Source organism: Manihot esculenta, chromosome 1, assembly GCF_001659605.2.
Source record: "Manihot esculenta cultivar AM560-2 chromosome 1, M.esculenta_v8, whole genome shotgun sequence".
In the NCBI taxonomy this organism is placed as follows: Eukaryota; Viridiplantae; Streptophyta; class Magnoliopsida; order Malpighiales; family Euphorbiaceae; genus Manihot; species Manihot esculenta.
Genome location: NC_035161.2, coordinates 8,347,972 through 8,420,060, shown reverse-complemented (window position 1 = coordinate 8,420,060; position 72,089 = coordinate 8,347,972). Strand labels below are relative to the sequence as shown.

The window sequence follows — 72,089 nt, the reverse complement described above, 5'->3', positions numbered from 1 at the left end:
TTCTTTCAATTCTTTCAACTCGGCTGGAGCCATCCTGTAGGGAGGGATAGAGATCGGTCGGGTTCCAAGCATCAATTCTATCTCGAACTCTATCTCCCTAGCAGGTGGTAAACCTGACAGCTCGTCTGGGAAGACGTCTAGAAACTCTCTAACCACTGGCACCGAGGCGGGCTCTCTAACCTGACTGCTAAGCTCTCTTACATGAGCCAAATACCCCTGACATCCCCTCCTAAGCAACCTACGAGCCTGAAGAGCTGATATCAGACCTCTAGGTGTACCCCTCCTGTCTCCTCTGAAGACGACCTCTGACCCATCCTGACCTCTGAACCTGACTACCTTGTCCCTGCAGTCCAAGGTAGCACCATGGGTAGATAACCAGTCCATCCCTAGAATGACGTCAAAATCTGTCAAGTCTAGAACCACAAGGTCGGCGGACAAGCATCTTCCCTCAACAAACACGGGACTACACTGGCAGACTGACTCTGCCACTGATGGATCACACTTGGGTCCACTGACCCAGAGAGGACACTCTAACTCAGAGATCATCAACCCTAACCTCTGGACGGCTCTCGGTGTAACAAAAGAATGAGATGCACCAGGGTCCATCAAGGCATACACATCTGAACAACCAATGACTAAATTACCTGCCACCACGGTGTTAGATGCATCTGCCTCCTGCTGTGTCATCGTGAAGATCCGTGCTGGAGCTGATGGACCTTCACCTCTGAAACCCGCTGAAGAAGAGGCTGCCCCTCTCCCTCTGCCTCTGCCACTGGCCTGCGTCATGGCTGGAGCTGCTGGCTGCGCTACACTACCTGAAGTTGTCTGCTGGGACTGTGCCATCGGGGCTGCTCTTGGACAATCTCGAGACATATGCCCCTCCTGACCACATCTGTAACAGGCTGTCGTCCCAAACCGACATACTCCTCTGTGTGGCTTACCACACCTTGCATAAACTGCATTATCAGCACCAGAGCTTGAGCCACTCCCTAGTCCCAGACTGGACTTAACCTTGTTCCAGAACTTGTTCTTCTTAGACTTCCTGGGACCTCTGTCCCACTTCTTGCTACCTGAAGTTGCTGCACTCATTGAAGAAGAGCCTGGGGTCTTAGAACCAGAAGGCTGTGCCACTGACTGTTTAACTGACCCCTGAACGATGGCACTGGCCTCCATTTTCCGGGCCATATCCACTATGGCATGGAAGCTCTCCCTATCTGCTGACTGGATCAAGGAGGAATATCTGGAGTGGAGTTTCATGATATACCTCCTTGACCTTTTCTGATCTGAATCAAGGTTTTGCCCTGCAAATGGCAACAACTCCAAGAACCTGTCTGTGAACTCCTCTACACCCATCTCATCAGTCTGCCTCAACTGCTCGAACTCAATCATCTTCAGCTCCCTTGAACTATCTGGGAAAGCCCATCCTGCAAACTCGTTTGCAAATTCCTCCCAAGACATGCTGTCCACCCTCGGGTTCACATAATTCTTGAACCACTCTCGTGCCTTCTTGCACTTAAGTGTGAACCCAGCCATCTGAATGGCTCTACTATCATCAGCCCCAATCTCATCTGTGATCACTTTGACCCTCTCAAGATACACAAATGGGTCATCCCCTTTTTCATACTGGGGAGCACCCAACTTCATGTAGTCAGTCATCTTGGCCTTGCTCCCATTGGCTGAGCTAGGTCTAGGAGGTTGGGTAACTGGGGCTGCTGGTTCTGCTGGAGGAGGAAGAGGTGCAGCATTCCCCTGGAGGGTTTGCTGGATTTGGATAGTAGGGTGGAGGCGGATACATTGGGTACTGTGAATATGGTGGGTAGTAGGGTGGGTATGGCATCTGTGTGGGATAAGGGCTAAAGCTATGGTAATCCGATGTGCCTCCCTTCGAATACCCAGGGTTTTGTGAGAAGGGTGGGTAGTAAGGTGGCTGAACAAATCCCGAGGCCTGAGTGCCTCCTTGGGATTCTCCCATTCCCTCTTCTGACATACTAACTCCCAAACTGCCATCCCTCCTCTGCTCTACATCCATATCATCCCCCATATCCTCTGACGCTCCTCCCTGAACTGTTCCTCTGACTGATCTGCTTCTACCCAGATCCAAAGACCTTCTAGGGTCTCTTACTGCTCTTTCTCTGCTAGACCTACTAGACATTGCCCTAGGCAATGCTGGAGGACGGGCGCTCATGCCCTCATCCTCAGGTGGTACTCCAGTCAATCTTGCTGATCGACGAGTTCCTCTCATCCTGTTTTTTGAAAAACAGTACACATCACATAAACATTAGCATCATATGGTTCATGTGGGCACACATGAACCCGCATCACACATCATAACATATCATTCATATCATAGCATTTCACATCATCATGAAAGACAGGACTCCACATCCTATCCTAGTGGACATGACCTTTCCTATTGTGCTTGACCTTCTATAACATCTATGAGCCCGACACTCTAGGTCCGACCATATGAACCTAGGGCTCTGATACCATTCTGTAACGACCCGAAAATCGGACCGCTACCGGCGCTAGGATCCATATCGGCTTAAGGCTGCCGGGACCCGTAGCAAGCCTGACATGCAACCTGTAAACCTGTTTAATCCCATACATGATCAACAATCATACATAAAAATTAAAACTTTTCTTTCATACATTCTATCATACACCAAACTCAACCTGAGCATGCACTGAACATATACATAATCATAAACTTGACCCCTCCGTGGGATCTCATCAATGCCCCCAAAGGGGTGGCATAACAAATGTTGAGTTGGCTAAACATGGACATCAATAACATTAAGATCATGTTTCAAAAAGGGATTACATTATACTATGGTCAAGCACACTTCTAACCTCAATATCGTTACATTACATGTCTATACATCATTATACAATATGTCATGTCCACATTCTAACTATTACATACATATGACTTCATTACTCTTCTTGACTTCTCTGTCTAACCCGTAACTGCAAACCTGGGGAATTTGGGAGAGGGGTGAGCTACTAGAGCCCAGTGAGCAGAATAGTAAAGCATTTAAAACATATGATAACATGAAATGCATCACATCATAACTAATCATATCAAGGATGAAGTTGTCACCATTTAGCCCTCTGCATATTCCAATCATGCCAGGGGCGTAGTACAGGCCACACCTGGTCTTTCTCTTATACATAACATAACATAACATACATAATCCATAATGCCGGGGGCGTAGTGCAGGCCACATCCGGACTTTCACTTACATAGTGCCAGGGGCGTAGTGCAGGCCACACCTGGACTTCCATATCATATCATATCATGTCTCATCATACTGAGGACCAATGGGTCATCCAATATCCATCCACATCAACATCAAGATATGCAATGCAACATATTTGTGAATTCTAATGCAAGCAACCTAGGATATCACATGGCACTCATGATACATCATTTATGCTAAAGTTTTTCATTTATTTAAAACGTAAGAGTTTATTCTACTCACCTCTGGCTGACTCTGACAAGACTCTGAAGCAGCTGTCACTGCTGGGGTCCTCGGTTCCTCGGGTCCGAACCTACACAGGTGGACTCAAATGAGGGACCAACATACTAGAACATAACTCTAAAAACATCTCCCAAAAACCCCCTAAAACATCTCAAAACATCCATGGAAGAACATGCAAAGGAGGCCTAGACAGGGCACTTTCGGCGGCAGGTTCGGCGGCCGAAAGTCCCTCCAGAGCCGAAAGTCAGGCAGGTTCGGCGGCATCTTCAGCGGCCGAAACTCCCAGACAGAGACGAAACTCATGCATGTTCGGCGGCACTTTCGACGGCCGAAACTCCCAGACAGAGGCGAAAGTCCTCTTTCGGGGGCAAGCTTCGGCAGCCGAAGGCTGCTTCCACAAGAGGGTTCGGCGGCCGAAAGTCCCTTCGGCTGCCGAACCTGGTTTCTCCCAAAGGGCAGAAACTTGGTTCAAACATGCACAAATGCCTCCAAACTCAAACCAACATGCATTTAGCTCATCCAAAACATGCATACAAGCTCCTAGGGGTATCAAACTACCTTAAACCCCAACTACAACACATCAAACAACACAATCACAAGCCACATTGTTCATGAACATACATTTATACCCATAAACATAACTATAACCTAAACATGCATTCTACCCCCATGAACTTCATAAAACTTGCTTAAAACATGATATAAGCTAGAGATCGACTCTTACCTCTTGAAGATCGAGAGTAGAGGCGACCAAACTTGGAGTTGGGAGAGATTTGAGTTCTTGAACCTCAAAGCTCCAAAACTTTGCTCAAAAGCTCAAATCTTCAAAACAAAGTTAAAAAAAATGAAAAACTTGAAAGATTTGGAGGAAAAACATCAAAGATCGGTGAGGGATGGCGGAGAGCTCACCTTGGCCGAAAATGGGGAAAAGCTCGCCCGTTTTCGGCTAAGGGACCCTTTTATAGTGGCTGGCCAGGCCACGTTCGGGGGCCGAATGTGCCTCCGCATGCATGCCATGTTCGGCGGCCGAACCTGGGCTCCCCTCACTTATGCCTTCGGGGGCCTAAGGCTCACCCGAAATGCATGCATGTTCGGCGGCCGAACCTGAGCTTTCCTCCAAGGTTGTTTTTATTCAAAAACTCATTTCCTTTTTACTTAAAATCATCAAAAACATTAAAACATTTCATGAAAACATGGTTTTACCCATCTAGAGGTCTCCGACATCCGAGATTCCACCGGACGGTAGGAATTCCGATACCGGAGTCTAGCCGGGTATTACACAGGAGGTCAGCTAGAGTAAAGTCATGTCTATGTAATAGTTAGAAGTGGACATGAAAATGATGTAATGATGTTATTGAGGATAGAATTGTGTTTGACCCTAGTATGTTGTTAATCCCTTCTGAATACATAATTTTAATGATGTTTGTGTAAACCAAACTTAAGAAATGTTATGTTACCCCATTGGAGCTATAACGACCCGAAAATCGGACCGCTACCGGCGCTAGAATCCAGATCGGCTTAAGGCCACCGGGACCCGTAGCAAGCCTGAGATACAACCTGTAAACCTGTGTAATCCCATACATGATCGTACAAATACATAAACATGTAAACTTTTTCTTTCATAAATCAAGCTTAACCTGTGCATGCACACTAACATAACCATAAACCTCACACTGGAGCCCTCATCACATGCTCCAATGGGGTATCAATAACATACATTAAGCTTGATTACTCATCTCATCAATAATAATAGTGATCATGCATTAAAAGGGATACCATACACATAGGGTCAAGCACAACCTCTAATCCTCAATATCATTTTACATATCATGACTACATAAAACATTACATTACAATTTCATCATGTCCACAACTTCTAACTATTAGATAAAAATAGACTTTACTCCTGCCGACCTCCTGGTCTACCCTGTACCTGCAAACCTGGGGGATAAGGGGAAAGGGGTGAGCTACAAGAGCCCAGTGAGCAGAATAATAATAACAATTAAAACACATGCTATCATGTAATGCATCACATCACAACCATATCACATCAAGGATGGACTTGTCACCAAGGGTCCTCTACATAGTCCAACTGTGCCAGGGGCGTAGTGCAGGCCACACCTAGTCTTTCTTTACATATCCCATAACATACATGTCCAACTGTGCCGGGGGAGTAGTGCAAGCCACACCCGGACTTTCACTTACATAGTGCCAGGGGCGTAGTGCAGGCCACACCTGGACTTTCATATCATATCATATCATGTCTCATCATACTGAGGACCAATGGGTCATCCAATATCCATCCACATCAACATCAAGATATGCAATGCAACATATTCGTGAATTCTAATGCAAGCAACCTAGGATATCACATGGCACTCATGATACATGATTTATGCTAAAGTTTTTCATTTATTTAAAACGTAAGAGTTTATTCTACTCACCTCTGGCTGATTCTGACAAGACTCTGAAGCAGCTGTCACTGCTGGGGTCCTCGGTTCCTCGGGTCCGAACCTACAAAGGTGGACTCAAATGAGGGACCAAACATACTAGAACATGACTCTAAAACATCCCCCAAAAACCCCCTTTAAAACACCTCAAAACATCCATGGGAAGCATGCAAAGGAAGGCTGAACAGGGCACTTTCGGCGGTAGGTTCGGTGGCCAAAAGTCCCTCCAGAGCCGAAAGTCAGGCAGGTTCGGCGGCACCTTCGGCGGCCAAAACTCCCAGACATAGACGAAACTCATGCATGTTCGGTGGCACTTTCGGCGGCCGAAACTGCCCTCCAGAGACGAAAGTCCTCTTTCGGGGGCAGGCTTCGGCAGCCGAAGGCTGCCTCCACAAGCGGGTTCGGCGACCGAAAGTTCCTTCGGCGGCCGAACCTGAGTTTCTCCAAAGTGGCAGAAACTCAGCTCCAACACGCACAAACGCCTCCCAAACCTATCAAACATGCAAAAACCTATTCTACAACAATCCCAATCATACACAATCAAGCATACAAGCTCCTAGGGGTCTCAACTAGCCTAAACCCCAACTACAACACATCAAACACACCCACATTGCTCAAAAACACACATTAAACCCATAAACTCAAAACAACTTAAACATGCATTTCTACTTCATGAAACAACTTATAACTTGTTTAAAACATAAAGTGAGCTCAAGATCGGCCCTTACCTCTTGAAGATCGAGAGGAAAACGACCCTAGCTCGGAGATGGGAGAGATTTGAGTTTCTTGAACCTCAAAGCTCCAAAACTTGCTTTATACTTGAAAATCTTCAAAACAAAGTGAAAACTAGTGAAAATCGTGAAAGATTTGAAGGAAGAAACTCAAGATCGGTGAGGGACGGCGGAGAGCTCACCTTGGCCGAAAGTGGGGAGAAAAACTCGCCCGTTTTCGGCTAAGGGACCCCTTTATAGGTGGCTAGCCAGGCCACATTCAGGAGCCGAACGTGCCTCCGCATGCATGCCATGTTCGGCGGCTGAACCTGAACTTCCCTCACTTATGCTTTCAGGGGCCTAAAGCACTCCCGAAGTGCATGCATGTTCGGCGGCCGAACTTGGAATTCGGCGGCCGAACCTGGGTCTTCCTTCAAGGCTATTTTCATGCAAAAACTCATTTCCTTTTTACTTAAAACCATGAAATACATTGAAACATTTTATGAAAACATGTTTCTACCCTACTAGAGGCTTCTGACATCCGAGATTCCACCGGACGGTAGGAATTCCGATACCGGAGTCTAGCCGGGTATTACAGGAGCAATTGATGAGGACTCCAGTGTGGGGTTGATGATTATGTATATGATTAGTGCATGCACAGGTTGAGTTTGGTGAATGAATGTAAAAGTTCAAAATTTTTATGTATGTGTTGATCATGTATGGGATTAAACAGGTATACAGGAGGTATGTTAGGCTTGCTACGGGTCCCGGCGGCCTTAAGCCGATCTGGATCCTAGCATCGGTAGCGGTCCGATTTCCGGGTCGTTACAGGCAGCGTATTTCTCAGTTCATTTTCTTTTGGGCTTATAGCCTTGCAGACGTTGGGCCTTCGTCATGGGCCTTTATTCCCTAACTGGTTTTGTAGTGTTGGCGATCATATTCTGAGACCGGTCACCTATCTCATTGAGGGTTTCGTCTCTTCAGCCGGTTTTATGGTGTCAGCGATCAAGTTTTGAGATCGGTCATCCGCCTCACTGGGGTCTTCATCTCCTCAACCGGTTTTATGGTGCCTGCGGTCATGTTCCAAGACCCGTCACCAATCTCATTGAGAGCTTCGTCTCTCCGTCTGGTTTTGTGGTGTCGGCAGTCAAGTTTTCAGATCGATCACCCACCTCATTGGTCTTCACCTCCTCAATTGGTTTTGTGGTACCGATGGTCATGTTCTGAGATCGATCACCTACCTCATTGAGGGCTTCGTCTCCCCAGATGATTTTGTGGTACCAGCGGTCAAATTCTGAGATCAGTCACCCACCTTACTGGGGTCTTCATCTCCTCAATCGATTTTATGGTGCCGGCGATCATGTTTCGAGATCGGTCACCCACCTCATTAAGAGCTTCGTCTCCCTAGCCGGATTTGTGGTACTAGCGGTCAAGTTTCGAGATTGGTCATCCACCCCACCGGGGTCTTCATCTCCTCAAACGGTTTTGTGGTGCCGGTGGTCATGTTCAGTGACCGATCCCTATCTCATTAAGAGCTTCGTCTCTTCAACTGATTTTTTGGTGCCAGCGGTCATGTTCTGAGACTGGTCACCCACCTCACTGGGGTCTTTGTCTTCCCCAGCCGGTTTTGTGGCGCTGGCGATCATGTTCTGAGACTAGTCACCTACCTCACTAGGGTCTTCAGTACCTACTTAGGAATACTAGTAGGAGGGGAAAGATGACGATTTTATTCATGTCTTCAAAAAAATAACAGTTACATTGTATGCCTTTATGGGAAGTACCTCTTTAAATTTTGAATATTCCAAGCGTGAGGCTTCGAATTTCCTTGCAGGTCTTCAATTCGGTATACCCTAGGTTTCACTACCTTGGTGATTCTGAATGGGCCTTCCCAGATTGGCACTAGCTTCCCCACAACTGCTTTCTTTCCCGTTACTTCTAATCTCCTCAAGGCTAGGTCCCCAACCTTCAAGTTCCTTTCATGGACTTTCTGATTGTAATATCGGGCTGCCTTTTGTTGATAAGTAGCTATTCTTATTTGTGCTTCATCTCTAATCTCTTCGAGAGCATCCAGATTGCTTCTTAATTTCTTACCGTTAGTGCTTTTATCACTGAATTGGACTCAGTGAGTAGGGATTTGCAGCTCTATGGGAATTACGACTTCTGTCCCAAATACTAGCACAAATGGAGTCTCCTATGTGGGTGTCCGAGGTGTAGTCTAGAATGCCCATAGGATGCTATGTAGCTCGACTGCCCAGTTCTTCTTAGCACCGTCTAACCGCTTATTTAGCCCTTGAAGGATAGCCCGATTTGTCACTTCAGTTTGGTCATTGTCTACAGGTGGGCCACTAAGGAGAACTTGTGCCATATGCCTATATTCCTTGTGAAGTCCCTAAAAGAGTAGCAGTCAAACTGTTTTCCATTGTCCGATATGAGTGTTCTGGGTATCCCAAATCGGCATATAATATTGTCCCAGATAAAATCTATCATTTTTTGAGCTGTGATAGTGAGTACAACTTCTACCTCAGGCCACTTGGAGAAATACTCCACGACTACTATCACGAATCTTTTCTGCCCTACAGTCTTAGGGAATGGGTCCAGGATATCTATCTCTTATTGTGAGAACGGACAGGGGCTGGATATGCTCGATTGTGGCATGGCGGGACTATTGATAGCATTTGCAAACCTCTGGCAGATATCACATCTCTTGAAAATTTTTTTAGCTTCTTTCTTGATTGTGGGCCAATAATATCCCTGCCGAAAAATCTTATTCGCCAGCGTGGTTGCCCCCTTATGAATTTCGTAGAATGATAGGCATCGAAACCACCAAAAATAAATTTCTACTTTAAAATAAAACTTGTGATAATGGTAAGTAGGGTCGATCCCACAGAGACTGGTAAGTAAATTAATTCTATTGAATGAATGAAAATAAAATAAAATAAAATAAAATAAAATGAGGGGAGGTTTTGAATGTAGAGAAATAAATAAAATCAATTCAAAGAAAGAAACAATTAAATTTAAGAGAAAGAATTAAGATGAGAAACATTCAATTAAATGAATAATTTTAGTTTCAGTTTTTATTGGTTGATCACAAATATAAAATAATCTCAATTTAATTATTGATAAACCAGTTATAGATATCGAAGACGCTTCAGGTATCTAATTCTTTTTTGGATTTTAAACTTGTTAAGAGACACTCGTTAAATAGCTCTAACTCTTGAACAACCGTAGGAAACACTTCTAGAATTTAATCTAATTATTGCATTAAGAATTAAAAGGACCTGATTCTAACTAACAAACGCGAGACGCTCGGTTCACTCAAGTTAGATTATACTATTCCTTTGGAAGGTCTTACGCAACCTAATTCACTACTTATTTCAATTTAACTAAACAATTACAAATTTAATTAACCTAAATAGCAATATATTATTATTATCAATTGAGCAATGGCGCCTTAATACAACAACTAATATAATAATAGTAAGCAATAAATACAAGAATAATATAAATACCAAAAATAGTTGAGGAAACAATAGAAATTACATAAATCTCACAACCAAGTGAACTGAAAATTTAATTATCCTTGAGCTAAAAAGAACAAACTTAGCCACACATGTTCATGGCTAAGAATGGGAGATGAAAGATGAGATGAGATGTCAGATACATCAGAATATCCTCAAATCAAAATCGAGTACATCTTGGCAGATGAAAGTTATCTGTTTGGTTCTCAGATTTGAAGCTGGACTCTGCTCGTCAAGTATGTTTATGCTCATAATATAGTCCATAACACAACTCATCTAGAAATTAGAGTTCAAGTATGACTATATTCCTTATCCTTCTATGAATTTGATTGTGACCACGTTTGATCTTAGAATGTAGAGTCCAAATTGGATTTTTTTCTTATTATTCTCCAATCCTACCAAGATAACAAAATTTAAACGAATCAACATGTTTTAAACGAAATCAATCTCAATATCTAAGTATTTTAGAATATTAAAACTATATAATTGTGCATATTATCAATTCTCCCACACTTAGATCAGACTTGTTCTCAAGTATGTACTCATTAATTAGAAAAGTCTCACAAAAAATACCCATCATTAATAGCTCACAAAGTTAACTTAAATTAATTCAAACAACCAGTATATCACAACAAAATCTCATCAATGTATACAAATCATAAAAGAAATGCCAACACAATCTTTAAAGCTGAAATGCAGCAAACTAATTCTCAATATGTGACCATGCAATTAAGTTCAATCAAATTCTTAAATTAGTGCATGAAGAAACATATAACCAACCAACCAAGAAAGTCTCTTAAAGTTATAATTTTCACCAAGGAACCGAGAATTCAATATTTATTTTATCATTTTAATTATTATTTTTTTATGGTCTTGGTTCGAGATTTTTTCGACTCTTATGAGGGTATACTCTCCCAACACTGGGTTTCTCCATCCACAAGAGATATCCTTTGCTTAAAGGGAATGAGCCCAAACTACCCAAACTAACCGGTGATGGTAAACCATGTCATTAGTGGTGTGTTTTGAACTATTGACGGTCCTTACGGAGTATAATTCTCTCAATCACTAGCTTTTTTCATCCATATGAGACATCCTTTACTTAAGGGGAACAAATGTTGTACCATTTAAATCAGTCAATGTTGGTAAACCACCCAAAAATTATTAATAATTTTTTATTAACTTAATTCCCTGGGATGGTATTAAAACTAACTGCAGTAGGTTAAAGTAGAGTTTCAAAATGCACTATCGGTCTTTTTTCAAGCAATATCAATTCACTTAAATATAAGTTTGGACATTTCAACCTATAAAGAAAAATGCTAGAATCTCCCAAAGATTTTTATAAAAAGATAAGAGAATGCCATTTATGCTAGCTACGTAAAATAATTCAATTTAACTCTGAAAGTCAATATTTTTTTAAGGAGGATAAACAAATCAAACAAAATAAAAAGAACAATTAAAACTAAAACGAATGAACAACATATACATAGACAGACTCTCCCCCATACTTGGATCACAATGTCCTCATTGTGATAAAAAAAATAAGACAACCCAAAGCAGGTATATGTTTAGCTTTTCCCCCACACTTGGATCACAACAAAAAGTAAGAAGAAAGTTTAGAATATGACCCAAAAAGATGCCATGACTCCTACTACTGCTGCCGGTGTTGAGAATAAATTGTAGCCCGCATGTTGCTGGTGTTATTCGCTAGGCATGCTAGATAAGTAGCAACACACTCCAAGATATTTTCAAATCGACTCTCCATCTGATCAATTCTAGTATTAAGGGCTTGAAAAGCTTGCTGGGCATCAAATGGAGGATTAGCCATGGATGGGGTAGAGGCAACAGGAGCCGTGCGTACAACACTTCCTTTTTGAAACACTAGGTCAAGTCGCTGGACGATGGGACCTGGAGGACAAATAGAAAACACAACACCATTTTTGCATAGTAGACTCATGTCATTGAGACTCATTAAATCTAAGGGTGACATGTCACAAGCTTTATGCAAATTATTGTTTGTTAAGTCAATTAATCCTTCATTTAAAGTAATATGGGTGACTATGTATCCTAGAATTAAAGGTCTGTGATAACTAACAGCAGTGTGTATTTGTGAAGTAATAAAATAATCCAAATTGACCCTTTTACCCTCAGTCATTCAGCAGAGAAAAATAATTCAGTCTTAGATAGGATCCCAGGAGAATCCTTCCTTCTTGAGAAAGAATAAGCAAGTAGATGATGCAAATAGACCAGTGCAGGTGAATGTAAATATAAATCACTAGATTTTGTAGGATTAAAATATTCTAGTGGTTAGTGTGTGAGTAGTTCATATACTGCTTGTGGGTTAAAGGCATTGCATATGTTAGTGTATGCATGCAAATAGGCTTCTAAGTGTGTAGATTCATCATCAATTAATCCAAGTACCCTATTAAACTCAGTGAGTGAATATGCAAATCTTTGCCCCATTAATATGAATTTAACAGCCCTAGTTGTATCTAATGTGCAACCAATTAGTGAATCAGCAGAGAAGGTGGAATAGAATTCCCAAATATGTTCATAGTAGATTGGATAGTTAATGGCAAAAAATTTATCCCAACTAATATTCGCAATCAACACATTCACAGTTAAATCTAATTTTTGTACAATAGGATTATGTAGGATTTTACCTTGTACAATAGGAAGAGTTGAAAGTAAGGCAGACCTTGCTTTGTCTTTTTCATTTGTAAAATGAAGGTTATCGTTTAATTGTGATGGAGTCGAAGGTAAGTGATGTCTGTCCCTCCCAAGGCGTGTCTGGGTACCAGCAACAGAAGCATTTACCATAGCGGGTTTATCGACTGGAGAGGCAGGAGACTGGTCTTTTGAAGAAGTAGAGGTGGAGTGATGCAACTCGTCAGAAATTTGATCACTGTTGATGGTGGCTGAGGGGAGTTGGCGTCAGGCAGCGCGGGTAGGTGGATCGACAGTGGGAAGCGCGGTGCGATTCGGCAAGGCGTGAGCACCGACAGTGGAGACAGTGCGATCTTGCGTGCAGGCGGGCGGAAGGGAACACATTCTCATGTCGTGATCTGGTGAGGCATGGTCAGTTGCGCATGCGTCGAATGTGGCGGGCTGCAATGATGGAAAGGTAGCGGCAGGGGCGGTTGGTGTTAGCGGGTTGTGACCCGTGAAGGTACGAGCTTGCCGACCGTTAGTGGCAGAGGTGGATCGTCTTTTGGGAGCCATGGGTTGTTTGCTGCTATATTGGAGAGAAAACAAAATGGGAGTTAGGTTTAGGAAGAGTAAAAAAGGAAAAAAACAAAATTTAACCCAAATACCACCTCTTGTATCCAAAACATACCGTTTTGTAAGAAAAATATAAAATCACATATCTGTATAACTTAAAATAAAATGCTCAGACCTGTAAAACACTTACCACTGGAGAAGTTGACTGAGGATAAAAAATAAAAAAAAATTGAATGAGACCAAATAAAGACCAAACAAGAGGATATTCTTGTGACCCGTCGTAGGATTGGTTATGGGTATAACTAAGAATATAAACATACCTCTGTAAATTTTTTTCTCTTTTTTTTTATTGTTAAACAAATAAAATTTATTTAGAAAATAGAAAGAGTGGTTCTAATTTAAAGTCGTAGCTAAACTTGACTTCCTTGCAAGTTAGTTAAAGGAGTGGAGGGAAATCACTGAGATTAATTTCCTCAACTTGTTGTGACTCGAAATTCTCATAAAAATGTTTAAACGATGGCCATTGACCTTGAACGACTTGTTAATGTCCATACTCCTTATTTCTACAGCACCATGAGAAAAAATATTAGTAACAATAAAAGGACCAATCCATCTAGTTCGTAATTTACCAGAAAATAATTTCAGTCTAGAATCATATAACAGAACTTTTTGACTAACTGAAAATTTTTTTCTAGAGATTAATTTATTATGCAATGTCTTGGTTCTTACTTTGTATATTCTTGAATTATCATAAGCATCATTCCGAATTTCTTCCAGCTCTTGCAATTGTAGCTTACGATGCATACCAGCTTTATCCATACTCATATGGCATTACTTTACTGTCCAGAAAGCCTTATGTTCAATCTCTACAGGTAAGTGACAAGGCTTGCCATAGATGAGGCGGTAAGGGTACATGCCAATGGGCATTTTATAAACTGTTCGATATGCCCATAAGGCATCCTCCAACGTGAGACTCTAATATTTGCGATTAGGACTAACAATTTTTTCAAGAATGGACTTAATTTCTCTGTTGGACACCTTTGCTTGCCCATTTGTTTATGGATGATACGCTATGGAAGTTTGATGATGAACACCATACTTCTTAAAAGTGCTGCAACAATCTTATTGCAAAAATGAGTTCCACGATTACTGATTATGGCCTTTGGGACTCCATACCTGTTAAAGATATATGACTTGACAAAACCCACAACAACTTTAGCATTGTTAGTACGGGTAGCTTTTGCTTCTATCCACTTAAAAACATAATCAACAGCTAAGAGTATGTATATATGACCAAAAAAAGATGTGAATGGCCCTATGAAATCTATACCCTAAACATTGAATATTTCACAGATAAGGATGGGTTGTTGGGGCATTTGGTAACAACGACTTAAATTCCCAGAGTTTTGACAATTAGCACAAGACTTACAGAATATATAGTAATCATGACATGTATGAGGCCAATAAAATCCACTATCAAGAATCTTACGAGCTGTTCTCTTTGGACTAAAGTGACCTCCACATGCGTGAGCATGACAAAATCTCATAATGGAGCTGATTTCATTACCCGTGACACATCTCCTAATAATCTGGTCTGAGCATGTACGCCATAAATAAGGTTCATCCCAAGTGTAGGTCTGGTACCAGACAGCAATTTTATTGCAAACTCTATCTCCCTATCAGGTGGTAGTCCTGGAAGCTCATCTGGGAAGACGTCTAGAAATTCTCGGACTACTGGAACTGAGGCTGGTTCCCTAACCTGTCTATCTAGCTCTCTCACATGAGCTAGAAACTCTTGACAACCCCTCCTAAGCAAACGATGAGCCTGAAGGGCTGAGATCAAACCTCTAGGTGTCCCCCTCCTGTCTCCTCTGAAGACACACTCTGACCCATCCTGGTCTCTGAGACTAACTACCTTGTCTCTGCAGTCCAAGATAGCTCCATATGTAGATAGCCAATCCATCCCTAGAATGACATCAAAATTCGTCAAATCTAGAACCACTAGGTCAGCTAGAAGGCATCTACCCTCTATGAACACTGGACTGAAGCGACAGACTGACACTGCCACTGATGGGTCACATTTGGGTCCACTGACCCAGAGAGGACACTCTAACTCAGAAATCATCAGACCCAGTCTCTCCACGGCTCTCGAAGCAATAAAAGAGTGAGAAGCACCGGGGTCCATCAAAGCATACACATCAGAACACCCAATTATGAGATTACCTAACACCACTGTGTTCGACGTGTTTGCCTCCTCTTGAGTCACAGTGAAGATCCATGCTAGGGCTACCGGACCTTCACCTCGGGAACCTGCCGCTGAAGAAGAGGCTGACCCTCTCCCTCTGCCTCTGCCACTACTCTGAGGCATGGCTGGCGCTGCTGGCTGTGCCACACTGCCTGAGCTCATCTGCTGGGATGGTGCCATAAAGGTCAACTGAGGACATTCCCGAGCAAAATGTCCCTCCTGCCCACACTTAAAGCAGGCTGTAGATCCCATACGACAAACTCCTTTGTGCGGCCTTCCACATCTCATGCACACTGTACTGCCTGTGCCAGAGCTTGAGCCACTACCCATTCCCAGACTAGACTTAATCTTATTCCAGAACTTGCCCTTCCTCGCTTTAAACTTTTCTCCCTTCTTGCTGCCAGAAGTTGCTGCACTGGGGGTCTTAGAACCCGAAGACTGTGCCACTTGCTGTTTAACTGTTCCCTGAATAATGGCACTCGCCTCCATTTCCTGGCGGCATCCACTATAGAGTGGAAACTCTCTTTCTTTGCTGGAAGAATCAAGGAGGAATACCTGAGATGTAGTCTCATAGTATATCTCCTTGCCTTCTTCTGGTTAGTGTCATAAGCCTGACCCACATACTGTAACAGATCCAGAAACTTATCTGTGTATTCCTCTACACTCATTTCTTCAGTCTGCCTCAGCTGCTCAAATTCGATCATTTTCAGCTCCCTGGAACTGTCAGAAAAAGCCCACCCTACAAACTCATTGGCGAACTCTCCCCATGACATGCTGTCCAACCTGGGGTCCATATAATTCTTGAACCATTCTCGAGCCTTCTTACATTTGAGTGTGAACCCTGCCATCTCAATGGCTCTGCTATCATCAGCTCCTAACTCATCGGTTATCATCTTAACCGTTCTAAGGTACTCGAATGGATCATCTCCCGTGTTGAACTTGGGAGCATCCAACTTCAGATACTCTATCATTTTCACTTTGCTTCCCTCAGCTGAGCTAGGTTGCGGTGCTTGGACAACTGGGGCTACTGGTTCTGGTTCTGGTGGTGGAGAAGGTGCTGAACTTGGATCTGGGTATGTTGTACTGGAATGGAAAGGTGTGGGTGGATACATGGGATATGGTGGGTAAAAAGGAGGATAAGGCATGTAAGGCATGTAGGTAGGATATGGGGTAAAGCTAGAGTACTCCGACGTACCCCCCATCGGATACCCTGGGCCCTGTGGAAAGGGTGAATAATGGGGTGGATAACCAAACTCCGAGGCCTGAGTGCCTCCTTGAGATTCTCCCATACCCTCTTCTGACCTGCCCAAACCCATGCTTTCCTCTCTTGGCTGATTCACATCCATAGCCTCCCTCACTTCCTCTGATCTTCCTCCTCTATCTGTTCCTCTTCTGCTCTCGTCAAAAGACCTTCTAGGGTCCCTTGACGTACCTTCCCTGCTTGATCTCTGAGACCTTGCCCTTGGCAACGTAGGAGGACGAGCATCTGAGCCCTCATTCACAGGTGGGACTCCAGTCAATTGTGCAGATCGACGAGTTCCTCTCATCTTAACTTTCTGGAAAACAATATAACAGCACACATCAACATAGAAACATCACATAACAACAATGCACATGCATAACTCATGGCAGTACACCTCAGCAAATAGACAAGACTCAACATCCTATCCTAGTGGACATGCTTTCCTATTGTGCTTGACCTACTATAACCTCTATGAGCCCGACACTCTCTATCTAGGTCCGATCATATGAACCTAGGGCTCTGATACCAATCTGTAAAGACCCGAAAATCGGACCGCTACCGGCGCTAGGATCCAGGTCGATGTAAGGTTGCCAGAACCCATAGCAAGCCTGTTATACTCTCTGCATACCTGTAAAATCCCATACATGATCAAACATTTTCTGTAAAAAACTTAAAACTGTTGCTCTGAACCAAGGCTCAACCTGTGCATGCACTATCTCTGTACTAAAAAACCCCTGACTAGAGCTTGCTCTAGATGGGTTCAACACATACTCTGTTAAGCCTGGTTTTTTTTCACATACTGATAAAAACATTCACAGCACATAAACAGACCATGTATATAAAAAGGATTTACAACATGGGTCAAGCACAAAACTCTAGGGGTGAGCATTCGGTCGGTTCGGTTCAAAACCGAACCGAACCGAATAAACCGAAAACTGAAATTTTAGTGTTTATAAAAACCGAACCGATTTTGGTCAGAAACCGAATCGAACTGAACCAGTCTGATTCGGTTCGATTTGATCGGTTTTGATTTTTAATAATTTTTTTATTTTTTACACTTTATTTTTAATATTTTAAAATTAATTAAAATATTTTAATCTTAATATGATTTAATTTCTCTATATTATTGAAAAAAATATATTATTATCACTAATCGGTTCGGTTCGGTTTTTTTGATTTTTTTCTGATCAAATTCGAACCGAACCGAAATAACCGAAATTTCTGAAATTAAAAACCGAACCGAACCGAACCGAAATGTATAAAAACCGAACTAAATTTTCAAATCGGTTCGATTCGGTTGGTTTTTTCGATTTGAACCGAATACTGCTCACCCTACAAAACTCTACACTATACAGTACTAAACCATTTCTTTACAATATTACATGTTCACACTATGCTATTACAAAAGTTCTGTACTCTTCCTGTACCCTGCTGAACTTTCCCTTAACTCTGATCCTGCAAGACTGGGATTAAAGGAGAGGGATGAGCTATACTAGCCCAGTGAGTAGAACAAATCAAACATGTCAATAAAATATGCTCACATGGAATGCATCACATCACAAGTAAATCACATCATCTCAGACGGACTGATTCAAAATTCCCTCAATCTGTGCCCGGCCCGCGAAGGAGCTTGTAATACCCGGCTAGACTCCGGTATCAGAATTCCTACCGTCCTGTGGAATCTCGGATGTCGGAAGCCTCTAGTAGGGTAGAAACATGTTTTCATAAAATGTTTTAAGGTATTTCATGGTTTTAAGTATGAAAATTAAATGAGTTTTTGCATGAAAAGTCTTTGGAGGAAAACCCAGGTTCGGCCGCCGAAAGTCAAGTTCGGCCGCCGAACATGCATGCATTTTGGAGGCACGTTAGGCCCCCGAAAGCATGAGTGAGGGAAGTCCAGGTTCGGCCGCCAAAACCCAAGTTCTGCCGCCGAACATGCATGCATTTTGGAGGCACGTTAGGCCCCCGAAAGCATGAGTGAGGGAAGTCCAGGTTCGGCCGCCAAAACCCAAGTTCTGCCGCCGAACATGGCATGCATGCGGAGGCACTTTCAGCCCCCGAACGTGGCCTGGCCAGCCACTATAAAAGGGTCCCTTAGCCGAAAACGGGCGAGCTTTTCCCCATTTTCGGCCAAGGTGAGCTTTCCCCCGCCCCTCACCGATCTTTGATGTTTTTCCTCTAGATCTTTCAAGTTTTTCACTTGTTTTAACTTCGTTTTTAAGATTTGGGCTTTTGAGCAAAGTTTTAGAGCTTTGAGGTTCAAGAACTCGAATCTCTCCCAACTGCAAGTTTGGGCGCCTCTACTCTCGATCCTCAAGAGATAAGAGTCGATCTCTAGCTTATATTATGTTTTAAGTAAGTTTTATGAAGTTCATGGGGGTAAAATGCATGTTTAGGTCATAGTTGTGTTTATGGGTTTTATATGTGTTTTTGAGCAATGTGAGTTGCTTGTGTGTTGTAGTTGGGGTTTTGATGGTTTGATGCCCCCTAGGAACTTGTATGTTTGCTTGTGTATGGTTGGGAATGTTGTAGAATAGGTTTATGCATGTTTGGATGAATTTGGAGGCACAAATGCATAAGGGAGCCAAGTTTCTGCCCTTTGGCAGAAACCAGGTTCGGCAGCCGAAGGCACTTTCGGCCGCCGAACATGGCTGGGGAGGCAGGCCTTTCGGCTGCCGAAGTTGCCCCCGAAAAGAGACTTTTGTCTCTGTTTGGGACTTTCGGCCGCCGAAGGTGCCGCCGAACATGCATGAGTTTCGCCTCTGTCTGGGAGTTTCGGCCGCCGAAGGTGCCGCCGAACCTGCCTGACTTTCGGCTCTGGAGGGACTTTCGGCCGCCGAACCTGCCGCCGAAAGTGCCCTGTCTAGCCATTTCTTGCATGTTTTTATGTAATTGTTTTATGATGTTTTAGGGGGGTTTTGGGGAGGATATTAGAGTTATGTTTATGTATGTTTGGTCCCTCATTGGAGTCCACCTGTGTAGGTTCGGACCCGAGGAACCGAGGACCCCAGCAGTGAGCCAGCTGCTACAGAGTTTGTCAAAGCTAGCCAGAGGTGAGTGGAATAAACCTTAAGTTTTAAAATAAATGAAATATGAATTTTGAGCATGATCTATGCATCATGAATGCCATGAGATATAGTAGGTTGTTTGCATTAGTATTCACGAATATGTTGCATTGCATTTATGATGTTGATGTGGATTGGTTATTGGATGATCCTTTAGTCCTCATATGGTATGATGATGTTACGACATGACATGGTATGGAAGTCCAGGTTGTACCCATTCTACGTCCCTGGCACGATGTAAGAGAAAGTCCAGGTTGTACCCATTCTACGTCCCTGGCACATTGGTATGTATGATATGTTATGTTAAGAGAAAGACCGGTTGTACCCATTCTACGTCCCGGCACTTTGGAATGGAGAGGACTATAGGTGACAATACCATCCGAGATGTGATTTGTTGTGATGTGTTGCATTTCATGAAAGCATGAAATTTTAATATATGATTTCACTATTCTGCTCACTGGGCTTTGTAGCTCACCCCTCTCCCCTAACCCTAGATGTGCAGGTACAGGGTAGACCAGGAGGTTAGCCAGAGTTTTGAAGTATGTTTATGTAATAGTTAGATTGTGGACATGACAATTGTACTATGATGTAATGTAAGAGATTACAGTATGTTATGTAATGAGGTATATTGAGGTTATAGATGTACTTGACCCTATGAGTATTGTTATCCCTTTTGATACATGATCGATAGATATGTTTATAATGTTTATGATTCAACCAAGCTTATGTATGATGAGATACCCCATTGGAGCATTTGTTGAGGACTCCAGTGGAGGTTTATGTTCACGTTTATGTTTATGTACAGGTTATGCTTGGTTGATATATGAGAGAGACTACAGGTTTATGTTATGTATGATCATGTATGGGATTGAACAGGTTTACAGGTTATATATCAGGCTTGCTACGGTTCCCGGCGGCCTTATGCCGATCTGGATCCTAGCGCCGGTAGCGGTCCGATTTTCGGGTCGTTACAGAATGGTATCAGAGCCCTAGGTTCATAGGATCGGACCTAGAGTGTCGGGCTCATAGATGTTCTAGAAGGTCAAGCACAATAGGAAAGATCATGTCCACTAGGATAGGATGTGGAGTCATGTCTTGTATGATGATGTGAAATGCCATGATTATATACATGTGCATTGATGCTAATGTTTGTATGATGTGTACTGTTTTTCAGAAATAGGATGAGAGGAACCCGTCGATCGGCAAGATTGACCGGAGTACCACCTGAGGATGAGGGCACGAGCGCCCGTCCTCCCACATTGCCTAGGGCAATGTCTTGTAGAGCCAACAGAGAAAGAGTGTCAAGGGACCCTAGAAGGTCTTTTGATGCTAGCAGAAGGGGGACAGATAGAGGAGGAAGTTCTTCAGATGTAAGGGAGGTTACAGAAGAGGATCAGAGGAGGGATGGGAACCTGGATGTTAGCATGGAGGAAGAAGGGACAGGGGAGTCTCAGGGAGGCGTTCAGGCCTCGGGGTATGGTTTTCCACCCCATTATCCACCCTTCCCACAGGGTTCAGGGTATCCGATGGGAGGCACATCGGATTATTCCAGCTTTAACCCCTACCTTACCTACATGCCTTATCCACCTTTCTATCCACCTTACACACAGTACCCAGCTTATCCACCCTCACCCTTCTATCCAAACCCGACAAACCCCACCTCGGGGAATGTTGCACCTCCACCTCCACCACCTACAGAACCAGTAGCCCCAGTTACTCAACCTCCCAGACCTAGCTCAGCCGATGGGAGCAAAGTAAAGATGACAGATTACCTCAAGCTGGATGCTCCCAAATACAAGTCAGGGGATGACCCCTTTGAGTATCTGAGAGTAGTGAAGACAATAACTGATGAGCTAGGGGCAAATGACAGCAGGGCCATTCAGATGGCAGGGTTCACTTTAAAGTGCAAGAAGGCACGGGAATGGTTCAAGTGTTATGTGGACCCGAGACTAGACGGTATGACATGGGAGGAATTTGCGAATGAGTTCGCTGGATGGGCTTTTCCAGACAGTTCCAGAGAACTGAAAATGATTAAGTTTGAGCAACTGAGGCAGTCAGAGCACATGGGTGTAGAGGAGTTCACGGATAAATTCTTAGAGCTATTGCCTTTTTCAGGGCAAGCTCTAGATACAGATACGAAGAAAGCCAAGAGATATGTTATGAAGCTGCATTCTAGGTACTCTTCGTTAATTCAGTCAGCTGAGAGAGAAAGTTTCCACACTGTGGTGGATATGGCTCGAAGAATGGAAGCAAGTGCTATAGTTGAGGGGTCAGTGAAGCAGTCAGTGACCCAGTCTTCAGGGGTTAAGACCCCAGGCAGAGGAGGGCTAGGTCTCTCTTCTCAGAGCTCAGGTAAGAAGAGGTGGGATAACACCACCAGGAAGCCGAAGAAGAATAAGTTTTGGAACAAGTTGAAATTCGGTCTGAGATTTGGCGGTGGCTCGAGCTCAGGCTCAGATGGTATAGAATGCCAGAGATGTGGAAGACCGCACAGGGGAGTGTGTCGAGCTGGGACTAATACATGTTTCAGATGTGGACAGGAGGGACACATAGCTCGGGAGTGTCCTAGAGCGCCTTTTATGGGCCAGCCCCAGCAGACAGCTTCTGGTAGTGTGGCACAACCAGCAGTTCCAGCCATAACTCAGGGCAGTGGCAGAGGTAGAGGGAGAGGGGCAGCCTCTTCTTCTGGTTCCCGAGGTGAAGGTCCATCAGCTCCAGCCAGGATCTTCACCATGACACAGCAGGAGGCTAACACATCCAACACCGTGGTGTCAGGTAATCTCGTCATTGGGTGTTCTGATGTGTATGCATTAATGGACCCGGGTGCATCTCATTCATTTATTGCTCCGAGAGCCGTTGAGAGGTTGGGTCTGATAGTCTCTGGGTTAGAGTGTCCCCTATGGGTCAGTGGACCCAAGTGTGACCCGTCAGTGGCAGTGTCAGTCTGCCAGTACAGTCCGGTTTTTGTTGAGGGAAGATGCCTCTCCGCCGACCTTGTGGTTCTAGATTTGACAGACTTTGACGTCATTCTAGGGATGGATTGGCTATCTACCCATGGTGCTACCTTGGACTGCAGGGACAAGGTAGTCAGGTTCAGAGATCAGAACGGGTCAGAGGTCGTCTTCAGAGGAGACATGAGGGGCACACCTAGAGGTCTAATATCAGCTCTTCAGGCTCGTAGGTTGCTTAGGAAGGGATGTCAGGGGTACTTAGCTCATGTGAGAGAGCTAGACAGTCAGGTCAGGGAGCCAGCCTCGGTGCCAATTGTCAGAGAGTTTCAGGATGTCTTTCCAGACGAACTTCCAGGTTTACCACCTGTTAGAGAGATAGAGTTCGAGATAGAGTTGGTGCCTGGAACTAGACCGATCTCTATCCCTCCCTACAGGATGGCCCCAGCCGAGTTAAAGGAGTTGAAAGAGCAATTGCAGGAGCTGGTAGAAAAGGGCTTCATCCGATAGAGTACCTCACCTTGGGGTGCTCCGGTCCTGTTTGTAAGAAAGAAGGATGAATCCCTTAGACTTTGTATCGACTACAGGCAGTTGAACAAAGTCACTACCAAGAATAGGTACCCTCTGCCAAGGATCGATGATCTATTCGACCAGCTAGCAGGAGCGGGTTGTTTCTCTAAAATAGATCTGAGATCGGGGTACCATCAGCTGAGGATCAGAGAAGAAGATGTGCCAAAGACAGCTTTCAAGACCAGATATGGGCATTTTGAGTTCCTTGTAATGCCGTTCGGGTTAACAAACGCCCCTGCAGCATTCATGGATCTCATGAACAGAGTGTTTAGCCAGTACCTGGATCACTTCGTTATTGTCTTCATAGATGATATTTTGGTGTATTCCAGGAATGCAGAGGAGCATGCCCATCATCTGCGGTTGGTCTTGCAGACCTTGAGGGAACATGGCTTGTATGCCAAGTTCTCTAAATGTGAGTTCTGGCTGAGGAGCATTTCGTTCTTGGGGCATGTAGTGTCAGAGAATGGGATAGAGGTAGACCCCAAGAAGACAGAAACTGTGGCTAACTGGCCTAGACCCACTTCAGTGACGGAGATCAGGAGTTTCTTGGGTTTGGCAGGTTACTACAGGAGGTTCGTTCAGGACTTCTCGAGAATAGCAGCTCCTCTGACCAGACTAACCAGGAAGAATCAGAAGTTTCTGTGGACCGACCAGTGCGAAGAGAGTTTTGAAGAGCTTAAGAAGAGGTTGACTTCAGCACCAGTTTTAGCTCTGCCATCTAGTGATGAGGACTTTACGGTCTTTTGTGATGCATCCCGTGTGGGACTGGGTTGTGTACTGATGCAGAATGAGAGGGTGATTGCTTATGCTTCTAGGCAGTTGAAGAAGCATGAGTTGAATTACCCCACACATGATCTTGAGATGGCAGTAGTAATCTTTGCACTCAAGATGTGGAGGCATTACCTCTATGGGGTGAAATGTGAGATCTTCACAGATCATAAAAGCCTGCAGTACATCTTGAGTCAGGGGGATCTGAATCTGAGGCAGAGGAGATGGGTGGAGCTGTTGAGTGACTATGGTTGCAAGATTCAGTATCATCCGGGTAAGGCGAATGTCGTGGCAGACGCCCTAAGCCGGAAGTCACTAGGCAGTCTATCCCACATCATGGCAGAGAGGAGACCAGTGGTGAAGGAGTTTTACAAGCTCATTGATGGAGGTCTACAGTTGGAGTTGTCTGGTACAGGTGCCTTGGTGGCCCAGATGAGAGTAGCACCCGTGTTTCTGGAGCAGGTAGCTCAGAAACAGCATGAGGACCCGGAGTTAGTGAAGATTGCCAGGACTGTTCAGTCAGGCAATGATAGTGAGTTCAGATTCGACAGCAAGGGGATCCTCCGCTATGGGAGCAGACTATGTGTACCAGATGACATAGGGCTAAAAGGAGACATTATGAGGGAGGCTCATAATGCAAGATACAGCATTCACCCCGGAGCCACCAAGATGTATCAAGATCTGAAGGAAGTTTATTGGTGGCCAGCGATGAAGAAAGAAGTGGCACAGTTTGTGTCCGCCTGCGAAGTATGTCAGAGGGTGAAGCTGGAACATCAGAAGCCGGCTGGAATGCTTAACCCGCTACCTATTCTAGAGTGGAAATGGGAAAATATAGCTATGGACTTCGTAGTGGGGTTACCGGCGGCGTCCAACAGAGTGGACTCCATATGGGTGATTGTGGACAGACTCACCAAATCTACTCACTTCATTCCTGTCAGGAGTGGCTACTCTGTGGACAAGTTGGCGCAGGTATATGTGGATGAGATCGTCAGGCTGCATGGGGTTCCTGTTTCGATAGTGTCTGATAGAGGGCCCCAGTTCACCTCCAGGTTTTGGCGGAGTCTGCAGAATGCCATGGGTACTAGGTTGGATTTCAGTACTTCCTTCCACCCCCAGACTGATGGACAGTCAGAAAGGACCATCCAGACTATCGAGGATATGCTCAGAATGTGTGTGCTGGACTTTGGCGGTTCTTGGAGGCAGCATCTACCATTGGTGGAGTTTGCCTACAACAACAGCCATCATGCTAGCATCGGGATGGCTCCATATGAAGCTTTGTACGGAAGGAAGTGCAGATCACCTGTTTGCTGGGAGGAAGTTGGAGAAAAGGGCTTGGCAGGGCCTGAGCTAGTAGCGATCACCAGCAGGGTGGTACCCATAATCAGAGAGAGAATCAAGACTGCTGCCAGCAGACAGAAGAGCTATGCAGACGTCCGCAGAAGACAGTTAGAGTTTCAGGAGGGGGATCTGGTATTGCTCAAGGTGTCTCCAATGAAAGGAGTGGTTCGCTTTGGGAAGAAAGGTAAACTAGCCCCACGATACATCGGACCCTTTGAAATCTTGCAAAAGATTGGGAATGTGTCGTACAAGCTGGATTTACCTGCTTCAATGGAAAGAATCCATCCGGTTTTCCATGTTTCAATGTTGAGGAAGTTTGTGTCAGATCTGAGCAAGGTTCTTAATGAGCCTGATGTGGAGGTCCAAGAGGATCTCACCTATGTCGAATAGCAAGTACGGATCATAGACACCCAGATCAGAAAGTTAAGGAACAAGAAAATCCCGATGGTGAAAGTCCTGTGGAACCACCACAATTTGGAGGAATGCACTTGGGAGACACGAGAGTCTATGCTCCAGCAGTACCCTCATCTCTTTTAAGGTTAGATCTCTATGTGTTCATGTGCTATGTATGTTATGTTTTATGCCATGCTATGTGTGCTAGTTGAGGTACATTCGGGGACGAATGTTCTTAAGGGGGGGAGAATGTAATACCCGGCTAGACTCCGGTATCGGAATTCCTACCGTCCTGTGGAATCTCGGATGTCGGAAGCCTCTAGTAGGGTAGAAACATGTTTTCATAAAATGTTTTAAGGTATTTCATGGTTTTAAGTATGAAAATTAAATGAGTTTTTGCATGAAAAGTCTTTGGAGGAAAACCCAGGTTCGGCCGCCGAAAGTCAAGTTCGGCCGCCGAACATGCATGCGTTTTGGAGGCACGTTAGGCCCCCGAAAGCATGAGTGAGGGAAGTCCAGGTTCGGCCGCCGAAACCCAAGTTCGGCCGCCGAACATGGCATGCATGCGGAGGCACTTTCGGCCCCCGAACGTGGCCTGGCCAGCCATTATAAAAGGGTCCCTTAGCCGAAAACAGGCGAGCTTTTCCCCATTTTCGGCCAAGGTGAGCTTTCTGCCGCCCCTCACCGATCTTTGATGTTTTTCCTCTAGATCTTTCAAGTTTTTCACTTGTTTTAACTTCGTTTTGAAGATTTGGGCTTTTGAGCAAAGTTTTGGAGCTTTGAGGTTAAAGAACTCGAATCTCTCTCAACTCCAAGTTTGGGCGCCTCTACTCTCGATCCTCAAGAGGTAAGAGTCGATCTCTAGCTTATATTATGTTTTAAATAAGTTTTATGAAGTTCATGGGGGTAAAATGCATGTTTAGGTCATAGTTGTGTTTATGGGTTTTATATGTGTTTTTGAGCAATGTGAGTTGCTTGTGTGTTGTAGTTGGGGTTTTGATGGTTTGATGCCCCCTAGGAACTTGTATGTTTGCTTGTGTATGGTTGGGAATGTTGTAGAATAGGTTTATGCATGTTTGGATGAATTTGGAGGCACAAATGCATAAGGGAGCCAAGTTTCTGCCCTTTGGCAGAAACCAGGTTTGGCAGCCGAAGGCACTTTCGGCCGCCGAACATGGCTGGGGAGGCAGGCCTTTCGGCTGCCGAAGTTGCCCCCGAAAAGAGACTTTTGTCTCTGTCTGGGAATTTCGGCCGCCGAAGGTGCCGCCGAACATGCATGAGTTTCGCCTCTGTCTGGGAGTTTCGGCCGCCGAAGGTGCCGCCGAAGGTGCCGCCGAACCTGCCTGACTTTCGGCTCTGGAGGGACTTTCGGCCGCCGAACCTGCCGCCGAAAGTGCCCTGTCCAGCCATTTCTGGCATGTTTTTATGTAATTGTTTTATGATGTTTTAGGGGATTTTTGGGGAGGATATTAGAGTTATGTTTATGTATGTTTGGTCCCTCATTGGAGTCCACCTGTGTAGGTTCGGACCCGAGGAACCGAGGACCCCAGCAGTGAGCCAGCTGCTACAGAGTTTGTCAGAGCTAGCCAGAGGTGAGTGAATAAACCTTAAGTTTTAAAATAAATGAAATATGAATTTTGAGCATGATCCATGCATCATGAATGCCATGAGATATAGTAGGTTGTTTGCATTAGTATTCACGAATATGTTGCATTGCATTTATGATGTTGATGTGGATTGATTATTGGATGATCCTTTAGTCCTCATATGGTATGATAATGTTACGGCATGATATGGTATGGAAGTCCAGGTTGTACCCATTCTACGTCCTTGGCACATTGGTATGTATGATATGTTATGTTAAGAGAAAGACCGGTTGTACCCATTCTACGTCCCGACACTTTGGAATGGAGAGGACTATAGGTGACAATACCATCCGAGATGTGATTTGTTGTGATGTGTTGCATTTCATGAAAGCATGAAATTTTAATATATGATTTCACTATTCTGCTCACTGGGCTTTGTAGCTCACCCCTCTCCCCTAACCCCAGATGTGCAGGTACAGGGTAGACCAGGAGGTTAGCCAGAGTTTTGAAGTATGTTTATGTAATAGTTAGATTGTGGACATGAAAATTGTACTATGATGTAATGTAAGAGATTACAGTATGTTATGTAATGAGGTATATTGAGGTTATAGATGTGCTTGACCCTATGAGTATTGTTATCCCTTTTGATACATGATCGATAGATATGTTTATAATGTTTATGATTCAACCAAGCTTATGTATGATGAGATACCCCATTGGAGCATTTGTTGAGGACTCCAGTGGAGGTTTATGTTCACGTTTATGTTTATGTACAGGTTATGCTTGGTTGATATATGAGAGAGACTACAGGTTTATGTTATGTATGATCATGTATGGGATTGAACAGGTTTACAGGTTATATGTCAGGCTTGCTACGGTTCCCGGCGGCCTTATGCCGATCTGGATCCTAGCACCGGTAGCGGTCCGATTTTCGGGTCGTTACAGAGCTCCTCAGGACTTTATTACGCACCCTAGGATGCCCTGTGCCCGGCCCTCTCAGGGCTCCTCATGACTTTACTACGAGGGCTAATGAATCCACTATGTCTGATCTGTATAAGCATAGAATAATGCAATGCGTCACATTAGTGTATTCTAGTGCACTCAACCTATTACATATCATGATGCATAGAACATGTTCAAAGCATTTACTTTCTCAATTTAAAACATTAAGTTTAGTTCCACTCACCTCTGGCTGACTCTGAACTGACTCGAAATACTCTGAAGCAGTGCTCACTGCAGCTCTCTTTGATTCCTCTGGTCCGTTCCTACACAGGTGGACTCAAATGAGGGACCAAACTAGCTCAAGAACAACTCTATAAAACTCCCCAAAACCCCCTTAAAACATCCTAAAACAATCACATAAAACATGCAAAAGAAGGCTGGATATGGCACTTTCGGCGGCAGGTTCGGCGGCCGAAAGTCCCTTCCAGAGACGAAACTCAAGCACTTTCGGCGGCACTTTGGCTGCCGAAAGTCCTCTCCAGAGATGAAAGTCCCTAACATTCGGCGGCACCTTCGGCGGCCGAAACCCTCCTCCAGAGCCAAAAGTCCAAACTTTCGGGGGCAAGCTTGGGCAAGCTTAGGCAGCCGAAACCACCTCCTTACATGTTCGGCGGCCGAACCCTCTTTCGGCGGCCGAAACTAGATTCTCCAGTAAGGCAGAAACGTGTTCTGCTTCATGCAAACCAAACCAAACACCACTCAAACATGCAATCAACAACTTCACAACCTGCATATACTCAAGTATAGGCACCAAGGGGTCCAAAACTCACTTAAAACCCCAACAAACAACACAACTAAACACATAAGCATGCTTTGACCACAAAATCAACCAAAACCTCAACTTACCCTAAACATGCATCTCTACCCATAAACTGCATAAACCCTTCATAAAACATAACAAGAAGTTCAGGATCTTCACTTGCCTCTTACAAACAAGAAGATAAACGATCCCAACGTGGAGATATGGAGAAACTCTCCCTCAAAGTCTCCAACTTCAAAACTTTTGGTTAATTTGCTCAAAAGCTTCAAAACAACATAAAACCCATCAAAACGTTGCAAGATTTGAAGAAAACATGAAAATCACCCAAGGAAGAGCATGATCTCACCTCTGTCTGTGAAGGGAAAGAAAATCTTATCCATTCACCGACCTAGAGCCTTTTATAGGTGGCTGGCCAGACCACCTTCGGCGGCCTAATCGTGAAATCAAAACTCATGCATGTTCGGCGGCCGAACTTCACCTTCGGCGACCGAACCTTGCATTTCTTCCTTGGCTCTTTTCTTTCAAAAACTCATTTCCTTTTGGACTTAAAACATGAAAACATACTAAAATCCTTTACAAAAACATAAAGTGTACCCTTCTAGCGAATTCCGACATTCGAGATTCCACCGGAAAGTAGAATTCTGATGCCGGACTCTAGCCGGGTATTACATTCAATTTGTGGGTCATCACCTCGAGATCAATCCCCAGCATGTTTGAGGGCTTCTAGGCAAAGCTTGAGGCATGTCTTCTAATTAAAGCCATCACAACCTCTTTTTGATCCTTTTCAAGACTGAGTTGATGCTGAAGACCTTGTCGCCTTCTTCCTTGGACAATGGAAAGGTCTCCAGCTTATCTACCATTTCAGTCCTGGCCTTTTTCTTCTCATCTCGAACCTCCATGACTTTAGGGTTTACTTCTTCTGGCTAGGTGCTTGGCTCCTCCACCGTGGCCAAGTACACGGCTCTGGCCTCCTGTCTTCCTCGGACTACCCCTACCCCTACTTCCATCGGGAACTTCATAGTCAGATATTGGATGCTGGTCACTGCTTCAAAGTCGTACAACATCGGCCTTCCCAATATGGCATTGTAGTTCAATGGTAGCTTTACCACGCGGAATACTGTATAGTGAGTTCGGGATAGAGGTGGTTCCCCTAGGGTGAGGGCCACCATTACTTTCCCTTCTACTGCCACTGGAGTCCCCCCTATCCCTTTGACTGGAGCCTGGTCCTTGACCAACTGTTCCTCAGGTATGTTCATCTACTAGAAAACCCGGCAGGGCAGCAGGTTCACCTTGCTTCCGTCGTCTACTAAAACCTTTTGGACCCTAAAGTTGTGGATGATGGCTTCTATGACCAAAGCATCATCATCAGGCATCTGCACCCCTTAAGCATCCTCCGGCGAAAAAAAGATGATCATTGGGGAATGCCCCACAATCTACATTACTTCGGCGCTGCTTCCCTTCCCGTTCCTAGTTCTCTTCTTCCCTCTTCTGCTCATATGACCTCCAGTCCCTCCTAGAATCATGTTGATTGTCTCACTGGAGCCGTCATTCATTAGTCCCCCTTTCTGTCTTCGGAGCCCAACCTCTGCTGCATTCTACTATGGTCTCTAGCCTTTTGGTTTTTTCACGAAGTTCCTGAGGTGTCCTCTCTTAATGAGCCTCTCTATCTCATTTATTAGCTGGTAGCAATCATTGGTATCATGACCATAAGTTTGATGGTACTAGTAGTACTTATCCGGGTCCCTCCTGTTTGCTTCTGCCTTCATCGGCTTGGGCCACTGTATGAAGTCATTGTCTTGGATTGCCATGAGCACTTCGGCTCTGGACGCATTCAGGGGAGTGATTACCTCGGGAGTTCGGGGTTGATAGGGTCTCTGCTTCTTCCTTTCCCACCGGTTTCTGTTCAATGCTTCAGGCCCCTGGTCCTACCTCCTTTCTTGCCTATTCGGCCGCTTATCCTTCCTAGTCTTTCCTTTGTCTTCTGCTTCCTTGGCAAATCTCTTAGTGGTCAAGGCATCGTCATGCCTTATATATTTTTTTGCTCTTTTCATCAACTCTGCTAAGGTAGTGGGCGACTTTCTGTACAACGATCCAAAAAACTCTGAGGAGGTGGTATCCTTCTGCATGGCTTCTACTGCTCTGGCTTCGTCGAGCTCGAGAATTTGTAGAGCCTATGAGTTGAACCTAGCCACATATTCCCTTAGAGATTCATTCCTTCTCCGCCAAACTATTTCTAGGTAGCCCGTTTTCCTTTCGACTAGGATCTTGACAATGAATCTACTGATAAACATGCTAGCTAGGTCCATAAAGCTTTTAATACTCCTTGTATCTAGGCTGTTGAACCATGATCAGGCTGGCCTAGTAAGGGTGGTGGAAAAAACTTTGCACATCAAGGCATCCGAATAGGTCTGTAGCTTCATGAATGTCTTATAGTTCAAGACGTGCTCCCGAGAGTTCCCCATGCCGTCATATGCGGCCATTGTCGGTATCATGAATTTTTTGGGGATGGTTTCCTGCTACACCCATCTCACGAATAGGGATGAGGTTGGTAGCATAAGGCTGCTGGGGTCTTGTGCCCCCAGCTCTGCTAGCAGTTGTTCTTTTAGCCTCTCCAGCTTCTGATCTACATCTACCTCTTCTCTCCTTGGCCTTTTCTCCAGGCAGTAATTTCTCTCTAACTCTTCACTTTTTGACCTTTTTGCTGGTTCAGAAGAATAACTTTCAGCCCCATCATTCTCAATAAGCTCCCTTACTACTCGGACTCTCACTTTGGCCACAGGCTTATTCCTTCTGTTAGCTTCTCCGTCTCCATCGCACGTCCTCTTACTACTTTGCTGAGGGGCTTGGTAGTTTAGTGTGGGCTGGGACTTATTAATATTGAACCCTTCAGTTACTAGTGGTATACTCAATGGGGTACTGAGTTCCCTTTGTTGCAACATCTGCCCTAACCAATGAGCAGTGTTTTGGAGTTGGAGAGCCATTTTTGTAGCTCATGGTCAGATAGGGTGGTTCGAGGCATGGTCCCTGTTGAGTTTGGCGAAGAGTTAAATGAATAGGATTGGAAAATAAGAACTATGGTCCTTCCTGAGTAGATCTCAGATTGTTTGGGGTGTTTTCGGTATGGTTTTCGCCGTAGTTGGCCATGCGGATCTCAGTGGGTATGGTGAGGATGAGAACTCCGGTGACAAAAAGATTTCCTACATTTCCCACAGACGGCGTCAATTGATGTCCTAAGATCCAATAGCAGGTAGGCTCAAGGTATGTATTTATGAACTTGGTCCGGTTGGCTCATGCCTTCCTTCTGTTATCATTTTCCCTTTTGTCCTTTAGTGATGCATAACTGCCTTCCTGCACTGGCACACCCTGTCATTATCACTCGAAATCATACGTACGAATATATTGTGCCCTCTCTCATCGCCAAGCGGCCATTTAATTCCCTCCGGCGCCTTGTGGACATGATCCCGAATGTATAGTGGTCTATTGTCCTATCAATCCATCAAGTTAGTTGAGCTGGGTCTCCCCATGGTGGACTCGAGCGCTGTTCTGTCCAGACTATTTGCATGAGGTCAGGGCTACGCGCTAGTGGATAGATCTGCATAGCTGAGTTTGATGAAATTACAGTCCGACCTTTCTACGTGGGTTTCGCTGTGACCTGGATATATAAGACCCAATAATTATCCTATGGTATTTTTGGTTCCTAATAGCTACGAAACTACTTTGAAAAGTCAAAATTGAGATTTTGTATATCGCGAAGAAAGGTTCAAATTTATTTTCGAAAGGCCCCTGAGGGATGGTCTTAGGACGGAGAGAAGTGGCGGCAGGCGAGTTTCCTCACGTTGTTGTCTAGTTGGAGTGTGCGAGTCTTGAGCTGGGTTTTTATTGTAAAGGGCCTTTAAATTTTTTCTCTATAATCCAAGCCTACCTATGGTTATGTTAAAGTCCACCTTTTTTTTAATGCAATACAATCTATCATCGGCAAAAGGAAAAAAAAAAAAAACAAAAAAAGAGGAGGTCCAAATTGGCAGTGCAGCGCAAACGGACGATCCTAAGAACAACCTCTTCTCTCTCTCTCTCTCTCTCTCTCTCTCTCTCTTCCCCCGCAACTGTCCTTTATCTACAGAAGAAGAATCATCACTAAAATCAATACTACGCAATAAAATAAAATTTTAATCTATAAAAATAAAAGCAAAGAAAGCAAAAGTGGCTCTCTGTTTTACCCATCTCTTTTTCTCATCAAGATCGTGTTGTGGAGTCTGTTTCCATCCTTTTCCTTTTTTTGTTCCCATTCTAACACAGCCGATCCTCATTTCTCAAGTGGGTTTCCGCTGCTCTTCTATTTCTTCAATGGAGAACATATAGATAAGGCTGGTATGTCCTCTTCCGATTTTTTTTGTTTTTTGCATTTATCTATCTGGGTTGTTTTGGAATTTCATTTCTTCAATAAAAATCTTAACTTGTCAAAATTTAAAAAAAAAAAAAGTTTTGCAGAAATCTGAAGAAGGCGATCATTTGATACGAAAGTTGTTTGTGTGATCATGGCTGTTGCTGAGAATGCTGGGGCTAAAAACGGCGCTTCCGGTCAAAATTTTGACAGCACTGTAGTATCATCGGACTCAAAAGGAGGACCAAACGATCTCGAAAGATCAAACACCAGAAATGAACCCTTGGTCAATCCCAAGGAATCAAATTTTCAGGCTCAAGTTTATGATCAGACTGTTGACGGCGAACGTGAGCACCGAGAAAGTGCAACTGCAGCTGCCACTTTGAGCAGTGGCAAGAGTAATGGGATCCAGATGCAGAATGGCTTCGACATCAGTCAGCAGCAGATGGTGGCCGAGTCTGCTGGGTATGAGACGATTCAGATTCAAAGGGCTAAATCTAATGGGTTGAATGATATGAGTGATTTGGTGGAGATTTTATCCAAATTGAATCCCATGGCTGAAGAGTTTGTCCCTCCTTCGCTTGTTAGCAATCATGGCTATCTGGGACTGGGAAATGGGTTTGGCTACACAAACAATTTCGCTGTGCAAGCTACTCCTGGGAACGCCAATGGACCTAACACTAAAAGGGTATGCTTGATTTTCCTTTCATTTCCTTTATTTTGTAAACCCTTGGGTTGTTAAATGCAAGGACAGGGCTTGTGGAAAATGTGTGGCTATGGAGTCCATGGTCAAAATAAAAAGTTCATTGAAGCATTTTTCACTTGAACCAGTCGGAGTATGATTTGATTTGCTTTGGTATTTTTTCATTTCCTTCATGTTTGTTATATCTTCCTTTTGCCAGAAGAAGAACAACTATAATCAAGGACGGCGAAGGATGAACAGTAGGACAGGTATGGCTCAGCGTGATGAGGTCATCAGGAGGACTGTGTATGTTTCTGACATTGATCAACAGGTAAACAGTAGTTTTTGGTTCTCATAGTCTTCCTCTCATTTTTTCTTTTCGGTGTCTCTATGTTTTTGCTGATTGCTTGTAGACTGATTGTCCAACTGCCTTGTCTCTCTGTTTCTATATAGGTTACTGAAGAGCAACTTGCAGGTCTCTTTGTTCATTGTGGGCAGGTATCCATTTTCATTTGCTCACTTTAATCCTTTCAATTTTGCTAATGTTGAACTTGGAGTTGACAGTATTTCCTAATTTTTTTTGTCTCCTTTTTGGGATTAAGGTGGTTGATTGTCGAATATGTGGTGATCCTAATTCTGTTCTTCGATTTGCCTTCATTGAGTTCACAGATGAAGGTACTGTTGAGTATCTTAGTAACCGTATCTATGTTGACAAATACGTGTTAATAGTCAATGAAATGTGCTTGCAGATGGGGCTAGGGCTGCTTTAAATCTGTCCGGAACAGTACTTGGATTTTACCCGCTAAGGGTGCTGCCTTCCAAAACTGCAATTGCACCTGTTAACCCCACATTTTTGCCTAGGGTGAGGATTTGATTGTAATGAATAATTCCACATCTTGTTTTTATTCGCAACCAGATCAATGCTGCAGCTGTATGTAAATTCATTTATCATTGTCGTCTTTCTAATTTAAGTATGATGGATCGGCAATATGCAGTCTGAAGACGAGCGTGAGATGTGTGCAAGAACTGTTTACTGTACAAATATTGACAAGAAGGTATTTTCGGAAGTTGCATGATTGATTTTCTTTTAATTTTGAAATCTTGAATTGTACCCCTATGAAAGGAATCTTTTAATACTGAAAATAAAGCTGGCTGATTATTCAGAGTTTTGAAGTATATAAATTAGATGCGCTTGGTGCGAATTGCATATACGTTACTTTTAGATTGTCTCCGGGTAGTATACATATAAAACAAAATTGCTTTGGTTCTTTCCTATGACATAATCAAATGTGAGATCTTCATTAATTTAATCGAGCTTGGAGCATTTATGGGAAAAGTCAATCCTTTTTGTTCTTTCACTCCGTTAAAAACAAAAATCCTCTTTTTAAGTATCAACTTATGTTTTATAGGAATGCTATTAGAAATTTGCTCTTTTTCTTCTTTTTATTTTTTCAGAAATTGGAAGTTTGGATATGATTTGGATATAAAAAGATTTCTATAATCTCATGTAACAGGATATTTCTTGCTGATTCTTTCTAGTCAAGGATACCTGAAAGCTTTCTTTTTCTTCCCTGATTTTCTTTTCCCAATTAATGCAGGTTACTCAGGCAGATGTCAGACTCTTCTTTGAATCCTTTTGTGGAGAGGTTTGTAGATGCATATGAAATGTTCCTGATAACAAAGCCTGTACTCAGATTGTGCAGTGTCCAGTACATCTAATTAATTTTGTTTTCTTTTTATAGGTTCAACGCTTGAGGCTTCTCGGGGACTATCATCATTCAACTCGTATTGCCTTTGTTGAGTTCACAGTGGTAATTACACAACTTTAATTTCTGTGTCGTTTATATCCACTGTCCTATCTTTTTACTGTTGGGGGTTGTGCTCAAATTGGTACTTCAACTTTTTCTTAAAAGTGATTTATACAGTTGAAGCATTGTGTTCACCCTCACCCCGCCACCACAAAATAACCCCTTTCTTCTTATCAAATTCTTTTGTTTTCTCGTAAACACTTTCGGCTGATTAGATCCTGTTCTGGTTAGTTAGCAGCTATCGTTTCAGAAATATTCATCTTGGGTTTAGTTTTGTGAATAGAATTTGTTGTCCTAGATTATCAATTTCATGGAAATCAAATGTGTGAACCTGAACATCAGTTGGTTGTAAATTTTAGATCTACAACTTTTTTGTCTTTGAGATGTAGATGATTTAGGAACAAGTTCTGTAAATTCTGAGTGATGCTTTTTTGAGCATTTACAGTTCAAATCAATGGAAACAGGTTTTAGCACTAGGTGGTTGGTTTAAGATGATTAGAGTGACAAAATAAGAGAATTTGGTTACTCTTTGGGTTCTGCAAGTGGCAACTTAGGTTAGAGAGACAGAGCACAAAAAGTGAACTCATTTTATTACTTGAAGAGAAAGAAAAGCACTATGTTTCATTTTTTTTTTTATGGAGGTTTAAACATATTCCTTTACATATCGAATTCAAGACAAATGGGAAGAAAACTATATGCATTCCTAATTTTAGAAACTCATAAGTGCTTCCTAAATAGGAAAAGTCCAATAGGGAATGAGATGATAGTGGGTGCTTGTAAAATTAATAAGGAAATTGAAATTGTTAAAATTGTGAATTAAATCAACATAATTCCTTACTTCCCTAGATTGTGATGATTAGGGTTATTGGAGGCAGAAAAAAAGAGTTTATCTATAGTTTGTTGAGGTTGCATGTGTGCTATACACGACCTCTTAATATTTTTGGGAAATTCTGATCATTTTGTTGAGGTAGCATCAATAGAAAAGGGTATACTCTGTTTATCCGTTCTATTATTATATCACTTTTGGAGAAAGTTGCAATTGAATTTGATGTATAAGAGTTCAATAGCAATGAGCAAATTCCTTTCTTGGGTTCCCTTCGAGTTATGTGAAGGAAATATCGTATTTGTTCTGGAACGTTATTAATCCATTTGTTTAAATGCCTTGTGGCTTCTTATCTTAATTATGGATTTTATCTGTATGGTTTCCATAATTTCATTTAGGTCATTCTGGATGAATAACAATGGTTAAATGGATGTGAACAGTTGAAACTTGGATGCGGTCAATGGTGTTAATTGGGTGATTGATTTTGTTCTAGGAAGTACTTAACCGTTCACTCTATTAGTTTTAATATCCCTTACTTAACTGTTCACTCTTTTAGCTTTTATATTTCTTACTTAACTGTTCACTCTATATTAGTTTTAATATTTCTTTCTAATTGAGCTGTGAACTCCATAAACAAAATTTAATTATTTGGGTTGTGGGGTTCATATGCCATTCATTTGATTGACCGCCTATATTTAAACTGGGATGGAGACATGGAGTTTACTTTCAATGCTGAAATAGCAACATTGATCTGCCAATAGAATTTGCAGGGAGAGGTAAAATTTGGGTGTGGTTGTAGTGGTGGGGAGATAATTCAGGCTGATTTGGATCTTTTTTAAGTGTGCAATTACAGCTAATTGCTTTCAAATTCATGGTTGATGTAATAGGTTCAGGAAAGGAAGAGGAAAGAGAGAAGGATGGCAAGGAGGGGGGTGGGATGTGGTGGTCGGATATCTATCCGAAAAAGTTTGCTTCAGTAGGTTCCATAATCATATATGTTTAGGGAGCTAAGTCTATAAATATGTGTGTCTTTCTGGCTGGTGATTAACCAAAATTTGTTACCATTGAGTCTGTTGATCTGCTAGTTGTATCTGAGATAAGCTGCCCCAAACTCTGAATAAACTGATTTTTGGTATATGGCCCGTTGATGACTTGAAGGGAAGAGGTAACTTTCTAATGGCAGCCATTATAACAAATAAATATAAGAGTAATTACCTAGAAAAATTCAGGCTAGGCCTCAACTAGTGGCAGTTGGCACAAAACTCGCAATTTTAAAGAGTTCTATTTCTCCATTTTACTTGAGTGTAGGAAACTGTTATAATTGCTTTTCTGTTCCTTCATCTTCACATGCTGTAAAATCCTGACTCAGTGTAGTGTCCTCCCTTTTCCTGAATGGTGATCGGGATGCTAAATTTTAGCTTCTTTCATCTTTTTTCACATTAAATTGTTCCTGGATCCTTAGCCTTCTTGTTTCTCAAGGGATATATTTTGAGTAGTCATCAGTAGAAGTGACAAAAAGATTTTGTCTTCCTTTTGTTTTCTAGATTATTTGAGAAAATAAGCAAGTGATCAAATTTCTATCATAAGATATAAAGTCTGTCTCACAGATTTCAGTTTGTGTCCAACCTAAGAGGACAGTTTCTCTCAACTGATGTAAAAGGCTTTGCAGTAACATGGAAATATCCAATTATTTTAGAGGGAATTGATTCTTTTCCTTGCCACCTTTGGTATTTCTTGTTATTGATATCTGAATGCTATGGTGACCAATGACAACTACTTGGGGGTAAATGGTTGTCTCTTCCATGTAGAATTGTTGAAATTTGCTTGGTGGCAATGTCTTAAATGCAACCACAGCCATGATATCAGTTTTAAATATTATATGGGATCTGCAGTGCTTTTTGGAACTTCTATTTTTGTCTGGTTGTGCAACTATTTTAGCAAAGAAGAGAGTGCTCTCTCTCTCTCTCTCTCTCTCTCTCTCTCTCTCTGTCTGTCTCTCTCTCTCTCTCTCTAACTAGAAGTGAAGTCAGCAGGTAACTGGATGATTGACTGAGAACTAGGTAATAGGTATAGGATGTAGGCAATGAGCATAAGTTCATTAAAGCTAGAGATTTAGTCTGAAGATGGCTATCCCTTTTTACTTATCCTATAGTTGTTTACGAAAACTGCTTATTTTTCGTTGATGGTTTTTCAAGGCTCTGACATGTTTTTCCTCTTTGAACTTCATCTGTTGCTTTGAAACCATTAAAATTTGAAATATCAAGTTTCATTTTTTAAGTTGTATTTCTTGATTCTTAATTCTTGCTGGATTTATTCTCTCTTCAACTTATGTGATTGAGGTAATATTACATTCTCTTGATGTTGGTTCCTGGCGGCCTTTTCCATTAATATACTATGATTCATCATTTATATAGTTACATCTTTTCTGAAGGTGATGTTCTTATAAAGGTTTTTTGGTTTTACTTTTTGGTTCACTTTCATTAACATTGCATTCCTAATGGAGTAGCTACATGTATAAAACTCTTGTTGGCTAATCCCAGTATATAATAAGGCCGTAGATGAGGAGCGCAAATATCTGTGTGAAACCTAAATGCAACTATTCTATCATCTAAATGCCATCATGATTGCTATTAATTTGTATGTTATGTTGGTAAATACTTTTGGATGACCAAATTGTAATCCATCTAGTGGACTTGTTATTGGAGTGTGCACTAGATTTTGTGAACTCTACTGCAGTTGGGGGCTGTGCATAAGAAATGTCTTTTATGCTGTTTTTCTAATTCTGGCAGGCTGAGAGTGCAATTTCGGCACTTAACTGTAGTGGTGCAGTTCTGGGATCGTTGCCAATAAGGTAGTTTTGTGAGAACTTATATTTTTTTATGTTTGTATTTGCTTTTTTTATATCACAAACCTTCCTCTTGAAGTTTCTGAGACTGGTCTTTTATGTTGTGTATGCAGGGTGAGCCCATCAAAGACACCTGTTCGGCCTCGCATCCCTCGCACTCCTTTGCACTGAATCGTGCTTGATGCTTCCTGGACTAATCAACTGCTGATAGATATGTTTTATATATATATATATATACATATATAGTAACCGAGACATTTTGAAGGTACTTGTGGCTTTTTATGTCTTATCATTTTGTTCCTTTCGTCTCAGCCCGGTATCTTTGTTTCCTACAGAGGAATGTTTATGATTCTGTTTTTAGCTCATAGAGTCGGATGGAATTGCGAGGATATGAATGGGTTTATTTATGTTGCACAATTGCCAATTGAAAAATGACTCGTTTTACAAGTCTCAGTCTTTCTTCTCTTGATATAGTTTTCTTCACTATTGCTCAAGTCTGCACTGCTTTCTATTAATCTAGTGTTCATCCAATGGCCAGTTTGCTTTGTCTTTCTTTTGCCCTTTGGCAGAATAACATGCTTTTAGTGGTTTATAGTGTCTGCTATAAGAAGTTGGAGTTCTTGTGAGGCATATTATTCCCAAAACGCATTTAGTTGATGTTGACTGTAAGAATTAAGAATTTCACTTGGATATTCTGGGAGGCTCTCAAATTGTCTTCATTAGGCTTGGCTGCCGGTTGGGTTTGGTTTGGTCCGGTCCTAGTTCAAGAGGACAAAAACTGCGGGCTCTTGCGGTCATAGTTTCAGTTTGGTTGAATATATAGAAGAAACTTCCAACCATGGACATGGTGGTCGCATTCTTATATGACCGTTGGGGGGCCACTTTTGTCGCTTTTGTAGCTCCAGCTCCCGTAATCCTCCAGCCTTCAACAAATCTTCCACACCCACCACTTCCAACCAAACCAAAACAAATAGAGATTTGCCCTACCCCAACCCAGCTCGCTAAAATTGAGATAATGTAGCAGGTGGTTAATCAACTTGCAGGTGGTTGACTTATTAGTTAAAGAAGTTGGTTTAATTATGGAATAATATACAGCTCAGTTGCTTCAGCTGATGCTCTACTCTATATATGTAAAGGACTCCACAAAATGAGATCAATACAACTTCTCATTCTCTCGATTTATTTTTGTAATATGGTATTGAAGCTTTTTCTTTGAAGATGTTTATTTTTTCTCGCTTCCGACTTATTTTCTTTTGCTTTCTCGGAAAAACTCTTATGACTGTCAATCAAATTAGTGATCTATCTTCAAAATCTTTTTAACCCCTGTTGCATCCATATGAGAATCATGATTTACTATTGGTTTCAGCTCTCGCTGGATCCAATTATCACAATTATCACTCATGCTAAGACAATGCGGATGGCTTTGGCTTCTAAGAACAATATCAAATTTGTTGATGGCTTTTAACCTCTCTCAGTCAAAATAAATCATATGTACTCTACCTAAGAACGATGCAATACAATAGTGTTACCGTGGATGGCTAAATCTATCTCCTTCAATTACAAGTGCTCTTTTGGATTGAAAAATCTGTAGATGTGTGGAATGATATGAAGGTTTAATGAGCAGTTTGCAAATATCAAGCATCTCATACCTTAAAAATAATGTTCATCCAAAATTGTTTTTTCAAATGTAATAGTTATTTTCAGACCACGTTTTCTTTTTTTTTTTGTCTAAATGGCTTTTAGGAATTCCTATCTCCGGGAAGAGAGAAAAAAAAAAAATACTTGTCCATTTTGTCCAAAACATAGTTGGGTTGTATCTCCGCAGGTACCATCATCGTACTTGACATTTGATGTTTTGGGCTTACGACAATGCAGTAACTGGAGAATTTACTGCATACACGACATTTTTTTTATTGCAGCTCTAACCATCCAAAAATCTGTAATAATATCGGTTATTAATAGAAAAAAAATCTAATTAGTCTAATTTCTCTAACCATCCAAAAGCAGCTCAATGCTAAGTAAGGATGGGGAAAATCTACTTCAACTGCTTAGAAATTACAATATCAAATATCAAAAAATTATTAATAAAATATTTATAAAAGTTGATGATCGCTGGTTTCCTGAATCTAGAAATAAAGTCAGACCCTAAAATAAAATGCAGACCCAAAATCCATCAAATATTTCTCAAGCAAAACCAACCTCAGCATGTTTATGTCCGGTGACATAAAGCAGGCCAGATGGGCCACGTGTGCAGGCTCATTCGAGAAAAGTCTAATCCGGTGATGTGACAAGAGGTAGAAAAGCAAACTCGGTCACTTCACAGTCTTACCAGTATGCGCGCCAGGAGTATTAAATAACTGCCTGACGTGGAGAAAAGCCTGATACATTCGTACGTATGGATAGATATGAACGACAATAAAAGAAAAAGGGATAAGAGGGAAACATTTTTTCTCAATCAAAATTCACACACCCACCGTAAACTCTATTTTCTAAATCTTAGAATATTAAAAATTATAATTAATTAAATAAATAAAAAGAATATAAAATATATTCATTTTCATTTATTATATGCAAGTATTCATTAAAAATATATATTTTTAATAATGTTTTTCAATTTTTAATAACAAATTTTTTATAAAATTATTTTTTTTACTTTTCAATCATATTGTTTTACATGATTCATTTTAAAAAAAATTAAAATAAATTTTTATAAAATCATAAAAAATTCTGTTTATTTCGGAATAAAAATTTTATATATTCAAAAAAATTAAATTCATTCATTTAAAATAAAAAATTATTAAGAAGATTAAATTATATTATTACAGAATTATTAATTCTAAACCAAAGGAAGCATGTAATGTTTATGCAGAGTTGAGACACTTTGAAATTATATGCCACCATAGCTTTGTCAGAAACAATAAAATATGATTGGAAAAAGGAAAAGATAAAAAGGCAGAACACAGAAAATGGGAAAGGTAATAATAATAATAATAATAATTCAATTAAATTTAATGAAATGGGAATGCATCTAGAGAAAGAATGGGTCCAAAACTAATCCAATTTCAATTTGTTCTCATATTTTTAAAAAATTGTTCTCCTTTTGACCACCAATTTCTTGAAGCTTCTATAAATTTATCTATACATTTTGTAAATATTTTTTTTTTGCCCAAATTTTCTATGTATATATAACTATATATCCAATTATTTACATCAAACAGAATATAAAATTTGATGCAAATCTGTAAGTTTCTCCCACTAAAAAAAAATATTTAATTTTTTTTATATATATTTAAAAAAATCCATTACATAGACGTAATTCAAAAAAAATAAAAAATATTGACAAATCAGTTCATATTAATTTTACAACAGCTCTAAATGAACATAAAAATTGACTTAACTCACTAAATATTAATATTGTCGCTAGATTAACTAGCTCATTCGCAATACAATTAGATTAATGTCAGCTTTAGAATTCTCATATTTCATGTTATTCGGAGGCTAAATAACACAGGCCATATAACTCTGCATATATTGAAGAACACACACCCATACGAATTGCACAAGACTTTCTGCACCTCTCCTTAAATTCCCTTTAACTGCTTATCTATGTTTAGTTTAACCCAATCAGATAAGGGAAGCAATGTTTACCAACATTCGGATACGATTTGGAGTTTTATTTACCAACATTCGGATATGATTTGGAGTTTTATTGCTATGTGAACAAGTTTGAAGATTTTGTATTAATTACAACTTAAAACAATCGATTTGTTGACTTAATAAATGATGAATACTACCAAACACAACTTCATTTCTCTATTTACATATTCACCACAGACCTATAAATAGGACTCTGCACAAAAAATAACTTAAAACGTATTCCACATTCAAAATTCTGTAACCAAAAGAACTAAGTAATAATATTCATAAAAAAAAAAAGTTTCCCTAATGTTACTAATCGATTGAAGAATTGCAGCTTAAGCCTCTATTTATGTTTTGGAAAATATTTTTTTCAAAAAATATTTTTATATATTTTAGTGTTTAAAATATTCAAAAATTTTATAAACAAAAAATATTTTCTAATAAAAAAAATTAAGTTATTTTTATATTTTAAGATTTTTATATATAAATTTATTAATATATTTATTTTTTAATTAAAAATTAAATAATAGAAAATAAATTATTTTATTAAAAAACAATTTCATAAAAAAACACTTTTGACGGATACAAATATTTTCTGCAAATATGGAGACTAAATTATATTTTTCTATAATTATATTTTTATATTTAAAAAAAAAATAAGAGTTTAGGTTGGTTGAGTGGTTGGAATTGAATGGGGCCCTATGGAAGACAGACTAACTGGTAAGTCAACCACTTTAATAGGTCTCCAAGTTGTTTTGATGTTAATGAGCTCTCAAAATTTTTAAATAAATTTATCATTTAAATTATTTTAAGTTAAATTATATATTTTAATTAGAAATATAGTTTCTCCAAGTTATTTTTTAATAATTTTCTAAAGATAGATTTAAACTCTAATGATATAACTATAACATCATTTAATATTAAAATTCAAGATTTTCTTTAAAAGTCATTTGTTTTTTTTTCCAAAATTGAAATAATCACTTAATTTTAAAATTATACTTATAATGAGAAGCAATATTCGGTTTAAATCGAAAAAATTGATCGAAATCAAATTTTTTTAAAAATTCAGTTCGATTTTTAATTTTAAAAATTTCAATTATTTCAGTTTAATTTGATTTTAATTAGAAAAATCAAAAAAATCAAATCAAACCGATTAGTGATAATAATATATTATTTTCAATAATATAGAGATTAGATCATATCAAATTTAAAATATTCTAATCAAATTTTAAAATATTAAAAATAAAGTGTAAAAAATAAAAAATTTATTAAAAATTCAAACCGAACTAGATTAGACCAGTTTGATTCAATTCGATTTTTGATCAAAATCGATTCGATTTTTATAAATACTAAAATTTTAGTTTTTAGTTTATTCGATTCAGTTTAATTTTAAATTAAACCAATCAAATGCTCGCCCTACTTATAAATATATTAACTTAGTTTCAAATTAAATTTTAATAATTTATATTTATTTTTCTTAAAAAAAATCTCAATAATAATTCAAGAAAATAAAACTTATATAATTACAAGTTTTGCACATTTCAGATATTGGGGAAATCTTTGTCTTTACTTTTTTGATATTGACGTTCTCTTGGTGGAGTGGAGGACCCATCAGCTACCCACACTTATATATATACACGTGTATATATATATATACCAATTATATAAATAAATTAGAGAAAAATATATTTATATTCTTAAATTTTACTTGAAAAATCATCACATGCCTAATTATAAATTGATGACCGCTGAATTTTTTCATCCCGGACCAGGGGCTTAACCACAGTTAAAGACCCATAACATAGAGGCCCACGTATCTGATATACCCAACAAGTCTGGCTCATTCAACCTTCAAGACCGGGCTCGGCCCAGCTTCTTCACTCATAACGACCCAGCCCACACGAAGCATGCTCTCTCCTCTCAGGCCTAGCGTCCGGCCCGACTCTCGACCCAACCCAGGATCCAGAATAATATTCACCAGACAGCCTGGCAGATCCGCTTAAACGTACGCACGAGGAGAATCAGAGGCCGTTACGCATGGAGCAAGCGGCTGATACCCTAGTACCTCCGAATCCGCATGGCAGAGACGCGTGGCCCAATCCTGGAGAGGCCTTTACACGTCACCAGCAAGCAAGACAATGTATAAAAGAGGAGTCCCCTCCTCAGGAAACTTAAGCCTTATTCTGTAATACATAAACCCTTGTAAAACCCTATTCTATTGGATCTCAGATCATCAATTGGCACCGTCTGTGGGAAACGAAGGAGATCTTTTCATCACCGGAGTTTTCACTTTCAAAACCCACTGAGATCCACGATGGCAAACCACCAAGAAAGTAACCTTAACACCCCAAATGACTTGAGCTCTGCCCAAGAAGGGCAGCAGTTCTCTTTTTCTAGCCCTACAACGCTGAATAACCAAACGCCTATTCCTCTTAATCCCTCACCAAGCTTGGCAGGGAATACTCCCACCATGATCCTGTCCAACCAGGACATTCAAACTATGGCTCTCCAGTTACAGACTACTGCTCACTGGTTGGGGCAGATAATGCAACAGAGGGGACTTAGCACCCCAATGAATACACTCCCAGTGGTGGAAGAACCCAGAACCAATGAGCCCCGACCCACCCCTGACCGCCTCCAAACTAACAGCCATGACGCCAGGGAAGAAGAAGAACCGAAGGCCCGAATCCATGGGAGGAGGGCAAGGGAGTTGATAGAAAATGAGGAGGCGGACAACTATTCCGCCGAAACAACCAGGGAAACGGGAACTGAAACGGAGGAGGAGGAATGCAGCTTGGGCAAAAGCACCAGCCCTGAAGATGAGAAGATGAACCAAAAGCTGAAAAGGTTGAAAGAGCAGCTCCCAGCCGAGCTAGGTAAGAAAGATCAGAGTCAAACCTCCTTGCCTACTTCTTCTCCCTTCTCAAAGTTAATGCAGCAGGAGACCGTTCCCAAGAAGTTCATGATGCCGCCGATGGCGGCCTATAATGGGGCTGGTAACCCGAGAGAGCATGTCATGAACTATAAGACCTTCATGGAGTTGCAAACTCTGTCAGATGCTCTGATGTGCAAGGTGTTCCCAACAACGCTCTCGGGACCAGCGAGGGCATGGTTCAACAGCCTGGAGGCCGGAAGCATTAAAAGTTTCGGAGATCTTGCCACCCGCTTCATCAGCCGGTTCGTAGCCGGGGTGCCGGCAGATAGGAAGACGAGCTATCTGGAAACAGTGAGACAAAAAGCTGGTGAATCCCTCAGAAAGTATGTCGCCCGTTTCAATACGGAGGCCCTGCAGATTCCCGAGCTCGACGAAGGAAGGGCGGTAGAGGCCATGCAAAAGGGAACAACCTCTGCCGAGTTCTTTGGTTCACTGAGCAGGAAACCTCCGATCTCACTGGCCGAGTTGATGAAGAGGGCGGAAAAGTATATAAGGCAGGATGACGCCTTAGTAACGAGTAGATTTGCCAAAGGGGTGGCAGGAAAAGAGAAAGCCCCGGAGGAGGGGAGGCCGGAGAAACACGAGAAGAAGCGTGGAAAGAGGCCTGAGCCGTATAAGCAGGCCTGGGAAAGAAGGGATCAAAGGCCTCCTCCTCCTCGGGTTCTTGAACCAAGAGTGCTTCCTCCTTGGGTCCCGGAGAAACCGACTCCATTAAATGCGTCCAGAGCCGAGGTGCTCATGGCTGTCCAGGATAAGGAGTTTCTCCAGTGGCCTAAACCTTTGAAGTCGGAAGCAGACCAACGGAATCCTGACAAGTATTGTCAATATCATCGGACGCATGGCCACGATACCAACAGCTGCTTCCAGTTGATAGCAGAAATCGAGAGATTGATAAAGAGGGGGCACCTAAAGAATTTTGTGAAGAAATCGGAGGGGCAGAGGCCTCAGCCCGGTCCGGCAGCTCAGACGCCGAGAAGAATTGGAGGTGGTCCAGTGAATGATGGGTCCAGTGGGACCATCAACATGATTGTTGGAGGAACGGGAGGACGGATGAGCCGTCGAGGCAAGAAAAGAAACCGGGAAGGAGAGACCAGCAATGCGGAAGTCATGCAGATCGTTGACCATTCTCCCCTGACCATCACCTTCTCCTCAGAAGATGCTCAGGGCATTCAGATGCCCCACGATGACGCGCTTGTCATTGAAGCCGTCATTCATAATTATCGGGTAAAGAAGGTTTTGGTAGACGACGGGAGCAAGGTCAACCTACTGCCATACAGAGTGTTCCAGCAGATGGGGATTCCGGAAGAGCAGCTAGTCCGAGACCAGGCACCAATCAAGGGGATCGGAGGAGCACCGGTACTCGTAGAAGGAAAAGTGAAGCTGGCTCTTACCTTGGGAGAAGCGCCCAGAGCTCGCACCCATCATGAGGTGTTTTTGGTGGTTGAGCTCCCGCTGAGTTACAATGCGATTTTGGGGAGACCGGCGTTGTTCAACTTTGAAGCTGTTACTAGCATCAGATATTTGGCACTCAAGTTCCCAACGGAGGAAGGAGTGGGGATAGTACGGGGCAGCCAGGAAGAAGCAAGGGCAGTATACTTGGCCACAGTGACGGAACCGAGCTCAACCGGAGAAGCGCTTGACTCGGAAGTTTTGGAGGTCAGGGATGAGACAAAGGAAGCCCGGACAGAGCCCGTTGGAGAGCTGGAGACCTTCTCCCTATCAGAAGAAGAAGCGAGTAAGGTCTTCAGTCTCAATGCCGGCCTCACCAAAGAACAAAAAGGTGAAGCCATGGCCCTGATCCGAAGTCACTCGCCGACCTTCGCATGGAAGCCCTCGGACATGCCGGGAATTGACCCCAAAGTGATGACACACCAACTGAATGTCCTCCTCGAGGCCAAACCTGTAAAGCAGAAGAAGAGAGTAGTGGGAAGAGAGAAGCAGCAAGCCACCCGGGAGGAAGTGCAGAAGCTAGAAGAGGCAGGTTTTATTAGGGAAGTTATGTACCCGCAGTGGTTGGCAAATCCTGTGTTAGTTAAAAAAGCAAATGGCAAATACAGGATGTGCATAGATTTTACTGACCTGAATAAGGTCTGCCCTAAAGATTGTTACCCCCTCCCTGACATTAATAAAATGGTCGACTCAACGGCCGGATTTGATTATATGTCCTCTTTGGATGCTATGTCTGGTTACCACCAAATCCCAATGGAAAAGACGGATGAGGAGAAAACCTCATTTATAACTGAAGATGGAACATACTATTATAGGGCTATGCCCTTTGGGTTAAGAAATGCGGGGGCAACTTATCAGAGGTTGATGAATAAAATTTTCAGAAACCAGATCGGCAGAAACGTGGAAGTGTATGTGGATGACATGGTGGTCAAAAGTTCAACTTTCCAACAACACACGGCAGATTTGAGGGAAGTATTTGAGGTATTAGATCAGTACATAATGAAGTTGAATCCAGCAAAGTGTGCCTTCTTCATCAGAGGAGGAAAGTTCTTGGGATACATGGTAAGCGGAAAAGGCATCGAGCCCAATCCGGAGAAGGTAGAAGCCATATTAAATATGCCGGAGCCGACCTGTGTAAGGGACGTCCAGAGATTAACTGGGAGAGTAGTGGCGCTTAACCGATTTATGTCGAGGTCGGCAGAAAAGTGTTTGCCATTTTTCAAAAAATTGAGGAAGGTTCCAAATTTTGAATGGACAGACGACTGCCAAAAAGCCTTCACAGAGCTTAAGGAATACCTCAACTCGCCTCACGTGCTCAGCAGCCCCATAAAAGGGGAAGAACTCCTGATATACTTGGCAGCCTCAGAGCAAGCAGTCAGCGCAGTACTAGTAAGGGTGGAAGAAGGAGAGCAGAAGCCTGTCTTCTACATCAGCAAGGTGCTCAGAGATACCGAAGTCAGGTATTCAAACATAGAAAAATCGGCTTATGCCCTGCTGTTGGCAGTCCGGAAATTCAAAGTTTATCTAGAAGGCCACCAAGGAGTTGTGATGACAGATCAACCCCTAAAGAAGATTTTACGCAGGCCGGAAACTTCAGGGCGAATGTTGGCTTGGTCCGTAGAGATCAGCCCCTATTGTTTGGAATACCGACCTCAGACAGCTATAAAATCTCAAGCGCTGGCTGACTTCATTGCAGAATGCTCATTCAATGAGGAGAAGGAAGGATCATCCTCGGAGACACCAAGAAAGGAGGGAGAGGGAGAGCTTTCCCAAGAATTTAGCTGGAAGCTATATGTAGACGGAGCATCAGGTGCTGAGGGCAGTGGAGCTGGAGTAATGCTTAAAGGGCCGGAGGGCTTTAAAGTATGTTATGCTTTACGGATGGAGTTCAAGGCTTCCAACAATATGGCCGAGTATGAGGCCTTGGTGAATGGGATGTTGGTAGCCTTGGAAGTGGGGGTAACCGACCTCGAAGTAAATAGTGACTCTCAGTTGGTGATCAACCAGGTCACGGGAGTATATCAGGCTAGGGACCCTATCATGCAGAACTATCTTGATAAAGTCAAAACTATAGAGGCCGAGCTTACGGGTCGGGGAGTTATCGTCAGGTTTCAAAGGATACCTCGGGATGAAAACGAGGAGGCAGACCTGCTTAGTCGGTTGTCTAGAGAAGAACTAGAGCAGCTTCCCGATGAAGTATATATACAGCACGTCCGTACACCTGCTTTCAAAAAGGCAAACACGACACTGCAGGTGGAACAGAGCCTAACATGGATAAGTCCTTATCTAAAATACTTAGAGAAGGGTGAGCTCCCTGAAGATAAAGACGAAGCCAGAAAGATAGCAGCTCGAGCTGCCAATTACCAAGTAATAAGGGGAACCTTATACAGAAAAGGGAAGTCCAGCCCATGGCTCCGATGTGTGAGCCCGAAAGAGGCTACGAGGATAATGGAAGAGATACATAGAGGCCTATGTGGAGCTCACGAGGGAGCAGGGACATTAGCCAACAAAATATTCAGGCAAGGATACTATTGGCCCACTGTTAAAAAAGAAGCAGAAGAGTTTGTCCGGAGGTGCGACGTATGTCAGAGATTTGCTAACGCCATCAGGACCCCTGCCACTCCTCAAGCAAGCATATCCAGTCCATGGCCTTTCTCACAATGGGGAATTGACATCCTGGGACCTTTCCCCAAAACTACGGGGCAAAGGAAATTTGTAGTAGTGGCTGTGGAATACTTCTCGAAATGGCCAGAGGCAGAAGCAATCGCCACAATCACAGCCAGAAAGATGATAGATTTTGTATGGGGGCATATCATCTGCAGATTTGGCATACCCAGAGTGCTTATCTCAGACAACGGCAGACAATTTGACTGCAACACTTTCAAAACCTTCACGACAAACATGGGCATATGGCATAAGTTCTCCTCCGTGGCTCATCCTCAGACTAATGGCCAAACAGAAGTCACTAACAGAGCAATCCTCCAAGGATTAAAGAAGCGGCTGGATGGTGCAAAGGAGAATTGGGCAGAAGAACTCAATAGCATCCTATGGGCACTCCGAACTACTCCAAGAGCACCCACTAAAGAAACACCGTTCGCACTCGCTTACGGCACAGAGGCCGTAGTTCCAGTTGAGTTGCAGATCCCCACTCATCGAGTCCAATTTGTTAGTGAGGACACTAATGGGGACAAGTTAAGAAGCAACCTGGATGCTCTTGAAGAAGTCAGGGAAGAAGCTCAAGTCCGGACTGCTGCTTATCAACAACGAGCAGCACGATATTACAACCAAAAGGTCAGGGAAAGAAGCTTGAAGGTAGGGGACTTGGCATTGAGAAACCTGGAAGCTACAGGAAAAAGAGCAGCCGCAGGCAAACTAGCACCAACCTGGGAAGGACCTTTCAAGGTAACAAAAGTGGTCAAGCCAGGGGTATACCGAATCGAAGACATACAAGGAAACCCCGAGCCCCACGCTTGGAACATCCAGCACCTAAAAAGGTATTTTCCTTAAAATATTCGTAAAGAAAAAACGTTGTATTTTGACAGACATGAGTAAATAAAAATTGTTTATACAATGTGATTATCTTTATGAATAACGTTCTACATAAAAAGATCCCCTGAAACAAGGCCTCAGTTAGGCACAAAACCAGCTGAGATGACGAAGCGACAGTAAGGCCAATGAGCCTGAATCTTGTACAAAACCCCAAAGTAAGTACCAAAGACAACCGGCGAGGCCCCGAGGTCGTCCCGGAAATTCAAAGAAAACCAGGATCCCGTAAGATCTCCTGGAAACAAAAAACAACCGGCGAGGCCCCGAGGTCGTCCCGGAAATTCAAAGAAAACCAGGATCCCGTAAGATCTCCTGGAATCAAAAACAACCGGCGAGGCCCCGAGGTCGTCCCGAAAATTCAAAGAAAACCAGGATCCCGTAAGATCTCCTGGAAACAAAAAAACAACCGGCGAGGCCCCGAGGTCGTCCCGGAAATTCAAAGAAAACCAGGATCCCGTAAGATCTCCTGGAAACAAAAAACAACCGGCGAGGCCCCGAGGTCGTCCCGGAAATTCAAAGAAAACCAGGATCCCGTAAGATCTCCTGGAGTCAAAAACAACCGGCGAGGCCCCGAGGTCGTCCCGGAAATTCAAAGAAAACCAGGATCCCGTAAGATCTCCTGGAGTCAAAAACAACCGGCGAGGCCCCAAGGTCGTCCCGAAAATTCAAAGAAAACCAGGATCCCGTAAGATCTCCTGGAGTCAAAAACAACCGGCGAGGCCCCGAGGTCGTCCCGGAAATTCAAAGAAAACCAGGATCCCATAAGATCTCTTGGAACCAAAAATAGGTCGGTGAAGGACTTAAGAGCCTCCCGAAATGACAAATTTCCCCACACCATATGCAGGGACAACTTATAAAATCCAATTCCGACCTCAGAAAGAGAAGAGCCCAGAGCTGTAAAAAAAAAAAAAAAAAAAAAAGACCGAGCTCCCAGCTCGGATAGACTTATCCTCTCAAAACTCAAGGTACGAAGGAAGAGGCCGAACTTCCAGCTCGGATAGTCAGGCCTAATAGCTAAAAAAGCGCCGATCTCAAATTAAGATGCTAACAATAAAAGTTTAGCTACAAAGCAAGAGACCGAGCTCCCAGCACGGATAGACTTACATCCTCAAAAGCTGAAAGTATAAAAGACCAATGAAAGAGGCCGAGCTCTCTCCAAAAGGACTCATAAATGAAGAAATCCTTAGGAGGATAAAAAGGCTATAATCAAAGCCTAAATCAGTTTATCTGGCACAAATATACAAAGTCACAACCAAGAGAGAAGGACTAAAAGCACAAAACAGACATGATAGTCGCCATTAAAAAGGTACGAGATTTGATCTCTCAGACTATCAGCTACGAGCTGAGCTCGCACCTTAAGATTAATTCAGAGCTTATGAATGAAAATATGTAGTTTACATCACAAATACGAAGAGTAGAGATAAATTTCAAGAAATATGAAAAACAAGAATAAAAAAGAAGGAAACTGATATTTCATTAATGACTATTACAATTTATCTCTCCGGCGAGACAGGAGGATAAATAGTCCTTAAAGGACTTACATCAGTAAGAACACCCTCGCCTGCATTATCTCTATTTACAGCCACCTCTGAAGGAAGCTCGGTGTCCCTTGGGCCAAAGCTCTCAACATAAATAGTAGGGGCAACTTCTGACCCAGGGTGGAGGCTTTCTTTCTCAGAATCAGGGTCATCTTCCTCCGACCCTAGCTCGGATTCCCCTGAAGAAGACTCAGCTAGCCGGTCTATGTTCCTCCGGGAATCTCCTCGGGGCAAAGGGAAATCATCCTCCCCGTATAGCACTAACTCGCCATCTGAGTCCACTTCGCGCCTACGAAGCTTGGCCAACGGAATATCAGGAGCCTGTCTAGCTTCTCTTAAACCGCGATTGTAGCCAGTTACATACATGCGGAAGGCCTTATCAATGATTGCCTGTTTCATTTCACCAGAAGCTTTATACTCATCAAGATGTTCTTCACAAGCCTCAGCTACAAATTCCTTAAACTCAGAAGAGTCTTTGTAGTCCTGAAGATGAGCTTCACAAGCCTGTTCAATTTTAACCTTCAGCTCATCAGACTCCTGATACTCCGCTATACACTGTTCACGCTTTAGCTGAGCCTTCCCTTCGGCATACTTTACCACCTCGAGCAGGGCTAAACATTTACGTTCCAAAGCCCTGACTTCATTTTTTAGCTGTTGTTGGCGAAGGTTGAACTCTTCAGCCGATGAAGACAGATCTTTGATACGTTCAGAACTTGTGCCCAATTCCTGCTCAAGGACCTCCACCCGGGCTAGGGCACTTTCCCTCTGAGCCCTCACCTCATTCAGGTGAGCTTGAAGCCCTTCAAAATCGGCCTTTAAGGCCTCATATTGGCGCTGGACCTCAGCTTTTTGGCTTACAGCCTCATCCCTCTCCTGAAGGGCCGCTGTCATAGAGGACAGCTGCTTTACAACCTCTACACAACGAGCTTCCACCTCAGCTGCCCTCTCATCGGACTCCTGGAGAACCCTGCAAGTACGAGACAGCTCTGATTCCAGGGATTTGCTATGTTCTGCCGCCTCAGCCGCTCTGTCCTCAGCTCTTTTAGAGGCCTCCAGCGCAGAATGCAACTCCACTTGGAGAGACTGGATCTGCTCCCGGGCGGCTGCCAGGTGGCCCCTCGCGTCGCTGGTGGCAGTCAGGTTTTCATTGCGATGCGCTTCCTCGATCCGGCGGTCCACGGACTCCCGGAGAGAGAGGTCACGGGCATCCACCTCCATAAACAGGCCCGACACCTAGTACGGAAGAACAATTGTCAAGAAAAGAAACAAAGCAAACTCAAAGAGAAGTGAAAAAATAACTTACCATCAGAAGCATTTCTCTAATCGTGGATCCGAGCTCCTCACGAGAGCGAGATTGGAAGGACACCTGCTCCTTGGTAGAACTGGCCAAGTGACTAGTCAGGGCCAGAAGACGAGGATCCGAAGCCTCTGTTATCCCGCCGAACATCCGCTCCCGGAGAAGTGCGGCAACAGCAGAGGTCGGAGACTCAGAGGAAATGCCTGACAGGTCCAGAATGTTGTCAGTAGGGGACGACGAAGGAACAGCAGAAACACCCTTCCCCTTCCCAGTGGGAGGAAGAGGTGGGGAAGGACCCACAGCAGTCCTGGATTTCTTCCGAGCAGGAGATGGGGTAGGCGTTCCAGAAGGGGTTGGACGCTTGCCCCCGGTCTTTGATGGGACGCCCTCAGATCCCTCAGGCTCAGTCCTCACAGGGGCAGGGGCACCTTCAGCAGAAACCTCTGGGCTTTGACCCTCTAGGACGATGATCTCCATCCCTATCCCAGAGGTCTCCTTGTCTTCAACAGGGGACTCAGACTTTCCCCCTGACACCCCCTCAGTAGAATGGGCAGCACCCCGCTCCACTTGTTCAGAAACTTGGGTCTGCTCCACAATAGCTAGGGAAGTTTCCCTCACGACCTCTGAGGAGGCTGGAGCAGATCTAGACCCTTCAGCAAGCGACAAAGTTGAGCTCGACCCACCGCGGCTAGATGGCCGAGCTGACTTGGTGCTGTGAGAGCTCGGCTTGGAAGCTCGAGAAGAAGCTTTGACGGGAGGTCGGCTGACCTTCTTGAAGGAAGCAGTTTGAGCTAGCTCCGCAGCAATCTCAGTTACCGAACGCCCATCCCCAAAGGCGTCAAAAATTGCATGCATATTCTCCCGAGACAGGTCAAAGTTCTTGGGGAAATTGATGCCATCCATTTTCACCTCAGAAGCTGCAAAAAACAAGAAGTTACAAAGAGTCAGCATATTTTCTGATATTACGAGCAAAGAAGAAACAGAATAACTGGACAAAGCACTATACCCGTGTCACGGATATCCCTAAGGTTGGAAGCAAACATACACTTTTCGACGTCATACTTCCTCTCAACGGAAGTCAGTCGAAGCAGCCCCACCTGCTCAATAAAACTCAATTGGGGCAAATCGTTACAGCTCGGTAAAATCTCTCCCCACGTTAGATCTACTTCCCATGATCGGCAGGACCCTAATTTCAGCTCCGCCACAAGGAAATTCTCTACCCAGCCCTTTATAGAATCCTTATAACCCGTGAGAAGAGATAACCCATTACGAGGGGAAAAGTAATAGAAGTTTTACTTCGCCCTAACCAGGCGGAAAAAGGTGACAAACAGACAGGCCGTGGGTGTAAAACCCCAACCCAGACAGATACACTCAAAACAAGATATGAACAAAATAGAGTTTGGGGATAACATCCGAGGAGTTACCCCGAAGTACTCGAAGACCTCAGTAAAGAAAGGGGAAAAAGGAAATGGCAGACCGAATTCCCTTTGCTTTAGAAAGAACACTATACGGCGATTCTCTTGGGGATCGATCAAACCAGGAGGGGGAGGGTAAGGAAGAACTATCCTCTCATTGGGAAGAGGCGCTCGAATAAGATACAGTGGAGTATCTAAGAGCCTCCGGGAAATATGCTTAGTTATGTTGGAAGGTGTAATATGCGACTCAAGGTCAAAAACATCAGGAAGCTTTGAACTTGCCATGGAAGAACAAGGAAGCGTACCTGAGAACACGATGGGATGAAAAACTGTAGAAGGAGTTGCAGGAAGACAGAGAGCAGACAAGAGCTAGTTCTTCAAAAGACCGAAGGAATTCGAACAGGAAGGCAATTATGAGGCAGAGCGTTGATCTGAACAGTTTTGTCTTGGAGTGACGCGATCATTAATTGTTCTCGAAGTTTACCCTCTCAACGGTTAGGTAATACCCGGCGAGAAGGTAAAGGGGCAAAAGGATGATCGCTGGGCTTATCTACATCTATCAAGGGCCAAGTACACAATGACAGCCCATCATTTAAAAGCCCATTCGCCATCCACATAATACAAGCCCAACTCATCAGTCAGAGCAACTTAGCCTACTACTTTACCATCCCTATGGTAAATGCCGAGGAAACAGAGGGGCAAGTCATGAAAAGACTCAAAAGTACAAGCAAATGGGAGCATGATAAAGGTCAGACTTGCTCATCACTTAAAAAGTTATAAGATTTGATTTATCGTTAAACAAAGGCTGTGAGATCGGAAAGAGGCGCCAAGAGCACCTCGGGATCATACAGAGCTGAGAGCTCAGAAATTAACTCAAGGATTAAAAGGCCGAGCTCACAGGTCGGATTAGTCCAGCTCGGAAAACATAACTTGAGAGCTCGGTCGGCTAAAGGAGGCTCAAAGCTCAATCCATCAAGAAAAGACCGAGCTCACGGGTCGGTTAGTCAAGCTCGGAAGAGTAAACCGCCCGTCAAATTGGTTAAGTAGGCCTGAGGCTCGGCTCATCTACCAAAAGAAGAAGTTCACGAAATACGGTCGATTCAGCTCGAAAAAAACGGAATAAAAGTTAGTTGGCTAAAGCTACGAAGAAGAGCAGTATCAGTACTTCATCCATGACAGAGAAAAGAACAAGCTCAAGTATGAAAAACAAGCATTTCATTAAAGGAAAAGTACATTACAGCACGTTACAAAGGCCTACATTACAGAATGGAAGACCACCCTTAAAGGATTTACATATCCGGATACTTCATCATCTACGATTATCACCTACCCTACTATTCTAGTCTTCAGTTCGGAGGACTTCTCGCAGCTCGGAATGTGAGTTTTTCAGAAAAGGCCAAGATCTGTCCCGCTATTATAGGGGAACTGAACAAGTTGATTCCCATAAGCATTTCTCACTGTCCCCCTAGGCAAACGTTCGGTTACCCGAATGTGATGCACGGTACATTCGAACAAGCTCAGATATTGTATGCCGGCCGTGCACCACACATGAAAAACATAAGTCTTCGGGCTATGGCCCCGAAGAGATCGCGAAGTACACATTCGAAGAAATCGCTGGAGACTTGACTGAGTGCAGCAGATCTCAGTCTCACATAATACTGGTACTTCACATCGAAGGGAGCAATAATACTGGTACTTCACATCAAAAGGAACAATAAGCTGAGCATTTGCGCCACTTCCATTTATATCAAAAGAAGATAACAGGGGGGGAGGTCGACCAGAAGTCCTGGACGAAGTAGTTTCAGCAACTTGCCGAATGGTCCCACCCATCGACCGCCCTACCAGAAGGATCTCCGAAACAACGTTCAAACTCCTTAGAGGTAACCTTCAATCCTCAAAAATTTTGAATTGACTCATCTTCATCTCAGGTACTGCAAAAGGGTCCCAAAACAGAGATAAGTTAGGATAATCTTCCGTCGAGATGATAAAAGCGAGATTAAAGCAAATTCCTGGGGCAATACAAAAATCCCGCCGGAAGAAGGAAACAGACAGACAAATTCGAAAGAAAAATCCCTTTGCTCCCACAGAATGCCTGGGACTGGTAAGGAGGTGATGTTAATATATATCCGAAAGTTTGTATTTTGCAGGACAGGGGAGTCGAATTCTCAACTAATGCCGTCAGAGTCCTTAAAAGGTATTCATGGGAAAGGAAAGAAAGGACATGTCCAGATAATGATGACAAGAAAGCAAAGATAGCAGAGAACGCGGAAAGTAAAGAAAAGCCCGAAAGAGGAAAGAGCATATAGGATTCAGAAACTGCGCAACGATAAAAAGAGGAAAGGGTATTATAAAGACACCTAGACACGAACAGACGCGGCCATAATGGTTCTTGATATTCACCCCCTCGGCAGTTGGAGCAATAACTCCCGAGAAGGTGAAGGGGCAATTGATGACAGCTGGATTTTTTCACCCCGGACCAGGGGCTTAACCACAGCTAAAGGCCCATAACATAGAGGCCCACGTATCTGATATACCTAACAAGCCTGGCTCATTCAACCTTCAAGACCGGGCTCGGCCCAGCTTCTTCACTCATAACGACCCAGCCCACACGAAGCATGCTCTCTCCTCTCAGGCCTAGCGTCCGGCCCGACTCTCGGCCCAACCCAGGATCCAGAATAATATTCACCAGATAGCCTGGCAGATCCGCTTAAACGTACGTACGAGGAGAATCAGAGGTCGTTACGCATGGAGCAGGCGGCTGATACCCTAGTACCTCCGAATCCGCATGGCAGAGACGCGTGGCCCAATCCTGGAGAGGCCTTTACACGTCACCAGCAAGCAAGACAATGTATAAAAGAGGAGTCCTCTCCTCAGGAAACTTAAGCCTTATTCTGTAATACATAAACCCTTGTAAAACCCTATTCTATTGGATCTCAGATCATCATAAATTAAATTATTTAAAAATAAAATTATGATAATTTCTAAATCTCAAATAATAAGTAACATGAATCTTTTATAGTATTTTAGATAATTTGAATTTAAAAAATAGACATTTTCTTGTTTAAAAATGTTTTTAAACATTTATTTTTAAAAATTTATTTATTTAGTTGTCGACATTTTCTTGAAATTAAATTATTGGAAAATCAGAGAAAATAATTTATCTCTTTTAATTAAATTAAATTATTTTTTAAGAAATTTATTTTTAAAAAGTAATTTTTCTTAAATTAAACGATGCGTTCCATTAATATATGAGGCAGACTTTTTAAAAAAAAAAGTGAATAAATCAACAACTAATTAATGAAGCAATAATTAATTAGGGGACCAGTAGGTGTGAACTCAAAGAGGGAGAGGATATTGATAGTTAATGAACATAAATAAATAAGAGGGATGGAGGGAGCACCACAACTGATCCCACTACAATTCTAGTAGCAATCAAACAAATGCCTAATTATGTCATTTTCCACTTGCACCCATTCACATCACCCCAACCATAAGGTTTATGTCATAATTACACAACAATTCCCTAAAAAAAAAAAAGTAAATTTTATCTGAAAACTTTCAATTTCATTTCAAATTTTAAAAATATTTTATTACACCTATAAACTATTTAAAAATAAAATTATAACGGTATTAAAATTACACTCACAATTTTAATATGATAATAAGTGCATCTGAAAAAATCTGAGAGATTTCAGATTCTGTTCTTTCAATCCTCAATTCCCGATCTCCATTTAAAAATAAAGTTAATATCAAAATTACAATTTATAACTGTATTTGTTGAAAGTAATTTATAATCTATTTATAAAATTTTTGATTGATTTTTGGAGTTACTTATTGGTTTATTTGGTCTGAGGGAATACTTAGGTATTTAATGATGAGCTGCCGAATATAAGAGAGCTTGACGAGAGAATTTTTCACTACAGTTATCGGATTAAAAATGCATATAAAGTGTTTGCTGAAATTGCTCGGTACGTTGGGTATTTTGGATGTGTCCCTCTTCTGGACGTCTGAAACTGAATATAGATGGTTTTATGTCTTTTGGGCATTGAGTAATGCATTTGGTGGTGATTTACTTCACAATAATCTGGATGTTTGGAGAGGTGATTTTGGTGCAAATTTTGGACGAACTTTAGTACTTGGAGCTGAATCATAGGCTGTTCTACTAGGGATGAAATTGGGTTGGGACTCTAGGATCTAGCAATTGGATGTAGAATGTGATACTATTGAAGTTGTGACATTACTTATGGAATACCATTTCCCTTTGGGCTATCTACAATCTCCATCTCCATAAGAGAAATATTGAGAAATATTTTATAGCACTGAAATATCACATTTTACGAATGAATTTTTGTATAAACTTTCTAAGTTAAATGGCTTTAGACGTAGCGAGTAGTGTACATAAATTTATTGATTCTCCATTAAAAATTTTTGATTAATTAGATCATAATTACGCAGGTGTTATTTATTTTAGACGGTGACTTTTATTTTATTAATTTTTAAATAATATTTTATTATATAAATTATCATTTAATCGTTTATATAAAAAAATTTAAAAAGATGATGAGTAAATCGTTTTATTGAATATAGAATAGTTAAAATAAAAAAAAATATATATATATATGTACCATAAAATTAACATGCATATTATAATTCTATTATAATAAATTTTATAATAATTAACTACTACTACTACAATTAAATCATCATACGCTTATCGCTTTCAGTAACGGTGCCATTGTCTACCCGTAGACGCCCAACTGCCATCCCTTCATTATAACTAAAATTTTCGCAACCATACCCATTAAGGTTTCGATTGGCCATTTCCTCTGTTTACCTCCCAAGTCTTCAGAGCAGAGTCATACCAGTAGGCTTATGCCACCTGTACTACATTTATGCATGGAAGCTTTTTTCTTTATAATTTATAATTAACTCCGACTGTTGTTCCAATTGGAGAGTTTTCAACATGGAATAAATAGAGTATACGAGTAAATTCATCTTTAAGGCAGAGATACAAAGAGAGCGAAGCAAGCCTCCACCATCCATTAAGCCAACCATCACTGCATGCGTGTTTGACAAACTTCTCTTCCCTTTCCTTTCTTTTCAAAAAGCCCAATATTATTTAGCTGCCAATTGCTTTTTGCCTCTCCTTTTGTCTTCCCAAATCCAATTTGCCATTTCTTTCTACCTCTCCACTCATTACACAAACCAAAGAAAAACCCATCTTTTATTTGTCCCTCACATATATAAATCAACTTCTTAATCCTCTCTCCCTTCATTCTTGCATAAAAAAATGGGCAATTGCTTAGCTTCTTGCAGACCCAGCAGAGTTCCTGCTCCTGCTGGCGTGGACGAAGCCACTCAGGGCAAAGTTTTTGTTGTGAAGACAGATGGGAAGATAATAGAATTCAGCTCTCCAGTTCTTGTTAAGGATGTATTGGTGAACTTTTCTGGGTTAGGTATTGGTCTGTCAAAAGAAGCCACAGAGCATCTTCCCCTTGATCATGAGCTTAAGTTGGGGCAAGTTTACTACATTCTGCCATCTTTGAGCTCAGCTGGAAGTATTTCTGCTGCTGAAACAGCAGGTGGTGTGAAGAGGATCAAAGTGGTTATTACAAAGCAACAGCTTGAGCAGTTACTTAGAAACCAGGTTTCTGTTGAAGAGCTGGTTCTTTCGAGGCTTGAGAGGACAAGTTTTTCTCTTGATTCTCCAAGAAATTGGAAGCCAAAGCTGGAGACGATTCCAGAATGATGAGAATGATGAAGCTGAACTTGATTGTATAGTTTATGGGGAATTCGATTTTTCTCCTATTTTGGCTAACATGTAAAATTAATTCATGTAACTGGAGAAAGGTCTCGTGTAATTCTGAAAGCTCATACAAGTTCTGAATTTCATGCCTTTTCTAACTTTAGAACATCTCATACCGTCCGAGGATCGTTTTAGCTAATTTTAAGTAGAGAAATTAATGTTTTCCAATTAAGGTTTAGGAGATTCAAAAATAAAATTTTATAATTTCTTTTACTTTCTAATTTTGATCAAACTTAGATTGGGTAAATTACAAATTAGTTTTTGTAATTTTTTAAATCTCGCATATCAGTATTTATATTTAAAAAAAAACAATATTATTAGTTTTACTGTGAGAGATATAATTAAAATCATTCATTTCATTTGAAATTAAATCCATATAATTTTGCGCATCTCAACAATTTAGTTTACATATGATAAATTAATGAAAAATTTATTATTTAATCCTTAAATATTGTTATTATTAATAAGTCAATACATATATTTTCAAAAATCTATTAAAACGTCCTTATATTTTTTTTCGTCAACGAAATAGTTCTTTCGTTTCTTTTTCTGTTAAAAATATATTAGAGATAAAAAGAAAAAAATTTTAAAATATAATTTTTCTCTCAAATAAAATCTCTTATTTAGTTCCTTGTTATTATTAAAAAGTCAGTTCCTATATTTTTAGAAATTTATTAAAATTTTTTTTTCAGATCTATTAAAACATTTTTATCTTTTCTCAAATCTATTAAATGTCCTTATCATTTTTCTCTATCAACAAAATAAAAATGATGATAATGAAGAAGAAAAAAAGGAAAAGAATTGTCTCCTTCTCTTCTTTAAAGAAGAAAAAGAAAAAGCAAATTAAATTATATTTTTAACAATAAAAATAGAGGAATGAATTATTTTATTAATAAAAAAAAATTAAAAATATTTTAATAAATTTTAAAAAAATATAATAATCGACTTATTAATAACGACAATACTTTCACATTAAATTATAAATTTTATGATAAAATAATAATAATTTAACTGTAATTCTCATAACAAAAATTAATTTATTTATTTTTTAAGATTGCAAAACTAAATAAGTGGTTTTTTAAAATTTTTAAATTTAGGTAAAATTTTACTAGACTACTGAATTAAATTATAATCACTCTTTACTTCTGTTTGGAAAGGGTATAATTTTAAATATAAAGTGAATTAGTAACACCCTGCCCTGCCCAGCCTAACTAGCGTAAATGATATCACAAAAATTTTAAAAAAAATAAAATTTTTGGTTTATAATGGGTTTTACGGTTTTGATTTATTTTATTATTCAAACGATGCACAAATTTTCAAACGGTTTGGAAAATTTTCTGAAATAAGATTTCTTTTCTGAAATAAAATTTTTTTTACAAAAAATAAAAATAAAATTTCAAAAAAAATTTAAAATCTCTCAAATTAACTCACACAAATTTATTCACAGTTAAATGTCTAAAATAAAATTTAACTATTTAAATTTTTAAAACAAATTAAGTTACATAATTATTCAATTGTATATATAATTTAATTACTATTTAATCTCATTAATTATTAAAAATATTTTAATATTTTTTTTTAAATTAAAAAATTAGTAAGCGAGTTTATAGTTGCTATAAAAATTATATAATAACTTTTTCTTAATTTAATTATTTTGAATAAAAGAGTAGAATTCTGCATTACTTCTTTATCTTCACAGGCTTTTCATAGCAAGGTGATGTTATTTCTGATTAATTATACATATTTCCAAACGCATCGTTTTATACACATAGCAACAACTCCACACTCTTGAAAGCCAAAGACACTCATCTATATAGTTAAGCATCTTCGATCATCTGCATCAATCCTTTACTGGATTTCTACATCAATCACCTTGCGTTCCACTTTGGTTTTAGGAATGGAAATGAACAGAACTCCATTCTTCAACTCCGCCTTGATTCTATCTTTCTCGCAGTTATCTGGGAGTTTAAGACGTGTATCGTAAGAACTCAGACTTCTGCTAGCCCATGAATCCTCTCCACCTTCTTCGTTTTTATGTTCACCCTTAATAACAAGCACATCTTCCTCCACAAACACCTTCACGTCCTCCTTTGAGAGTCCTGGCATGTCGAACCTCAGCTTGAACTCGTTTTCATCTTCTTTGATGTCCCATGGTGCTCGTACTTCTCCTACTGTTCTGCTTCTGCTTCCAGGCAGTGTCATCGCATCCTCAAATATCCTGTCCATTGTGTCCATCATTTGACGCATTGTCCTCATCGGAGACAATGGATCCAACAAACCTGTAACCAAGATGAAGTTTCAAGTCATCATCCGATCCAAAAACCCTCAAATTTCTCTACCGAATTGATAAAGAAAGACTTACCGAAAGGTGAGACATCAACGGCCAGCTGCCTCCTAGGTCTTTTTTCAACTGCTGTGCCTTGGCTACTCTGAGGATTGACTTGCACATCCACGGATGTGTCCTTGTTATCTCCTGCTGCCTGAGCTCTCACAAAAGACAGCCGTGAAGGTCGAACAGAGTTGGAACCTCTCTGTGGGAAGCTCAATGAGCAAGGAATGGTTCCTTTAGTTGGAGTGTTAATGGGTTTCTTCGACACCAAAGGAGCAGCTGACCAAGACAGAGTTGTAGAAGCCATAGCCCCCTATAAACTTGTGTAGTAGCAGAAAAGAATGAAACTTTTTTTTTTGTGCGAGTGTGCAGAGGGTGTTGAGGACTTTCTTGATTTGCTGACAGATGATTGATGGTGCAATCGAGGAGGGAAGAATGGGAATTTATAGGGAAGTGGGAACAGAGGTGGGAAGTGTATAGAACGGTTGAGAGGATTTGAAAATTCTGGACCCAACTCGGGAACACTCGAATGATCGCAACTTGATTGACACGTGGCTGTTGCTTTCTTTCCTTCTTTCATGTTCTCATCACTTCTGGAAACGTCCTCCTCGTGATGGACGTGACAATTAAATTTCATTTTTATTGTGCTTTATAAGCGGTCAAGTTCTGGTCTTCTTTTAAAAAAGTATTAGAAATTTTTTTTTGAAAAAATTATTTTTTAATTTTTAAAATATATTATAATTAATGAATTTATTTTTATATTTTAAAATTAATACTTTCTTTTTTAAATAAGATTAATACTTTCTTTTAAAATTTAATTATATCAAAATAAAATTTCTCCATAAAAATTTTTGATTAAATTAATGATTTTTGCGTGGCAAAGCAAGAAATAATCTTAAAAATATTCTTATTAATAATAAAATAAAAAATTATTATTTTAATTTTTATAATATAAAAAAATTTACTATTTAATTTGTTAATTTTAAAAAATATATTAAAATATTTATAATATTTTTAAACGTCTACTAATTAATTTTTTTATTAATTTTATCACTAAATAATAAATTATTTAGTCCTATAATTTAAAAAAAATTATTAGTTGATTTCTTAAATTATTAAAATATTTATTAATCAGTTCCTCCATATCAAGGATATTTTAATTTTTTTTATAATATTTAACGATTAAAATTAACGAAAATATTAATTAGTAAAATTTTTAAAATGTTAAAAATATTTTAATAAATTTTTCAAATGACAAACGGTGATTAAATCGAATGATATCAAAAAAATAATTTTTATTGAGTTTTAACTTTTTATTTTTAATAATTTAAATTTTATATATTTTAATTTTTATTATTTTTGCTGAATTTAAATATTAAATTTATTAAAATTTTTATTTATTTATGAAGATTGAGATTGAATTTGAGATTTTCTTTCTTTGAATTTTGATGAAATTAAATTTCAAAAGCTAAAGTATTGAATTTGAAAAATAAAAGGATAAATTTGTTAATGATGTAATATTTTAAGGATAAAAATATATTTTTTTTTCTTCAATTCTTTAAAATAAAGATCTATAAATTTATAAAAATTAAATTTTAGAGATTAAAGTGGGTTCTAGAAAAAATAATTTAATAATTTTTTTATTATTAATGATATTTTTAATGGAGAGATACCTAATTTTAACAGAATAAAATTTTAGATAAAAAAATATTAAATTTTAAAAATTGGAAAGAGGAATCCATTAATTACATTATATTTTAAAATTAAAAAATAATTTTCTCCTGTTTCGTTTTTGGATTTGACGCCACTTTGTTTAATTTTTTTATTTTTTTAATTATTAATATATTATAATAATATATTTATATTACATTATTTATATTATATTTTTATAATAGTAAATATCTTTTATAATTTTTAATATATTTTATTATTAATTTTTAAATAAAAAATTACTGAAATTATATAATTTTTGTATTATATAATTAATATTATGTTATATTAAATATATAAAGATAATTCAGTTATACTGTATATATTTATTTAATAATAAAAAATTTAATTATTTTTTAAATAAATATTAATATAATAATATTATAATTAAATAGTAATAATAATTCGCTATACGTTTATCATATAATAATTGTAATACCCGTCTAGATTTAGACATCGGAATTCCTACCGTCCGATGGAATGCGAGAATGTCAGACGTTTCTAGAAGGGTAAGAGAAAGGTTTTCTAAAATGTTTTCGAGTGTTTTAAAGGTTTAGAATGGAAATGGATTAAGTTTTGAAGAGAAAAGGCCAAGGAGGCATTTTGCCATGTTCGGCCGCCGAAGGTAAAGTTCGGCCGTCGAAAGTGCCCGAGATTCGGCCCCCGAAAGTCTGAGTTCGGCCGCCGAACGTTGCATGGTTTTGCATGCGATTCGGCTGTCGAAGCTGAGGCGGTTGTTCATCTATAAAGGGCACCGAGTCCAGAAAAAAGAGGAGGATTCTTCTCTCTTTCTGGCCTAGGTGAGTTCTTGATCTCCTTGGATTGTTTTCATGGTTTTTTCATTAAATCTTTCAAAGTTAAATAAGTTTTAAGTAAGTTTTAAGTGTTTTTGAAGAGTTTGAAAGCTTGGAGGAGTTTGGAGCTTGGATCTCCATATCTTCGAGTTTGGATCACACCAGCCTTTGTTCCTCAAGAGATAAGTGGAGATCCTTGATTTTTATACTGTTTTCTATACGTTTTATGAAGGGAAGGGGAGTTAATGCTTGAGTTGGCATGAGTTGTGCATATTAGGGTTTATGGACCCTTTATACTTTATGTTTGCTTGTTGAGCTTGTTTGTTGGAGTTTAAGTTGTCTTAAGCTCCTATATGCTTGTTGTTTTGAGATATGGATGAGTTAGAGAGGTTGGATGCATGTTGGGAAGGATTGGAAGGTGTGGGAGGCGTCTTTGTGCACGAAGCTGAGTTTTGGAGGAACTCAGGTTCGGCAGCCGAAGGAGGATTCGGCCGCCGAACATGCCCGACTTTCGTCTCTGGAGGAGACATTCGGCCGCCGAAGGTGCTGCCGAAGGTGCCCTGTCCAGTCTTCCTTTGCTTGTTTTGCATGCATGTTTTGAGGCGTTCTAGAGGGGTTTTGGGGAGTTGTTTATCAGTTGCATAGAGTATGTTTGGTGCCTCATTTGCGTCCTCCATTGTAGGATTGGACCCGAGGAACCGAGGTGTTTAGCAGTAGTAGCTGCTTCAGAGTTAGAGGTAGCCCTGAGTTAGCCAAGCAGTGGCTACAGGTGAGTGGAACTAAACTTCATATTTTACTTAAGAAATGACACGTTTCTAGCATGATTCATGCATCATAAAATGCCATGTTATGTATTAAGTTGTGTTGCATTAGAATCCACGAATATGATGCATTGCAGAAGATGATATTTGTATGGATGAATGTTGGATGATCCTTAGCCCTTGATATAGTCAGAGATACTATGAGATCAGATGAGATATGGCATGAGATAGCCATACCAGGTCGCTCCTGGATAGTCCAGGTCGCTCCTGGTACTATGAGTTAGACAGACAGCCTGTCAGATCAGAGATCAGAGAAGTCCAGGTGATGACCTAGTCTCCTTGGCATAGTGGGACATGTTATGATATGAGACAGATAAGAGAAGTCCAGGTGATGACCTAGTCTCCTTGGCACAGCAGGACATATTATGACATGTAGTAGAGGGCTATTGGTGACAAGTTCATCCGTGAGATGATATGTTTGTGATGTGATGCATTTCATGAAAATATGTAATGAATGAATTGTTTTATTGTTCCTCCTCACTGGGCTATAGAGCTCATCCCACTCCCTTAACCCCAGTTTTGCAGGTTCTGAGATAGCTATGGGAGGTCAGAGTCAACAAGAATAAAGAAAGATATGCATGAATGTATGTTTGTAATAGCGAAGTGGACATGATGTAATTAACAGATTAGTTGTAATGGAATGTATGTCATATACTGGATAGACTTGTGCTTTCCCTAGTGTCTTTGCTTTAGTGCAATGTATGATTAATCCCTTGTACATGAATCCTGTTTTACGTTTCTTGATGAGAAATGTGTGTATCAGGCTTAATGTATGGCTTTAATGAGATACCAGTAGATTGTGTTACAGATTAAAAGGGTTTCAATCCCTTGACCCACAACAGATAGTAGTCACTGGTATAGGCCCTGAGGGCCATTACAGATTGGCATATCTGAGTAGCAGTAGTTAAGCCTGGAGAGTTTTACAGGATTGTTGAGTATTGTTGATCATGTATGGGATTTATCAGGTACACAGAGAGTATAGTCGGCTTGCTACGGGTTCCGGCGGCCTTAAGCCGATCTGGATCCTAGTACCAGTGATGGTTCGGACCGTTACAGAGGGGTACTGATTTTCGGACTGTTACAGATTGGTATCAGAGCATAGGGCCTCAAGAGTACGGTGTGTTGAGCATGTTTGTTCAAGGACTAGAGATATCCCACATCGGAAAGAGGTATTGTCTTATATAGGAGGGTAAGCACAATAGGTAAAATCATGTCCACTAGGATAGGATGTGGAGTCCTGTCTTGCATGATGATGTGGAATGCCATGATGAGATGCATGTGCATTATTGATATGTTATATATGTGTTGTGGATTCATGTGTTCTCACATGGATCATTTGATTTTTTGTGTGATGTTGTGCTTGCAGAGACAGAATGAGAGGAACTCGTCGATCTGCTAGATTGACAGGAGCTCCACCGGAGAATGAGGATATGGATGCCCATCTCCTCGTCCTGCAAAGGGCAACATCAGATAGATTAAGCGGAGAAGGTACATCAAGGGACCCTAGAAGGTCTGTTGATGAGAGTAGAAGGGGAGTTATTCAGAGTGGTATGTCAGGGGATATGAGGGAAGTAGAGGAGGATGAGCAAAGCAGAGATGGTAGCTTTGGCATGAGTAGGTTGGGAGGAGATATGGGTGAGTCTCAAGGAGGCACTCAGGCCTCGAGATTTGTTCCACCTCAGTATCCACCCTACCCGTGAGGGGCAGAGTACCTAATGGGTGGTATATCGGAGTGTCCTAAGTATAACCCATATCCCACCTTTCTGCCTTATCCTTCCTTCTACCCGTCATATCCACCGCCATATCCACAGTATACCATGTTCCCACCCTTCTTTGGTTATCCAAGTTCAGTAAACCCTAACTCAGGGCATGTTACACCTCCTCCACCACCAGTAGAACCAGTAGCCCCAGTTGTCCAAACACCTAAGCCTAGTTCACCTGGAGGAAGTATGGTACAGATGACAGACTATTTGAGGTTGGATGTTCCCAAATTTGAGACAGGTGATGACCCTTTTGAGTATCTCAGAACGGTCAAGATGATAACTGATGAGTTGGGAGCTAGTGAGAGTAGAGCCATTCAGATGGCAGGGGTCACATTGAAATGTAAGAAGGCAAGGGAATGGTTCAACTAGTATGTGGACCCGAGGGTAGAAAGCTTATCCTGGGAGCAGTTTGCTACAGAGTTTGCAGGATGGGCTTTTCCAGATAGCTCAAGGGAGCGTAAGGAGAGTGAATTTGAGCAGCTAAGGCAGACAGAAAATAAGAGTGTAGAGAAATACCCAGAGAATATTGATCTTTTCCCTCTGGGCGAAGCTGCCACAAAGAGTAAAAAGAAAGTTAGAGGCCTGAAAGGGTCAAAGAAAAAAAAAGTTCTGGAAAAGGTTTAAGTCTAGTATGGGTTTTAGCGATGGCTCGAGTTCTGGTTGGGATTGTTCTAGATGTATGAGGTGCAGTAGGAGGCACAAGGGAGTCTGTCTAGTAGGGACAACAGCATGTTTCAGGTGCGAACAGGACGGGCACATAGCACGTGAGTGTTCCACCGCGACTTTGATAACACAGTCCCAGCAGATAGCTTCAGACAGAGTGGCTCAGCCAGGAGCCCTAGCCATGGCGCTGGGCAAAGGCAGAGGGAGCGAGATCACTCCTTCTTCCACAGGTTCCCCAGGTGAAGGTCCATCAGTACCAGCACGGATCTTCGCTTCGACGCAGCCGGAGGCTCACACATCGGACATGGCAGTGACAGGTACTTTTCACGTCCATATGTTTTGATGTGTTTTCTATGAGAGACTCTGATTTTTCGCTTTCCTTAGTGCCTTGAGAGCCACAGAGAGTAGGGGTTTGATAGCTTCTGGGATTAGAATGTCCTCTTTGGGTCAATAGACCCAAGTGTGATCCATCAGCGGCAGAGTCAGTCTGCCAGTTGAGTTCAGTGCTAGTTGTGAGTAGGTGCCTTCCAGCTGACCTAGTGGTTCTAGAGTGATTGTTTGACGTCATTCTAGGGGTGGATGGGCTAGCTACTCATAGTATTGCTTTAGATAGCAGAGACAGAGTAGTCAGGCTTAGAGATCAGGGTGGATCACAAGTAGTTTGTTGAGGGGACAGTGTAGAGATGCCTGGAAGTTGATATCAGCCCTATAGGCTCTTAAACTGTTTAGGAGAGGGTATCAGAGGTTTCTTGCTTGTGTCAGAGAGCATAGCAGTTAATCAGATCACTCGTTTTAGTGCCCGCAGCCAGAGAAAAGTTTTAGATGTTGTCCCAAACAAGCCGTCAGGGTTACCACCTGCTAAGAGAATAGAATGGGATATAGGAATGGTGTCTAGACCCAGAACCATTGGCACCAGTAGAGTGAGAGAGATAGTAAAAGCCAAACGAGTAGTAACTAGAGGTTAGTAAGCCAGGAAAGAGCTCAAGAGTGTTGCTATGAGATGCTATGGCCTTGGATTTTATCCAGGTATAGGGAGAGTGATCTCTCATCTCTACGTGCAGCCCTCAAGTAGAAGAAATAATTCAGAGAACAGAGGAAGAAGGAGAAGAGTAAGAAAAGAATAAAAGTAAGTGAAATAGATCACAATAAGAGGAAGAGAAAAGTAAATAAACTAGAGTAGAACAGAGAAAGAAAAGAGTAGGAATAAGTGTAAGTTCAGGAGAAGATTTCAGTTTAGTCTGGGATTAGGTGGTGGTTGAGGCAGAGGAAAGGGTTGGCCTTTCCATTAGCAGGTTCCCGAGGGAAGTTCCGTTAGCTTGCTCGGATCTTCATCCTGACTCAATAGTAGGCTATCACGTCGAACACAGTGACGTCAGGTACGTTCACTTGTGGATGTTCGGACGTGTATGCTGTTTGTTTTGAACCCGAGTGTCTCTATTTCCTTGTTGCTTAGTGAGCCGTTGATAGAGTGGGTTTGATGACTTCTGGGCTTAGAGTGTTTTCTCTAGGTCAGTGGACCTGAGTATGATCCATCTGAGGCAGAGTCAGTCAGTCAGTTCAATTTAGAGTTTGTAGTGAGTAGATGCTATCCAGCTGACCTTATGGTTCTAGAGTTGGCTATCTGATGTCATTCTAGGGTGGATTGGCTAGCTACTCATAGTACTACCTATGTCTGCAGAGACAAGATAGGAGAGTTCAGAGTACTGGATAGTTCAGAGGTAGTCTTTGGTGGGGACAGAGCATAGGTGCCTAGAGGTTTGATGTCAACCCAACAGGCTCCTAGTTTACACAGGAAAGGTTGTCAGAGGGTTCTAGCTCTTGTGAGCGAGTTTAGTAGTCATATCAGGGAATCAGCCTCAATGCCTATAGCTAGTGAGTTCTAGATGTTTTTTCCAGATGAGCTGTCAGGTTTACCATCTGTCAGGGAGGTTGAGTGTGGAATAGGAGTGGTGTCTGGACGTGGAACCATTTCTTTCCGTCTACCCTACAAGATGGCACCTGCAGAGAGAGAATAGTCAGAGTAGTACAGAGAAGCTTGGTAGATAAAGGTTGTATCCGACCTAGTACCTCACCCTGGAATGTTCCAGTGTCAGTGTGAGAACCGAAAGAGGAAACCTTGAGATTTTGTAACGACTGTGAGCAGTTGAACAAAATCACTACCAAGTACAGATGTTCCCATACAAAATGGGTGCTCTATAGGAACAGCGAATAGAAGCTGGTTGTTTTCCATAATAGATCTAAGAGTTGGGAACTATATGTCGAAAGTTAGAGAAAAGTTAATTTAGCAGTTGAGTAAGGGTGAGATCTTTATTGATCAAAGGAGTTTATAGTGACGAGTCTAAAACAGAGGTAAGGGGTAAAAACTGCTCAGCGACTCTAAGTATATAAAATGTTAACTGCCGTCAGTTAGAAGTCGCTTATCAGTTTATCCTATAAAAACAGGTATTACTTCAGACTGATGATCGGTTGGATCAGCTGGCAGGAGCCAGTTGTTTTCCAAGCTAGATCTGAAATCTGGGTGCTAGCTGTTGAAAGTTAGAGTTAGTCC

General features: G+C 41.4%; 3 protein-coding genes across 4 annotated transcripts; 2 read left to right on the top strand and 1 right to left on the bottom strand.

Annotated features, from left to right (window-relative positions):
* Nucleotides 1-33,306: 33,306 nt before the first annotated feature.
* On the top strand, nt 33,307-40,283 carry LOC110625800 (polyadenylate-binding protein-interacting protein 12). 2 transcript variants are annotated; one of them, XM_021771461.2, is made up of 11 exons: nt 33,307-33,665; nt 33,786-34,366; nt 34,581-34,691; nt 34,814-34,858; nt 34,963-35,035; nt 35,110-35,222; nt 35,356-35,415; nt 35,959-36,006; nt 36,103-36,171; nt 39,781-39,842; nt 39,950-40,283. In XM_021771461.2, the coding sequence occupies exons 2-11, from the start codon at nt 33,833-33,835 to the stop codon at nt 40,005-40,007; spliced, it is 1,173 nt and encodes a 390-aa protein (XP_021627153.1). In that variant the 5' UTR covers nt 33,307-33,665; nt 33,786-33,832; the 3' UTR covers nt 40,008-40,283. The 2 variants fall into 2 exon arrangements, with proteins under 2 accessions (XP_021627153.1, XP_021627147.1); XM_021771455.2 differs by having other exon boundaries at nt 33,315-33,665; nt 33,778-34,366.
* Nucleotides 40,284-60,583: 20,300 nt separating this feature from the next.
* LOC110626834 lies at nt 60,584-61,569 on the top strand. Its single transcript, XM_021772959.2, has one exon. It carries the CDS (start codon nt 60,946-60,948, stop codon nt 61,402-61,404), a length of 459 nt encoding a protein of 152 aa, XP_021628651.1. The 5' UTR covers nt 60,584-60,945; the 3' UTR covers nt 61,405-61,569.
* Nucleotides 61,570-63,162: 1,593 nt separating this feature from the next.
* Nucleotides 63,163-64,216, bottom strand: LOC110620193 (small heat shock protein, chloroplastic). Its single transcript, XM_021763824.2, has 2 exons — nt 63,824-64,216; nt 63,163-63,740 (listed from the first exon to the last, which is right to left on the bottom strand). The coding sequence occupies exons 1-2, from the start codon at nt 64,095-64,097 to the stop codon at nt 63,310-63,312; spliced, it is 705 nt and encodes a 234-aa protein (XP_021619516.1). The 5' UTR covers nt 64,098-64,216; the 3' UTR covers nt 63,163-63,309.
* Between the last annotated feature and the right edge of the window lie 7,873 nt (nt 64,217-72,089).

What these genes read in the sequence shown, in the direction of transcription:
- LOC110625800 (XM_021771461.2), top strand. Translation starts at nt 33,833, where the DNA reads ATGGCTGTTGCTGAGAATGCTGGGGCTAAAAACGGCGCTTCCGGTCAA. An exon ending in ACCCCACATTTTTGCCTAGG is followed by an intron (nt 35,223 to 35,355) that starts GTGAGGATTTGA and finishes GGCAATATGCAG; the next exon opens with TCTGAAGACGAGCGTGAGAT. An exon ending in CCTTTGTTGAGTTCACAGTG is followed by an intron (nt 36,172 to 39,780) that starts GTAATTACACAA and finishes TAATTCTGGCAG; the next exon opens with GCTGAGAGTGCAATTTCGGC.
- LOC110626834 (XM_021772959.2), top strand. Translation starts at nt 60,946, where the DNA reads ATGGGCAATTGCTTAGCTTCTTGCAGACCCAGCAGAGTTCCTGCTCCT.
- LOC110620193 (XM_021763824.2), bottom strand. Translation starts at nt 64,097, where the DNA reads ATGGCTTCTACAACTCTGTCTTGGTCAGCTGCTCCTTTGGTGTCGAAG. An exon ending in CGTTGATGTCTCACCTTTCG is followed by an intron (nt 63,741 to 63,823) that starts GTAAGTCTTTCT and finishes TCTTGGTTACAG; the next exon opens with GTTTGTTGGATCCATTGTCT.